Raw genomic sequence first — 64,729 nt, 5'->3', positions numbered from 1 at the left:
TATCTATCACAACTCGGAATGTACAAAACTTCTTCTAGAGAAACATCGCCTATAGATTCAGACTCCCTAAGGTGTTGGTCTTAGACAACAATAAACAATTCGAAGATATCAAATTCCAGAATTGGTGTGCCAATATGGGTATACAACAGAACTTCATCTCGGTCGCCCATCCCCAAGAAAACGGATAGGCCGATGTGATGAAAAGGGCAATACTCCATGACCTCAAAGCTCGGCTCTCCTGAGCTAAAGGTTTATGGGTGGATGAGCTACCTAGCATCCTATGGGCCTACCGAACTACTATTAAGATGACAACCAGTGAAACACTTTTCAACTTAACATATGGGATAGATGTTGTAATTCTAATTGAAATTGAAGTGTCAACCTTACTTTCCAAGACATATGATGAGCAAACTAACAAGGATGACCTACGGGCTAATCTCGATTTGGTGGAAGAGGTTTGTGATTTGGCCTACATTCGGACAACAACATACCAACATCGAGTAGCTCGGTACTAAAACGCTTGAGTTAAAAGATGCCAATTTAGAGTTGGTGACCTGGTACTCAAGAAGGTTATGGTACTCGAACCTTGTGTAGGAAAGCTAGGTTTAAACTAGGAAGGCCCCTACAGAGTCTTTAAAGTGATCGGCGAGAACACATACAAGCTCGAAACATTGGATGGAAAGCAAGTACCCCACGTTTGGAACATAGACAATCTGAGAGGATACTACTTGTGAAGAAGCTCAGGAATTTCGAATCATGTTCGAAAAACCACAAAATTTTACTAAGAAAATAAGACCACCCGCTCTGATGACCGGATTATGCTGACCTTCTAGAAGCTCGGCCAAAAGGAATTCATGGGGAAGCCATATCACTTTTTAGCACTAAGGCCCTTAGGCCAATCTCCCAGCAGCTCGGCCAAAAGGAAATTAAGGAGAAGCAAAATTGGTTTTTAGCTCCAAGGCCCCCTAAACTGACATGTGAACATGTTGGCCAAAATGCTTTTTAGCTCTAAGGTTCACAAAATTGACTTAACACTTTGGCAACATTCTGATTTAGCCAAATTTACAAGCATAATGTTGACCTATGAGAATGTCGGTCAAAGACAGTTCATACAAGTACAACACATAATCTTGGCAGCATTGAGAAAGTATGAAAATGGATATAGCATATACTAAAATAAGATTCTATTGAGAATTGGACAAGTAAATAAAAAAAGAGATAGCAGAAGTAAAATCGATAGGAGCATGCAAGCCCCTAAGAAACAGTATGGAAATTTGGCAGGAGCACATAGGCGCTAGGAAACAACAAATCCAAAGAAAGTTTAGACCAGCCCAACAACTACTCGTCGTTGTCACACTATAGCTCGTCGACAACATTGCCCACCTCTTCGCCCTCCTCATTTCTGACCTCTCCTCTTCTTCATTCGGAGTCAAGGGCTCCTGGTCGACTTGCACTGCTAGGTTGTCTGGCACCACCTTGACAGCCAAGTTGGCAAAATTGAAATTGGGGTGCAGAGTCTTCAGGAAGCACCAACAAAGTTTAAACCCCCTCTTCATTGTGGGAACAACATTATTAACCTGCTCTTGGGCATACGAAGGTGAAATGGAAATGTTCGACGGGCGCAACCTCAACTCAATAGATATCCTCAGTGTACTTAGTCCACTGATCCTCCAGTTGGAGATCCTACGCCTGTACTTCATCAGTCAAAGTGGCATTAGTCCCCTTGGCCTCTGCCAATGTCCTATTAGCCTCCTCCAGCTCGCGCTGCATGTTGGTACTAATTCTAATAAAGCATTGGCAATAATCCTCGACGTTGAGCTGAACTCCCTATAGTTGGGCCTACAAAGCATCCATACTCGCCTGCATCTTGCATTTCTCCCTCCGGGATGAGCTAACTTGATTCAGTAGCACCTGGCCCATTGTATTCGCTTGCAAGAAAAGAGAATAGCAATCAAAACAAGGCTCATAGGAAAAAAGAACTAAGACGTCACAGTACAAGGATCAGACCTGAAGGACACAACGAGTCATCCAAGTGCCAACCTCAGAAGAATCCATCCAATTGTAACATTTCATGTCTTTTGGAAGGAGAATACCTCTCCCCATGCATAGAGGTACCAAGGGGTCAGTGAGGCGGTCGAGGATGGAGATGTCGACATTGGGGACAAAGTGATGTATGTCAGAGGTGTAGCGACCTACAGTACGCTATTCTTGGCCCACCTAAAATGGGGAAGCGCTTGGGTTTGTGGTGGCCTGATTAGGCTCGACAAACATCAGGCCGCCACCCCTCTCGAGGTCGACGACTTCAGGTGTGTACAAAATAGACCCTACCTTGACACCAAACGAGGTACCCTCCATTGATGCATGATCGGCATCCCTTCTCTTCTTCCTTGAGGACTTCTTCTTCGTCGCAACCAAAAGAGAAGTAGTGTTCTTCATATCTGAACAAGACAAAGGAAATATTAGTTGAGCTAAAGATAAACTTCATAAAGGAATGCAAAGTATACTTCGGCTGACCTACCTATATGGCTCAGGACGGTTAGGACGAGCACCGGCTCGGCTAAGAAATAATCTACTTGAAACCTCCGATGCATGAGGCGTTGAACTTCGAGGTACAACTCTTCTTCAAACTCCACTTCAAAGATCTTCTTCGCATCTCGTTGCCATACGATATCCATATGCTAGCCAGCCTCCCAAGAAAGGAAGAAATATATATTCTTCCAATTCTTAACTTCGGAAGGAAAGTAATGTAGCAGCCTATAACCGCAACGAAAGGGCAAATAAAAGCAATGGAGCTGCCCTAAGGATACACCAAAAAATGAGAGTGCCTCAAGTATGAAAGGGTGTAGAGGAAAGCGGAGGCCAGTGACTAGCGCCTCCTTAAAGACACAGATGCCATCTCGAGTGTGGCTCCATGGAAATTGATCCAGGCAGGGTTGAATGCTGTTAAACTCATTGGGAATCTGGAACACTGAGATCAACTCTACTATGCATTCCCCACTCAGCTCGCTAGGGCCGAAGGGGTTGATCTCTGGCTCTTGCTAAGACAGCGAAGCCCTGGCCTGAGAGCCTTGTCGATTTGATGATGAAGCCCCCTCTTCGACCCAAGGAAAATTTAAAGACCTACTTTTAGAACCGTATGAAGACATATTAGAAGAATAAAAGAAAGACTTACCAAGTTTGGGGAATAGAAACCAGTGTCGAGCGAGTGTCTACTAGCAACCTAACAAGCGGTATTCCGATGAAACTCTCCTCTAGTATGTCACCCACTCTGTCAACAAAAAACTTAGAATAGAGCGAGTGGAACCCTAGTGGGGACTCCCTATTTATAGCCTGTAGGTGGGAAAAATCGATGACCAGAATGCCCTATTGGCGAATCAACGGTTGAAAAGGCTGCACCGCATGCAGGTTGATTTGAATTTCAAATTTTTCGTGCCTGATTTGTGCACCCAATTTAAATTTCAAAATTCAAATTGTGCCATAGCCCCGCCTATCTTTAAGCCGAGTCGAGCAAACGAGCCAAGCGATTTATGGACCAACCAGACAAATTACTAAACCGAAAGAAGTGACTGTGAAATACTCCCTTCGCTGAGCTAACGTCGACTTAGGAGTGGGGGGCAATTAATGAGGGGTAATTTGGTCATCCTAATAACATGAAGACACGTGGCAACATTAGACAGCTAGATGACACCTCAATGTTGAGTAAGTAGATCACCTCAGAAGATCGACTAATAGTACCTTATCTAAGGCCAACCTAAAGTACCTCGGCCTGGCCGAGCTAAGGGACCTACGAATAAGGAGCGACCTCCTTCAGGGACTAGTCGAGCTAGCTTGGGTACAAGTGGTGACCTACAAGACATGCTCGCTGACCTGCCCCATAGGTCCATTTCATGACCAAGTTCTCTGGTGTAACAATGCTTGACCGTTGAGTCCACCTACTTGCGTCTTCCACATCAGAATCAATCGGACGAACCTCAACTCTCTACATGGATTATGTAACTGGCAGAGGCGTTCTCTCTTAGCTAAGCAGAAACGACTTCCCGAGAATCTTAGACCCGTTACAAGGGACCTACAGTCCTTTGCACCTATATAAAAACATCATTCTCAATAGAGAATGTACGCACGATTTAGCTCTCACATACTCAAAGCTTTTAGCATTCCAATATTCTCTAAAGACTCCCAAATCGCTGACTTAAGCATTAGAGTGTCCACCCCCGAAAAAGTAACTTAGGCACCTTAATATTGTTCCCTTGCAGGTTTATTGATAAGACCAAATAGCTCGCCACTATATAGCTCGGCATTTGAGTCACTTGCTAACGAACAACATCCATATCGTGCACCATTAGAGTGTAAATAAAGATCGATATAAAATTCTACTCCAGTTTAGATTTATTGGCGTTTGGGTATAATAGAGTTTTATATCGCGAATGGATATAAACCTCATCAAATGTAAAATTTTATAAAAACTTTACACTTTTCACATTATGCTTTTCAAAGTGTAACAATCACTTTTCCGCAGTTAGATGTAAAAGGTCATTAGAGTAATCCCAAACACAGCCCAATGAACTAATCTCGCGTACATATCTTTTTTCCCTCCTTTTTCTTTGGAAACAAAAGTGTGAGGGAAACATCAAAGTTTAGGGGTGGGTGTATAGGGGTAAGTGATACCACCCAAGTGCATGTGGCTATCTGTAATTTATTATATTATAAAAAAGAAATACTGACTAACAGAAAAAATCTGTACATTCATACAATTATTTTTTCTTTACTTTCTTTTAGGGATGAGAAGGCTGCATTCATAAATCTGAAATTACAGGCCCCCCTAATTTTACTTATAAATTGCATCTTATGTATGAATTTAATATCGATTCACGATAAGATTCATCCCACCTGTTCGGTGGAGAGGAATTATGGGTGATCTGAGCAATAAAATCCTTTTACTTTTATATATGTCTATGACGTAAGCAGTGAGGAAAATTTCCTTAGCGGGATGCCAATGAGGCACTGACTCGAAACTAGTGGGCTTCTCCACCGCTCTCCGTCTTTGGCGAAATAATACCAACGATTTCTTTTGTTTTTCTTCTTTTTCATCATCCCTTCCTGTTTATATACCGGTAAGAGTGGGATTGCAGGAGAATTTCCATTGATAATTGAAAGTAGTTGTTGTTGTATAACTTTTGTGCTGTTATTTACAGTAGATTAGATCGGAGATGATGGTAAGTAGGACCCAATAAATATAATGGAACGAAACGATTGAGAAGGATTTTGAGAGAGATGGCGGTGGATCCATTGGGCTCTCTTGATTTGTGTGTTGCACAAGAGATATTTTGTTCTGCTGGCATTAAAGTGTTAACTATTTACAGTGTGTTGATAATGATGAATGTCATCACTTACTATGTATTTGGTTATGTGGGTGTTTATGGATGGATCGTTTATTTGTATTTTTTTTAAATGTTTTTTATTGTTTGGTTGGATATTATTTTAATTGTTTTTTATTTTTTATTGCAGGTTAATTCCTCAAAACTGTTGATTTTGGTCAGTAAATCGCTGAATTAGCCGGTTAATCATTCGAACCGTTCGAATGGTTTTAACCGTTTTTGAAAATTTCAATTTTTTTTGTTGGAATGGGCCGATTGTTTGGGTCGAACGCTTGGACCATTTGAACCATTAGCCAGACCCCTAACCGGTTCAGTTTTAAAAACTATGGTTTCAAGAAACGTTAGGACATTGAGGAAAGTAAGAATTTGACGTTTCTTCAAATGCCCCATGCACAAAAAATAAAGTGTTTTATTATTGTACAATTTATTTAATAAAAGGTAAAATCAAAGAGTTATTTCATTTCATATACAATAAACACCAATGTGATGGTGTTTTTTAAATAAACATTTACGAAACCAAACACAACGTAAATTTTTTGAAAGCCAAAAAGCATAAAGTACTCAAATTACAATTACTGATTGATGATAAATATACATTGTTAGCCACATTTAATTTGGGGGTTAAGCATTAATTTGCCGGACAAAATACTGGGTAGTTCCAATTAATTGAAGAATGAAATCTAGTTGGAATGATTAATGAAGGAGAATACGTAATACTCTCCTGAACGAGAGAGTAACAACGACAAGAGTTAAGTAAGAGAGAGACTAAGAGTAGAAATGTAGAATAATAGAATAGAACACTTGAAAAAAAAATGCACGTGCTCTGTTTTTTCATTACTAAAAAAAAGGAAGGAAACAAATAATGCATATTAAATGTGAATTATATCCATACCACTCCAATGAGGTGTGCGCTTGTCGCGTAACCAGTGACGCAAACAAGATGGATTTAATCTGAACTAAAATGGACATTATTTGTAACCCATACGGCCATACTTGAACAACAAGAGATCGCCAACGCCATGCCCCCTAACTCCAGCTCAAGCTTGGACATTTTCATAATCAGTCCATCCACCATCATCATCTATGGCGTGGGTGGGGTGGGACCCAATAAAATGCATCCAATACCGGATTAACTCTTATTAAAGCTCTTGCTTTCCTTTTTCCTACCCGGTATATCCATCCATTTGATTCTGGCCCGACCCACTTCAAAGATCCATTAAATGCTAAGACTCGTTCTCATCATTTCATTGCCAATGCCAAGTGCTAATTGCTAAGCGCATTGGAGTTGGACCTAATACGCTTGAGGTTTGACCCGCATAGCGCATCCATTAGTTGGTGTTGGCGCGGTGATTCTCAAACTCATCTTTCATCGCCTTGACGATTGAATTCTCAATCCGAAACAACGATTCCTTTGCCTCCAAATCCGCATGTAAGAACGCGACACAAGGAATACGGCTGTCTCTTTCTTGAAAACTCCCAACCACCAAACTCGGATCTGCTCTCCCACTCCTACCCACACGACACTATAATTGTGCATAGGGAGATGTTCCCAATGCACGGCTGTAGCGTAGGGTAAGTAGGTGTGGGAGCGATCCTGTGGAGATCAGAATGAAGCATCAGTTCCTGATTCCCAAGTCCCAACAACCACATGTGGGCCCCAACTTGGGATACGAAGACATTAGACATATTTCTATCAGTCACACTTTCTCCGGTCTCTGCTTTGGATTTGGGTCGCTGATTCTGGAATATCGTCTGGACTCTGGACTCTCGAGCATTTGGTCTAGGGCTCTCTATTTTAGTTATTTGTATTTTTGTCCCTCCACCGAAACCTGGTTGCTTAGAAGGCCAGTAAATCACAATAATATCTAACTAATAATAAAAAATTCCAAGCTAAGAAGCTAAGAGAGACACCTATTTATATAGAGCAGAGTCCCCTGTGTAGTCGTATACCTTCTCTCTTTCTCTCTCTCTCTCTCTCACTCACCTACTCTATCTCTCTCCCTCTCTGCCGCCAAGATCCAAGAAGCAGCAATGGCCGCCAGTGCTTCATACAGCCTTCTTTCTACTCCCTCCTTAAAGAAACAGATATCTTCTTCCTCTCTTTCATGGAGACTTCCCCTTTCCTCCACCTTCCGCGTTTCCATCGCGGCTCCGCGCCCGAAGCGCGCTGCCACCTTCATTGTGCTGGCAATGGACGCCAAGCCTACGGTTCTGGTGGCCGAGAAGCTAGGACAGGCTGGTCTTGAACTCTTGAAGGGCTTCGCTAACGTTGACTGCTCTTATAACTTGAGCCAGGAAGAGCTCTGCACCAAGATCTCACTCTGTGACGCTTTAATCGTCAGGAGCGGCACCAAAGTCACACGGGAAGTGTTCGAATCGTCCGGTGGTCGTCTCAAAGTGGTCGGCCGCGCTGGTGTTGGCATCGACAACGTCGATCTGTCGGCTGCGACTGAGCACGGGTGTCTTGTCGTTAATGCTCCCACCGCTAATACTGTTGCTGCCGCCGAGCACGGAATTGCTCTCATCGCCGCTATGTCTCGTAACATTGCTCAGGCTGATGCATCTGTCAAAACCGGTCCGTATATCTTCTTCCACTATATTAGAACTTTATAATTCGAGTCTTTTATTTTGTTTCAGTCATTTCTTCGAGCAGTTTTTATTCTTTCTTTTAACAACCTGCCCTTGTGCATTTCACTAAGTAGTGTGTCCTCACGCTTGATCAGACAGAAAAGTTCTATGATCTGTTCACCACTATTTCGATACTTTGATTCATAAAATTTGTTTAATATCAAGTAACTTTTTAATATTTTTAGAAAGATTTTGCACATTGCTTGGCTGCTGATCTTTCCAAGTATACTGGAATTGGATTTCAGATCGGAATAGTTATTACGGTTTGAATTTATCTGGTTTTCTTCCTTTTTAGTTAAGATGGTATGTAGTATATATGTGGGCTAAGAATTTACTAAGGACATTGAAATGTGATTTTAGATATAATTCTTGATCGGTTACGGTTTATAAAATATTCTATTGTTGTTTGTTATTAAGCAATTCTTTTTTTCACTAGAAAGGATGACTATTGTAGGTTGGATGCAAGTTAGGGGGGGGGGGGGGGTTGGTTGGATGCAAGAAATCATTCATTCAATATCTAAGGTGGCGGAAGTTCTACCAATCAATCAGACTGGCATGTATAAATTATAGAAACTGGAATTTAAAGGGAAAAGTACGGAAACACACAATGCAGAATTCTGAATTCCAGCCCCCCTATAAACCACATCCTGCCCGTGAATTTGGCATCAATTCACGGTCAGGATGCATTCCCCCTGTACTTTGGGCCTAGTAAATTCTGATCTGGGCTGATTAAGCTGGATGAATGTATCAAAGAAAAGACGAAGAAACGTACACACATGGCTGGGCCAGATATTCTACTCTGATGGGTTATTCATGACAGCAACAAAGGGAAATCTAACCGTATGCTATAATTGATTTCTTTTTAACTCTTAACATTTTCGCCAATAAGATTGTGGTTTGGATCTGTACTGGTTTCAAGCCATGCTATGGACCAATGGGAAGAACAGGTGCAGTTTGCAGCCTATCTGGCAATTGAGTGAACTTGTTTATATTTTCTTCATGTCCATATGATTATCGAGTTTTTTGAACTTCAATGCCTTGCAGTTATACATGTGAAATTTCTGGATCATATGTTTCGATGAAGTAATCCATGAAGTAATTCACCTGATTAGCTCTGATGATGATTTCAAATACTCTAATGAATAATGGTCTTTAGCTTAAAGTATTAGATTTAAATACCAATACCTGAATGTTATTTTGGCGACTCTAGGCAAGTGGCAGCGAAACAAGTATGTTGGTGTTTCACTCGTTGGAAAGACACTTGCTGTGATGGGGTTTGGAAAAGTTGGGTCGGAAGTTGCTAGGCGTGCCAAAGGGCTGGGCATGCATGTAATTGCACATGACCCATATACCCCTGCAGACCGTGCCCGTGCAATAGGTGTGGAGTTGGTGTCTTTTGATCAAGCCATATCAACTGCAGATTTCATCTCATTACACATGCCTCTTACTCCTGCAACGTCAAAAATTCTCAATGATGAATCCTTTGCAAAGATGAAGAAAGGTGTTCGCATTGTTAATGTTGCTCGTGGTGGTGTAATTGATGAAGAAGCTCTTGTGAGGGCACTGGATGCTGGGGTTGTTGCTCAGGTTATTCTCAATCATTTCTCAAAATCCATACTTTTCCTTATTTGTTAAACTATAGATAGAATAGTAAGTAACTTCTCTATTGTTTGATGTAGGCGGCGCTTGACGTCTTTACAGAAGAGCCACCTCCAAAAGACAGCAAACTGGTGCTACATGAAAATGTTACCGTTACTCCCCATCTTGGTGCCAGCACTGTGGAAGCTCAGGTGTGGTCAAATTTCAGATGTGGCGTCTAGTGTCGTGCTTCATTCATTTCTTTTGCAAAGTCATTTTTAAGCTTCATTCATTTCTTTTGCAAAGTCATTTTTAACACTTGGATGCAATGTTCAGGAAGGAGTGGCCATTGAAATAGCTGAAGCTGTTGTTGGGGCCTTAAAGGGAGAGCTTGCCGCTACTGCTGTAAATGCACCCATGGTTCCAGCTGAGGTATCCTTTCCAAATACCTACATGTTACTAGTACTCCTTTATTTCATTTTGAAATCTCTAATGGAATAACCCTATTCTTTTTACTTCCTTGAATTGGCTAATCCTAGTTTTTGACACCCTCATCTATAACTTTCTTTGAAGGTGGAAAACCTGCAGAATGTCCACATGATTTTCTTCACAAGTTGGACTTCATATTTTTGTCCTTAGTCCTGTTTCAAAATGTCCAGTCCTCTTGGTATCTTATATTCAGATGGAACTTGGGTGGTATTACCCTGTACGTGTACAGTTATGGGATGAACCATCTGATTGGTCTGATGTGTACGGTTATGCTACAAGGATGGCAGAACCTATCTTAGCTTTGGCTACTGGTTTAGGACTTTGAATCTCGGGGATTGCTAGCTGTATTGAAGCTCTTCTGTCAGAGATAGAAGATTCCTATACAGCAGTTTCTGGCCCTTCAATGCTCAATCTTGAAGCATTATTTGTTATATTGCATTTGATCCTCATCCATGTGGGAAGTTCTAATCCAACAATTACCTCATATAGGATTCGGACGACTTGAAGATATAGCTCTTTCACTTCATGATTGTTGTGCTATGCGGAGCATGGATCTGAACAATGTCTTTTTTTTTTTTTTCTTACCACAGGTCCTATCAGAACTTGCACCATTTGTTATACTGGCAGAGAAGCTTGGTAGACTGGCTGTGCAATTGGTAGCAGGTGGAAGTGGTGTTAAATCAGTCAAGGTCACATATGCTTCTTCTAGAGCTCCGGATGATCTGGACACTAGACTAATTCGTGCCATGATCACCAAAGGTCTTATCGAGCCCATATCCAGCGTATTTGTGAACTTGGTAAATGCTGATTTCACTGCCAAGCAAAGAGGATTGAGGATTACTGAGGAGCGAATCCTGCTGGATGGTTCACCTGAAAACCCGCTTGAATTCATCCAGGTTAAAATTGCCAATGTAGAATCAAAATTTGCCAGTGCCATATCGGATTCAGGGGAGATTACAGTTGAGGGAAGGGTAAAGGATGGGATACCCCACTTGACAAAAGTAGGATCGTTTGATGTGGATGTGAGCTTGGAAGGTAGCATTATCCTTTGTAGGCAAGTTGATCAGCCGGGTATGATTGGAAGGGTCGGTAGCGTCTTGGGTGGGGAGAACGTGAATGTGAGCTTCATGAGTGTTGGGAGGATTGCTCCTAGAACGCACGCAGTTATGGCAATTGGTGTGGATGAGGAACCCAACACGGAGGCGCTAAAGAAAATTGGGGATATACCTGCCATTGAAGAGTTTGTTTTCCTCAAGCTGTAGTGGTGTCGTTATGAATCGAGTTCTTAAGGCCAATTTTCGTAGTAATCGCAAACATGTTTGGAGATAAGAGTATGTTTTTGTAATGCCTAAACCCAAGCCTTATCTTTTGTTGAGTGCATGGTTGTAAAAATACTTGATGGAGCTGGTTGTTGCCTTCTTAAGTGAATTTTTCATTGAGTATCAATGACTTTCTCTTCTTATCTGTTGACTGACTTGATGTAAAATTTATGCTCAATCGGACAGCTACGTGGTGGAACCCATTAGAACGTCTATATTCACATAATTATTACTCTACCTCAGCCATTTTTCTCGAATAGAACGTCTCGAGTTTTTGCTTTTTGTTTTTTGCACAATAGAACGTCTTGAGCTGAGGGCGCTATGTAAAATTACTCTACGGATCAGGTTACAATTTTGAAAAGGACAGATAGATTGGATGATTAAGATTAGGATATGCATGGATTTTTGTTTTGCTTTATTTCACTAAGGCTGTGTTTGGTTTAAAGGAAAAATCAAGGAAAGGTAGAAAAACCTTTACAAAAATATAGCCTAAATGCAAACCAAAGCAACACAGTCAAATATAGACTCCATCAACACCCTGACAACATTTGAGCATCTTGGGGAGCACTGGAACCTGACATTGCAGCTGCCATCAAAGCTTCACAGATGAACAGCAAAAGCTTTAGACATCTAACAAGGAAAAACATTGTCGAAACAGAACTGAGTCGAGAAGCCAACTTGGGCAATTTCTTGAGCTGCAGCATTTGAGCATCTTGGGGAGCACTGGAACCTGACGGCCCTTCCTTCTGCTAATTTTCAAATATCCTAGGTCAAATAGATAATAATTTAGGAGCACAAGCGAAGCTTGGATCGATTTAACTGTCAATAAGATGAGCGTGATCACTTTCTACAGTCACATCATATATCTCCAACGTTGCAGCAGCCTTCAAAGCTTCACAAACGGCAACCACTTGGCGAAAGACAGCATCACCTCACAGTCTCTCATCAACAAACCAAACACAGCCTTATTGGAATCAAGAAAACCACCGTCAACATTAATCTTCAGCGATCTTTCCTCAAATGACAACCAAAAAGATTTCTTTGGTAGTAGCATCTTCATTTTGGGAACATCTTGTTGATCTCAACAGTATCTCTCCACTTGTAACATGTAGGGCTGTTGATAAGAAGGCCCAATCAGACCAAACCGATCAATTTGGACTGATCTAATTCGGGTTAGCCGGGTTTTCATTAGCACCGGTCAGTTTCGGGTTATACAAATTCATAAATCGATGATTTGGATCGGTTTTAGTTTTCTTGTGCAAAAACAAAACCGACCTGACCCGAACCGATTTAGTTCCTACTTAACTAAAAATTGAAATATCTGAAAATATATATTCCAATATATTTGTATGTATATTTTTGTTTATATATATATATATATATATATATATATATATTTCTAAAATACATATTTCAGTTTTAAATATATTTTTAGAAAACTAGGTTGTCATGGGGGGCATGGATGAACTTAGAGCCAAAACCGACCTAAACCGGCCCAACCCGATTCAAACCAACCAGGTCGATTTTGTTTAACATTAGGTCGGTTTCGGTTTCCATCTCAGGTAACCCGACCAAGTCGGGTCGGTTGGAAAAACCTCAGTAAACCGACCCAATCCGACCTGTAAACAGCCCTAGTAACATGTGAATCATTTTTGTCTTTTCATACTTCCTAGACAGCAATTGCAATATCTGCCAAGAGATTTAAACCATGGTTCCCATTCAACTTCACATAAATCATGCAAATGTATGATTAGATGATTGGGCAAAGTGTTGAACAGTAAAGAAACAAAGTGTCTAAAAAATGAATATGGCAAAGATGTATATGTTAAGATGGATGAGTGAACAAAAATATTAGAAATAAAGTCTTTCAAAAGAACCTAGAATGATTGTAATTACTGACAAAATGAGAAAAAGTAGATTAAGATAGTTTGATCAGGTGCATAAAAGACCGTTAATAGTATTTATAAAAAGAATTGATTTGTTGCAAGTTGAAGGAACTTAAGGGCTAAAGGTAAAGACCAAAAGGGCAATGGATAGAAATAGTACTAAACGATTTAAGTGTCAATGATTTAATAATGAACAAAATAGAATGACGATTCATGTAGCCAACCCAATATAGTTGGGATAAGGCTTGAATGACGATAAAACCTAAAGCTTAAATAACTAAAAAAATATATAAATCATAAACACAAAAGACCACTTTCTAAAATTCTTTACCTTTTTCCATTTTTCTTAACTTACCCTGGTGATTCAAAACCTCTGGAGACCTCCCTGTTAGAGATTTTTTGCTATCTAAAACTTACCTTTCAGCAGGCGACAAGTAGGGATACAAATAGAATTGACTAACTGTTTGGTTTGCAGGAATAGGAATTTGGAATTGGAATTAGAATTGGAACGGGCTATTCCGATTCCAAATTGTTTGGTTGAGTAGAATTAGAATCTCATTTCCATTCCTAATGGAATGACATTCTCTCATTTGAGGGGATGGCCTTTCTCTCCCCTTTCTTTGAGAATGAAATTTCATTCTTAGTGATTCCAATTCTTATTCTCATTCCTCTCTGAACCAAACAAACTATGGGAATAGACCATTCTGATTCCCAATTCTTACTGTATAATATTTCATAATCATAACTAACAGACTATGGGAATAAACCATTCTAATTCAATCTATTAATTATAATATAAATCATGTATACTATTTCATAACTATCAGATTGAATCAGATTTTATTGGATCAAATTAGGGACATATCTGAAATCGATTCGACAACTTAACACACCTGATTTTTCTGATTCAATCTGATTTGTTAAGATCAAAAGAGTTATTTGAATATGGCTCTTATAGGATCAAATTTAGATTCGACCAAATCCAACTTATTTGCAGCCCTAGTGACAAGTCACTATTAATGACCATTAATACAATTTTTCCAGTTAGGCTAATAATTATTTTTAATGACCAATCTAACTTTAATCCTTTGTGAAATAATTATTTAAAAAAGAAAATTGGTGAAAGAAAAATAAAATGTATTTCTTTTATATAACCCGCCCATTTATTTGGCGGGTTGTATGATCAACCCGTCACCTAATCCACCCATTTAAATGGGTTGGGTTGTGGATAACCGTTGGGTTAACCATTTAAAACATTAATATTAATTCTTTAGTCTTTTTTTTATTTTCTTCATTTGAATTAAATTATTTATAATTAATGTATTAATTTTTTATTAATTATTAACTAAATTTAGTTTTCTTTTGAATCAACGCATTTCACCCAACGTAAATCCAAATCAATTTGACCCAAGTCTGGACCAGTTCAACACGGTTTGACCCGATCCAACATATATTGATCCAGGTCGACCTGAATCCGAAATAGACCTCGGATAGGATGGCTCGGTACCGCTTGCTTTGCCTGGTTTGGGTCGCCCGATCCAACCATTATTCATATAGCTCGGCTCGACCCAGTACAAGCTTATTCGGGTCGACCCAAATCTGAAACAGGTCAGTCCGAGTGGGGTCCAAACCCTAAACCACCCTACTTGCTTTATCCGGTTTGGATCATCCAATTTGGTTCATATCCGTTCAACCCGATCCAAATCCATCCTGGCCCAATTTACTTCTTTTGGCCCGTTTCGGGCCAATTAGTTTGGCCTCAAACCCGTGCACAAACCTGATATGAGCCAACCCAGGTCAATCCATCAGTGACTAAACCGGTCTGGTCCGACCGGATTGACCCATCCCGATTGGGGTTTGACCTGACCGAACTGAACCGGTACCGATCCGATCGGATTTTGTCCAACTGGACTGAACCGGTTCAGGCGAGGTCTAATCCGACCGAACTGATCCGGATCTAACGGTTCAACTACTCTTGAACTTGATGTGGTTACCTCGAAGACAATCCAATTAGATAGTTCAAAACCCGAACATAATTAAATGGTTTTGCTGCTTGTATAAAAATTACATGTATACAATGTGATTCGAACCTTCACCACTTGTGTAAATAGTAACTATTATTACCACTATGCTATGACTAACTTAATTTTTAAAAAGAAGTTAATTTTTTGTTTTAAGTACATAAGTATAAGATTAATGGGTTTGGGCAAGTTAGATTGGGTTAAAACGGGTTTGGGTTGAGTCCAACCCATTTAATTTTATATAACTAGGTCATTAGCGAATTGACGAATTAAATGAATTGGATTGAAACTCAACCCAAATCAAACCTAACCCAACCCGCCCAATTACCACCATTAGTCTCTTCTTGAGCAGCAGGAGGCCTTACCAACCACTTGGTTTGCACCTTGCACCAGCAGGAGACCATTCTATCTCTTAACAAGGGGTCTTTGAGGTTTTAGATAATAGCCCCTTTGATAATTTACTATGGACACTTGTGAAACATTGGAAAATGCTAATTAAAAGAATTTAATAAATTTGTTTTAAAGGTTAAAACTTAAAATTCAATTACTATTTTAAGTTGTTAAAGTGTATTGTAATGGTAAAGACCGTTGCCTATTATGTAGGTCACGTAGGTTAGTTTCAAATGTAATGAGAATTGAATATGGCCCTAACAATAAAAGTTGAGATTTAAAAAATTAAATACCTTATTTAGATTTTGGAGTTAAATGCATGAATAATATAAGTTAACAATTAAATAAGAATTAGATATGGGAATGGGAGGTGGGAGCAAATATAAGCTATTTAATAGGAATAAATTAACAATTTAATAGGAATGTAGAGTAAGGCCATGTTTGTTTGCTCTTAATGTCTCTTAGGAGAGGGATAAATATGAATGAGCCGGGGGGACAACCCACTTGGGGGAGGGTGAAAATTTACATGAAAGAGTATATAACAAATGGGGATTTCTTGACCGGGGGGGGGGGGGGGGGGGTATAGTTCCCATTTATCTTCAGATTTCAGCCTCAATGTGGATCACATCATGTACAATATCAATAAATTTTCCAAAAGTTTATTCTTTTTACTTATTATTATTATTATTATTATTATTATTATTATTATTATCTGTGTTATTTAATTATCCATTGTTATTTTGATTGATTAATTAGCTAATACATAATTATTAATTATTACTAATCATTAATTACTTTCTTAGTTACTAACTATGTAGTTATTTATTTTAAAAATTAATTAATATTTACTATCTTCAAAATATTTAATAATTTATAATTTGTATTAATTCCACTATTTATTAATTATTTTATATTCATTTAGTTAATTTATTAAAAAGTTAAACAAATTATGTCATTTCCAAGGTTAAAATGATCAATTGTCATTTTTCATAAGGTTAAGACTTGAAAGTCAATAAATTTTCTTTTTTTTTTACAAATTCTAATGCACATTTAAAAAATAATTATTACAGTTTCACTCACAAGCATTCAAATATAACAAGCCCTACAAGATATTGATATTTAATAGTTCCAATAGGAGCTACTGGGGGACTGCGCTGTTTCAGAGGCCAATTAGGCAAGTTCATAGAGTAGAACTTAGAACCCAATTTAATAGGAATTAATACACCAACTAGCTAGGTAGCCTACTCCCTACTTATAAAGAACAATTAATTAAGTTTATAAAATAGTAGGAGTGAATTTTAGACAATCTGCTTTGTCTCGAGCCAAGCACCGAAGTGAAGATACCTTTCAAGTACCAACATTAATTAGCTACTTTTCCATTGCTGCATCTGCATGTATTAATCTTTTTCCATGTAATTGGATCAAGTTGCTCCTCGTCTGTTTCAAATCTCAATCAATAATATGGGATTTCACAACAAGAAATACACAACATTCTCCTTTTCCTTCCCTCTTCTCAATTCCTCTAAATATATAGAAGTATTCAACATCACGATGTTGCTTGCCAATCTTCCAATGAGGCAATGAGACCAAGAACCACAAATATCAAATGCCGGTAATGTCTGTCTCTAGGACATAAGACAATCTATAAAATAAAATTAAAATCACATGTTCTTGTTTCGACATTCCTTATCATATTAGCCAATCTCCACGGGGTGAAACTTGACCATTAAGACAATCTGTAACCAGTTTAGAGTCTTTTTCGATGATGATCTGCTGGTCTTGAAGTTAATCACGATGTTGATAGCCTCCTATGCAGCCCATGCTTCTGCAAGGTTGATTGTCGTGATACCAATCCCAATCGCTTTGGTCTCGAGGACATAACCTTAATGGTTCATAGCAACACACCCAATGACACAATCGCCATTAATCGATCGGGAAGCATCAAAGTTGATTTTGATGCAATCAGTTTTGGGCTTATATCACTTAACAAGATTTAAACTTTTACTGTTAGTATTACCCATGTAAGAAGAAACTTCTTTAATTTCATTCCAGTAAGTAAAAGCTTTACCAATGATATTCTCTGCATTACTGAAACCTCCATTAAAACATTTATTATTTCTATTCTTCCAAATGAACCAAGAAGCACAAGCAAATTTTTTTTTCTCAGGAAATTATCCCTGGAATAACCATTTGGCTTGTTAAGTAAAAACCACCATTGTTTGACCGATGAGAAAGAGTTCCCGGGAATTGGATATTCCACATCTAATTTGCTCCAAATTTGTTTAGAGTTTTCACATATAATAAACAGGTGGTCAAAGTCCTCTACCTCCCCACAAAAGGCATAAGCTGGATCAATTCCTAGACCCTTGGCTATAAGATTATTTTTTGTGAGAAGTCTATTATTTAATAAGAGATAGAGAAAAATTTTAATTTTTGGAGGGAGCATGAGTTTCCAAAAATTAATTTGATAGATGGCAGTAAGACACTCACCGCTATTAAACCGACACTCCTTTTCATAAGCTGTTTTAATCGAGAAGTTACCATCTAGGGTGAATTTCCAAACTCTTTCATCTTCATAGTCCCTATGGGGAATTAAAATAGGCTGGATATGCTGCCAAGCCTGGTAAGTGGTAATAGATTTAATAAGATCCTCTCTCTACACTCCTTTCAAGGTCAATTACCCCACTAACCGTCAAATCCATATCAATCAAATCTCTCATATTATTAAATTTAATTAGAGGACCATTACCAGCCCATGAATCCAACCAGAAATTTACATTTTATTCATTGTTGATTCTCTACATAGAACCCCTTTTAATAAGTTCTCTTGAAGACAAAATGCCTCTATAAGCCCAAGAAGAGCTATTCTTTTTTTTTTTTTTTGCATCCTAGAAATTGTTGTTATTAAAGTATTTATTAGTCACAACCTTGACCCAAAAATTGTCATGGCAAGTTAAAATTTTCCACCCCAACTTAGCAAGAAGGGCCTTATTCATCCATTTGAGATTCCCCACACCTAATCCACTCCATTTTTTGGGAGTGCAAACCCTGATCCACCTGACAAGATGAATGGGTTTTGGCTCTTTGCATTCGACCAAATAAAGTCCCTTTGGTCTTTTTCTAAATCAGTGACCACATTACTTTAAATTTTAAAAGCTTGTATAACAAATTGAGAAACCATTAAGACAGAAGAATTACAAACCATTTTAATCTTTAATTTGATATTCTCTGCACAAGTTTCTGAATCTGTAATCTTTTCATTCATGAAAACCAAGCAAACCATTTTAGCTTGGTCTATATTGCTTATATTTACATACATCTCCCCTCCCTCCCTCTCTCCCACTTATGTTGTGTTAGTGTATCAAATAAATGCTTTTTAATTGGACTTGGGGAAATAGACTCCTGAAACAAGGGATTTCTTGCCAAATGCCAATTGCCATCAACAAGCTTCAGTTACTTATTGGAAGGGATAGCCTCTTATATACCATCAGCTCAAATGCTCAATGCCCATGACTACTTTATATCTCTATAATGATCATGCTAACGATTCTAGGATATTCAGAAAATCTTTTATGTTCTCATAGAGTTTATACCTAAATTTGAAGCCATCATACTTCAATTACGAATCAATGGTACATCAACATTCAGCCACTGGAAATGTCTTGCACACTAATTGCTTTGAAGCAAGGTGCGAGAGAAAGGTCTGCTCTGGCTGTTACTGAATAGGCAAAAGCATTGATGGTCAAGGTTAGAAATAACAATATCTTGCACTGCTTTGCTCCAACCCGAAATAGCTAAAATATAATTTAGTCCTTGTTTGATTCACAGGAATAGGGGTCTGGAATTGGAATCGGAATGGGCTATTCTGATTCCAACTGTTTGGTTGGGTGGAATCGGAATCTAATTCCAATTCTTGTTGGATTGACATTCTCCCATTTGAGGGAATGGTCATTCCCTGCCTCTCCCTTGGGAATGAAATACCATTCTTGCTGATTTTAATTCCCATTCTTATTTGTCTGAATCAAACAAACTATGGGAATGGACTATTCCGATTTCAATTTCGAAGGATTTCGATTCTGATTTCGATTAGGAACCAAACGTATTCTTATTGTGATAATATGAATTTCATAAATTTAAGAAGAAAAAAAGAGACCTTTGTCATGCAATGCTATAAGTTAAATTCTGTAAGAAAACATGGAAACTTCAATAGAATTAGAGGCAACGTACTTCTGGCGTACTTCTAGCACTCTGATGGTGCCATTAGTTTCTAGTTTCTTCAATAAGATTACCATGACAACGCGAATGATTGATGTTAGGTTGTCAAGGAATGAACAAAGGATCTTAAGCTAACAGAACATCAGTAAATAGAAGTACCTCTACTAAATGAGTGGTAAAGACTACTTAAAAGGAGTTAGAAAACAATTCATCAAGTAGAACTCACGACGTTCAGTAGCAGCACATTATAATGGTATTAGTATTTTTCTTTTTTTTTTTTTTCAAATCTGTTCAGAGGGGTCAGCATTAGGCCTGTCTACCCTCTGAAACAGATCAAACCCTAAAAAATGACTGTAGCAGTGTATCCGTGGGTCACCAATATGATATGTATCGACCGATACGAGAAGTTATTCATCCCTGCTTTTTTATTTCACGGGTAAATAAGACAATGACCTCTTAATCATAAAAAGTTATTATTAAAAGGAATAATTTTGCTGTATTTCTGTAGGCTTCATATAAATCTAAAAAAAGAACATGAATATCTTGGTCAATAAAAACTAAAATTCCATTGGCCAAGAATCAAAAAAACAAATGAGCCCTAATAGAATAACAGAAAAAATGAGGTGAGACTGCCATTTCCTACTTATAGGCAAGTATAATAGGAGAAATACAGCAAAGATACAATGACATTTGTTCTCAAACTAGTAAAATGGGTCAAGAATCAAAAGAACACTAATTTTTGCTTATTCTGAAGCATAATACTGAGTATTATACATTAAAGTGGTATTGCATGGACTCTCTTAATTAAAGGGATCCCGGTACTCCATTGGTTCTCGAGGGACACTTCTATGTGACAATTTCTTCTCTTGTTGATTATTTGAAATAAATGAACAGCCAATATATACAATGGATACCAATTTTCTTATAAATCATTATTGGTTACAGGGAAACTTTAAGACTCCGTTCACTTTTTGGTAAGTTATTTATCTGGGTAAATGCACTTATCCAGGTAAGTGTTTCCCAAGAAAGACTTACCCGAGTAAGTGCATTTACCCATATTCTTTTATTTCCCATGCAAACAAGACAATGGCCATTTTAGCCATAAAAGTCTATTATTACAAGGGGCATTTTTGTTCCATTCAAGTATTGACAACTTTCCCTCAAGATGGGAAAGTTATTTATCCGCCTAGGAAAATAAACTTTCCTTGGTCCCCACATAAATCTATAAAAAGAAAATGAGATTTTTGGTCAATGGGATTTTGATTCCCATTGACCAACTTCCCCCCTCTCAAAATCCAAAAAAAAGAACACCCCTTTAGACTATATGTATGTTATTTTAATAATAGTTTATACTTTTCTACAGAATGTTTGTGAATCCTTTTTTTTTTTGGGGGGGGGGGGGGAGGATTCCTAATCGGTACCCTATACTTTGGCTCGAGTGACAATTTGGTCCCCGAACTTTAAAATGCGATTATCTAGTACCCGAATTTTCAAAATGTGACAATCTAGTACCCGAACTTTTAAAATGTGAAAATCCAATACCCAAACTTTTAAAATGTGACAATCCAGTACTTGTCATTAACCAATTTGCCAATCAACCATTAAGTGATATTTGAAAAGTAAAAAATGTCCTTCAAATGCCATTTAATTCTCTTTATCAACCATCCAAATGTTGACAAAAAAACTAAACAGTCCCAAATCCTAGCCTCTTCTATTTAGAAAAAAGTAGGTGACTGTTCAGAAGAATCTAGAATTTGGGACTGTTCATTTTATTGTCAATGTTTGGATGGTTGATAAAGAGAATTACATGGCATTCTTAAGGCATTTTTGAATTTTCAAATGTCACTTAACGGATGATTAACAGACTGGTTAATGACAAGTACTGGATTGTCACATTTTAAAAGTTTATATTATCACATTTTAAAAATTCGGATACTGAATTATCACATTTTAAAGTTAGGGACCAAATTGTCACTCAAGCCAAAACACAGGGTACTATTAAGAAACTTTCCTCTTTTTTTTGTTATTTGTGTTGCCAAGCTAGACTCCTGAAGATAAATAAAATTTTGATTCAATTAGGCTATATTTGGTTTGAAGGAAAGTAGGACAAGGTAGAAAAACCTATATATAAAGTTTGTAAAGCCACATTTATAATACTGCATAAAAGCCACATTTATTTCCGATAAAAAACAAGAAAATTCCATGAATTCATGTAAATAAGATGCAAAATAAAGTAAAGATGATAAACTAAATCATCCTAAAAATAGAAAAAAATCTCCGAAAATTCATGATCAATGAAAAACATCCTTGCAAATTCAGTGAAGAGGTGTAGAAATGTCTTCCCTTTCCTTCGGAATTGCCCAAAACACTACAAATAGTGTAACTTACACAAAATTCTTCTCCATGGAAAATTTAGGTATAAACTATTATAGGTAAACCGAACGTGTCATTTGCCAAATATACAGCTGCATGGTTCCCTAGTATAAGCATCTGTATTTAATTTTTATATATGGTGCATGTATGAGTCGAGGCAACAAGAGGCTGCCACCGCACGTTTAACGTGTCTCCATTCCTGTAACCAACACCTGTTTCGGTGTATCAATGGATCAAGAAGCAAGTGTTATTACTCTGTTTAACCTTACTATATAAAATCACCGGAGCCGGAGGCAAACCAGAAGCCCAACAAGAAAGAGAGGTGAGAAGAAAGGAAAATCCAATAAGATCTCTTTACTATGGCGTCCAACAACATCAACACAACCAAGGTAAGAACACCCCTGTCTCTCTCTTTGGATCTTTATACATATATATATATAAGCAACTCTTTTCTGTGTTTGTTATTCTATTCAGGCCACAGATGTTAGAGATGCGGAAGGAAACCTACAAGAGAGAATAATTGAAACGGTGGATTACCGGACATCACCCGGACAGGGTGGGCAACAAGAACAATTGAGGAGAGAGAATGTGCAGGTGGTTCACCAGCCTCATTCGGGTGGTGATTCAGGCGCCGGCAGCATGTTGTCTGGTGCTTATGCTGCCGTTGTAAATACCATTCAGTCCGCCAAGGAATCCATCTCCGGCAACACTAACACCAACACCAACACCACTAATGATAGCAAATGATCCCACTAATTTATGATCTCAGATGTCCTTGTATTGCCCAAAGATATTTCTCTTTTTATTGATTCTTCTGATAGAGAAAATTTTCCACCATACGCACCTCTTAGGTCTTATATAGATGGCTAATGGCTTGATCTATAAAGTTCTTCTGACATGATCATATCATGATAGTGATTTGGATGGAATTGCTCGTATGCATAGTTGACATTGTCGTTGACAAATCTAATGTTTTCTTTTTTTTTTTTTTGTAAAATCCAGTATTGCATCAACCCATTGCAAATTGTAAATAATGTTTTTTGGCAGTCTATGATAATAGATTTAAATCTGAAATACGGTTGGGGTTGAGGATTTCATTAGTGAAATTAACCATTCTGTTTCGAATGAGATCAATCTGGAGTTTATATAGATGAAATGTAAATTTTTAACACTCTCACGGATATTTCTGATCTGAATTGAAATTAACACAGGTAATTTTTAACACTCTGATTTGAATGCTTCGGATGGGTTAAATATAAAAAATTTTTTGGAATATATTATAGGGAATTAGTTTGCAAAAATGAATAAAGTTATTAACATAGCTTTCATTACTATGATGCCCAAGAAAAATCCATACTCGGCCAAAAATAATTTAAAAAATTTTAGGTAATTGAATAAAATTACTTAGATGATATGATCTCTCTATTTCAGACTGACTTTGCTTTTGAGCGGAATTATGACTTATAAGATTGACATAATTAAAAAAAAAAGTCTATAATAACTGGAACGGAAGTTGATTGAGAAGGTTCTCTTGAGATTTGGTTTTTACTATCAATGGGTTGCATGGGTTATGAAATGTATTAGGTTTACATCATTTTCTTATGCATTTTTGTGTTGAAGCTCTTACCTTGAAGCTTCTAAGAGAGTTTGTAGCTGGGAAAAAAACTAATTAGTTATAATATCTTTGAAGGTGGCCGCAGCTTATCGACGATTGTTTACTTTTTGCGAAAAGTGTAAATCTCAATCTTACCTGTGCCCCCTAAGATTTGGGGAGGCCTTAGGTGGCTCTGAACCTAAAAATTTATAGGTGGGCTCTGAAAGATGTAAATCAACATCATATAGAAAATAAGAATCTAAAAGTTTATTGGTGATGAGAGGAAAAAGTGGAATATCCCTTGCATTAGATCAATAGTTCCCCTCGATATGGAGATTATCGACTAAGTCGAGTGTTTTTCGAGTTTTTATGAGACTCTAGTAGTTGCAGATTTAATAGTATTTGGACCCTCAAAACGTTAAGCTCTTCCTTTATTTGGTGTTAAATTCTAAACTACGCACTAAGAAATTTTTGATCAATTGAGTTTATAAGATTGATAGTGAGTGTAAATTTTGTGGTGAAGAGGAAGATTTGGAGAATATTTTTAATGCGCAAATGTGGTCCTAACAATAATGAGACCTAGCCTCAATTCAAGACTAGTGGCATAGGATGTCTAATACGAGTTTAGTTTAGGACTAGCTGAATGCAGCAGAATGTGGAACTTATTATGAGATTCCAGGCCAATAATAAATTTATGGGTCTGGGGTTCCATGTGTTTTATTACTACATGGAACCTTATCATTGGTTCCATAGTCGGCTAAACATCCATTAACTTAAATTAATCCTTGTTCACTTTTTTCATGGATGATTAAAAAAGGGAAATTGTCTAAAATTAGTATGATTTTTAAACATTTCTCTTAAACTTTTCATAACTTTTCAACAAGTTGATGTTAAATAAATTAATAGATGTTTGTAGATTACTATTTTGCCTTTTGCTTTGTTGTAAATGGAAAATAAGACAAAATATTAATTAAAAATATTGGAAGGATTAGAAATCAGATTAGACATGGTCAAATTAGTTAGTGGTTGGTTGAAATTTTAAAAATTTTCTAACTCCACCTAAGAATCAATTTTCCAATAATTTTGATATCTAAAAAATTTAGGATTGATCTTGTATTGAATCGGACTAAATTTGAAACTAAATTAAAAACTGATTATACTTGTTACGGAAATCACAATATACAATTCCCATAGTGAGATAGTTTACACCCAATATCAGTCTCAAAAGTGGCTTCTAATTGAAGATGGTGCAGTGTGTACATGAAGCCGATTAAACAACATTTTTAGCAAAACCAATCTCCAATTGGCTTGGACCGAAGTAGGTATGTCCTCTAATGTTTTTCTTGCAAAATACAGTAGATGACTAATGAAAATTAGCCCTTATCACAGTTGGGTCGAATTAGGGTTTTTGGGAGGCAAGGTAGAAGAGAAGAGAGCAAGAGAGTGGAGAGAATTAGTGAATTCACCCTTCCCTTCTTAGCCCCTTACATAGAGCACTCTCCTAACATAATTAGGAGCTGATCCAAATAGGAATACCAATGGGGCGGGGATTACATTCCCCATCCTTGACTTTGACCTCCAAGTCACCCCCATCCTCGTCTTCAATCCCCGTATGGGAAAGAAATCCCCGTTGGAGAACCGAATCCCCAGAGAAAGTTGAGAGGAAGACAAAGAGAGAATGAGAGACTGAGAGAGAGAGGACCATTGTGAGTTGAGGCCAGTGACGAGAAAGAGTTCGGCGGGCAACGGCGATGGCGGTCGATGACAATAGACTAGTAGTTTGAGAGACTAAGACTAAGTTTCAGTTCTTTCTTCTAAGTATCTCTGTCTTTTGTCGAGACTTGAGTGGTAGACCCGTAGTCAGAGTTGATAGATGTTCGACGACGTCTGATGTCTGACGGGCGAGTGGCGACAACGACGACAATCAAAGAATCGGCGATGAAGACTAAGGAAGAAGAAGACTGACTAGGGTTCACAGTTCAGAGCTCTCTATCTGTGTTTGTCGAAGACTCTAACCTCTAAGTGTCGAGTGTTTTGTTTTTTAAGTTTTAATCTTAAAAATAATTAAATAAATGAATAATAATATAATATTATAATATAAATATTATATAAATAATATATAATATTGTATTATATATAATTATATATTTATTAATTGGGGACGGTTCAAGGTAGGGATTGCATTCCCCATCCCCGTCTTCGAACCCGATCGAGGATTCATGGATAGCCCCATCCTCAACCCTGACCCCCCCAAAGTACCCCCCATACCTGACCCTCTCGGGTCGGGGAGCCTAGGTACTCGTCGGGGATGGGAAAAATTGCCACCCCTAGATCCAAACCAAATTTGGATTATAACATTATCTTTAATTGATAAGAACTCTCTTCTTAAGAGAATGGGTGCTCCATACCTAGATCGATGCCCATTTTCAACCTAGATCACATGACAAACCACTGAACTAATCATATTAGTAATGGGCCTTAGGCCCATTTTCTCTAATGGTTCATGTCCCAAGGTGTAGCATGGCCATTTTGGCTTGAATATTGTATGGCATGGGACCTATAGAGGTCTCGCACAAGTCTATAAAGGTTTGGCCCCACCTCTAGTAAAGGTTAGGCCAAATTCACTACTTAGGGGCAGTGAACCCCTTACCTAATTAATTAACTTGAGCTCATTTTGGGCCCAACATTTACACATAAATGGTTCTTGGGTTCATCCGCTCTATGAAGACCCAAGGATGATGGATTTATATAAGATAAAGCCTAACAGGTAATCAGCTCTGTAACGATCTTTTACACCTAACGTCTCAGCCCATAATCATCAAAACATTATCAATAGGGAAAGACCTACTCCTTGATTTTGAAAATGCAATGTCACTCTCTACTTGAATAGATCATAAGATTAAAACCTTTTGCAAACATTTTTCATAAAATAGTAATATAAATGTAAATATATTTTGCAAATTAGATTTCAAGTACAATTGAAATCCACTACCGGTAGTTTAGGTTTCTATTAGAGAGAGTGTAAACCCTAATATTCACTTTGTTTGACAAAGGGACTGATCTTGTCACTATGATCATCCACTCAGGTAATTTCCCAAATTGTTCAAACATGCTCAAATAGTTGACCCTTGATGGATCTCACTGGTTAGCACATCAAATACAGTTCATTCAAAAACCTAGTGTAGTATCATAATTAAGTCTGAGGTTAAGTGCAACATTCCAGTTTTGACCATCCATCTCCAAAGTCCAGGTCATAACTCGAAATTAGTCCGGGTGCAATTTTCTTTTAAACACCCATTGGTTATTCTTGGGTTTTAACCCTAGTAGATAAGACAAGATACTCCACCAATTCTGTATCACACTAGTGTCAATCTTGTTAAGATAAACTCCCCAAGTTTATTCAATGGCCGAGAACATTCTAAAATAATATGAGTCTCATAAATGTCCAGTTTAAAGAGTAATTAACAGAAACACACCAATTTAAACATAAAATAATAATGTACTTTATTCATTTACTGATACATGTTTGTGTACATTAGTTTGATTGGAATTAAGAGCATACACTATCTAACAAAAATATATCTCAAATATTTCAATGTAAAAATTTTTCTGGCCATTTTACATATTTAAGTAAAAAATGGATCTTCAAATAAAAAAGAATGCTTTTGATTCAAATCAAACTCATATGATGCCCCATATCTACTTGCATAACACAATTGTCACTTTATCCCTTTCAAACAAGGTTTTCAACCCACCGTTGATTTAGACAGTCAAACTATTTGAATCTCACTTGATCGATTTTTCGGGTTTGGTTTGAACAATACCCAACATTCCCCAAAAAATCGTTAACAAAGTCAAAAAATCGTAAACCTTGATGGTCTAACAAGGCAACCCAATTAGTGGGTGACAATTTTCATGTCGACTTGCTTATTTTGTTCCAAGTTTTAGGTTTAAAAAAATTAAAAATTCCCTTTATGTCCCAAAATTTTCTTGACCTCCTTTCCCTTTTATATCTCTATTCTAACTTCTAGGGCTTATGTGAAATAGAAAGAGAACAAGAGAAGAGAACAAATAGATGTCGAAGGACTTGAACATAGAGATCCTGAACCTGCACTAGGTTGTTTTTCATTCAACCTTTGGAAAATGGATTCCTAATGAATATGTTTAGGTTGGAGAAGCTTGAAGATCCAAGAGGGGATTCAAGTTGCTCTATGAGTTATGACATAGTGAGACTATGACTGAGTTTTTTGCTTAAGGATCTGTTTGTTTGTGATATAAATGTCAAATCGGGATATTTATGAACCTCAATTCGCGTTTGCAAACGTTTGTTTGATACCTAAAAAGTATTTATGAACCCCAGTTCGCGTTTCACACATCTAATGCACCCATGGGTGCACAGAATGCGAACTTCGAATGAGACTTACATGCCATTTAAGGGCAGTTTGATGCACCCATGGGTGCACAGAATGCGAACTCTGAATGAGACTTACTTGCCATTTAAGGGCGGTTTGATGCTGATGTATCATTATATCTATTATTGAACATTAGCGGTGCTCTAACATATGGTGAGTTTTGGAAAAAAATGGTGGATGATAAAGCCACGTGGCTAATGTTGAGAGAGTCTTAAACTTTGACGTGGTCGTTTTCTCCACCGGATGATGGTTAACGGGGTGGATAAGAAAGTCCTGTTTCGTGTCTTTGGTGTACGGTATTACTGTTGAGTGTTGAAGGGAAGAATAGATAGGAATCGAGAGGCTGGGCGGGGCGGCATCTCCCCTTCTTTCCACCAATTCCAGGTCCAGGGATGGCCCAAGCTCTGGTTTCTGCTTCTCTTTATCTCTCCGTCCATGGTAATTACACCCGGTTGAACATCCTCCCCCCCCCCCCCCCCCCCCCCCCCCCTCTCTCTCTCTCACACACACACACAACTCACAGCTGAGGAAATATAACCACGGTTGCTTATATGCAGATGTCGGTGTTTCAAAATCAGTACAAGCTCGTGTTCTTCCTCAACTTCCCCTTGTCAATATATCGCGAGCTGCCACATCTTTCACTCGGGGCTCTCCTCTTTGTAAGACTTTTGACTATATTATAGTAGCCATCACTATCTCTGTCCAATTACTGCAGGTCTATGATAAGCGCGGCTCTGCATTTTCTGGTTTATAGTTTTAGATTGATGCTACCACTGTTACTATTAGCAAGTCGTTATTCAAGGGATGGGAATTTTTGAGTTTATTTATGTCTGCAACTTAAATTACTCGTTGGAGTGTTAGACAGAGCATTTGAAAGAAGAAACCATCTAGGATTGGTTTTAGTGCACAGTTAGCTTTCGAATTCTGCATAAGGAATTTTTCTAAATGTTATTGACCGCAATACCTCCAATCCCATTCAACTTCTGAACCACCGACTACAGGTAGCGTACCAATACTTCATTAAGTGAATTTTTTTATGAAAATTGTTGAGGTTAAAAAAAAATAATTTGAATAACTAGGACTTACTAGAACCGAGTCATTGTATTTCACTAATATAGCAGATAGCAGACCTATGCATGCACCAAGTAATCTTGGCAACGAGGGGTGGATCTGGGAATCAACTAGGTCCATTAATGAATAAGTCCTTTAATGGAGGGGAGATATTCCTTATTTTTATCTCAGAGTTTATTTACTGCCTTCATCACAGAGAAAGTAATTGATATGAAAGATTTTGGAAAATAAAAACAACAAAATGTACCGATTGTGACGTCTGATGATAATAGAAAATTATCATAACAATATAGCACTAAAGAGAAAGGAACACAGCCAAAACATTCAACCACATAAGCCCCAAAAAGAGAAAACAAGAAAGGATAAAATGAACTGAAGAAAATGAAACACAATCCAAACTGTTGAACCACACAAATCCTCAAAAGAGAAAAAGAGAAACGACAAAATGAAATACAAAACTGTAGAAGCATCATTGCTTCCAACTTTTATTCGTGAAAACCAAAACATTTTCTATAAAAGGTTAAAAACAAGGTTCTGACCCAGAATGGGACTACTCCACCCAAGACACCCTAATATTACAATGGAATGTGGTGCCTGAAATGTGATCCTTGTGCACTCCCTTTTGGCAGCAATGAAGAGACCAAGATATCCTCCTAGATACCAAAGGAGGTCTCTCTTAACACAGAAGTTAGTCTCCAACACCATTTAGCCTTATTAGGAACCAACCTGGTTGCAACAGGGTGGGGATCATATTCCCTGTCCCTGACCTCGATTTTGAAATAAATCCCCATCCCCGACCTTAATCTCTGCTGGGGACAAAAGTTACCCTCCATCCCCGATCCCCGACGGAGATGGGTTCCCCGTGGGGACCCGAATCCCCAAAATTTTTTAGTTAACAGTATTTTTTGAAAAATAAATTTACTTAAAATAAATGAAACTTTTAAAATATTAATAATATTTCAAATATATTTTGATATATATATATATATATATATATAAATCGGGGTTGGGGTGGGGCGGGGACTTCATTCCCCATCCTCAAGCCCATTGGGTTGGGGAGGTCGGGTACCTGGTGGGGATGGGGAAAATTGCCATCCCTACCCAAATCTGCCAAAGAATCAGCAATAGCATTAAGTTCCCTTAGGATCCATCTATTAGAAGGAATTTGTCCAAAAGAAGCCATTACCCTTTAAGAGAAATCTTATATCTAGAATTTGGAAGACCAATTTCCAGTATTCAGAAATCTCACCTTTGGTGCACCTAATGGCATTACAATTAGCCACTCTCTATAAAATAACTATATATTATGTCTTGGCCTAGTTCTAGGTACTCCAGAAAACCAGCTCATTCTAACGGGAAGAGACCATGCTTTTCTATCTTTAATTCTTTATGGTCGTTAAGGGTGCCCTACTATTTGATACCTAATGGTAAAAGCAATAAATTTCTGGCATTTGACCTCTATGGGTTCTACAGAATTAAAGAGATGGGCAGTAGCCATATACCTAGAAGTATTCCACCATATCTTCCTAGTCCAACCACATTATAACTTGCTTCTGCTCTTCTAGCTCCTTCAAATTGTAACAGATCACTTCTTATTTAGTACTGTAGATAGTTTTCTCTGCAAGTTTCCAAACCATTTAAATACACTTTCCCTCATTTTATTACCTATTGGACCTACTCTTAGGTTGAGATATCTCTTGCTCTCCAATTCTAAGTGTGCCCTGATTACCATTCCTATTATTATTTAATTTACTTTGCATATATGTAAATTGAGAAAATTTGTGATAGGTGTACTTATCATTTTAATTTATTTTCAAACCATTTAACAAGATTGGTCCATCAACTTCTCATGAAATTGTTTTTATTTGTTTTAAATTATAAAAATTGATGAATTTGTATAGTTAATGTTCTAGGCGTTGAATTAAACTACTACTTCACTGAGAATCCTTCTTGTATAGCCATTAGGTTAACTTTTATTATTATTATTATTATTATTATTGATAGATGATTAGACTCTGTATTGTTATGATCAGTTTCCATGACAGATGTGTCAACCTACTTTATAAGATGTCTTAAGTATCACTGTCAATTTTCATTGTTGTCTCCCACAAATTTAGATTGGATTGCAGCTCTCAAACATTATAACTGCTTAATTTCATCTGTCTTTATAATTAGCAAATTAGCAGGGTGTAAGGTTGACACTTTTCCCTCTTCCACACTTTTCTATAGTGGTTTGGAGAACATCCTGCCAAAGGAAACTTGTATCAAAGGCAACATCAGTTTCCGTAAGATGTGAGCAGAGTACAAAAGAAAGCAATGGTTTGGATATATGGCTTGGCCGCCTTGCAATGGTTGGATTTGCAGTGGCAATCAGTGTTGAAATAGCAACAGGAAAGGGACTCTTGGAGGTATAACCCATAACAAATAAGAAACCATTCTTCAGTAAAGGCAGTTTATCAAACTTGTTCTAGGTTTAATTTTTGGATGAGAATTACTAAGACATAAGTCTAAAAATTAAGCTCTTAAAAAAAATCTTTTTTCACCTGCTTTTGCATGTATGTGTCCATGTGCACTAGACACCAACTTTCAATTGAGATCCACTCAACTTCTTTGTTTCTATATCTCTAATGAATGAGATCCACTCAGCTCAATTGAGTGATTGAGGAGATGTTGACACTTCATTCCTAATTTCTAGGATATCTTATAATTATAGGTTTTTTTGAATGCTGAATACCTTAGAAGGGAAAAGCAAAGAATGATACAAGAACCCAAGGTTTGCAATTAATGCCTAAAACACATTATACTTATATGTGACATATAATTGTTGAATGGGCCGATTTGTGTTTAGTTTATTTTCTTTTAAATTAAGAAGTTGTTGGGCCTTGGGCCCATTAGTTTTTATTTTTAAAAGAGTTGTAACTATTTAGTTTGAGTTGCCGCCCTACTAAGGGCATCTTTGTAATACCTCATATTTAAGATAAATATAAATCAAATGAGGGGCTGGCGGCTAGGGTTATGATACACAATCCTAGTTGACCTTCTCATTTTCTTCCTCTTTCTCTTCCTATTGCTGAAATCTACAACTTTCCCCTCTTCCTTTCACAAGAAGCTTGACCGAATCAGCAGATAGTGGTTTCTACTTGGTATCAGAGCAGGTTGAAGGTTCTGGAAGTGATTCTCTCATGCAGCCCTAGATCGGCCGACTGCATGGAGATTTAAGAGGCTGATCGAAGCTCTTAGGTAAGCCCAGTTTTTGGATTTTCTTGATGGATCTGTATGCCCTGTAACTGGTCTAGGGTTTCTCATCAGAATCAGGAAAAACTGGAGAAAGGGAAAGAGCCATGTTTTTGTTGGACTCTTCAATTTTGACCTAGGTGGTGGTGCCCTATTTTTTTAGGGTTCCTTGGAGTTTTTTATAAGGGGCGATTCAAGTCCCACGTGGTTTGGAGGCTCCTAGAGAGGGCGGTTGCTTTTTCTCTCTCTTCTCCCATCCCACAGAAAAGGAATCTTTCATGGAAAGAAAGTCCAGGACACCAAAGGAATGTCGTTGGTTCCAAAAGGTGTTTTGTTTGTTCTTGCTACATTTTTTATTTGTTTCTATACCCTTTTGAAGAAGCATGGAGGGACACAAAGTTGAATGTAAGCCCTAGAATGAAATGAGACCTGTGGGAGGAGGTGCTGGAGATCCCTTCGGAGTTGGGACCATTACTATAGTTAGGTTGGATGGTACAAACTACTTGGAATGGTCCCAATCTGCAAAGATGGCCATTGGGGCTCGTGGAAAATTGGGGTATATTACTGGTGAAGAGGTGAAACCTGAAACTGGAAACTCCCGGTGGGTGCAGGAAAATTATATGGTAATGACATGGTTGTGTAATTCCATGTTGCCACATATAAGTAAAAATTTTTTATGGGCAAATACTGCTAAGGAGATATGGGATGGGGTTGCAAAAACCTATTCACAAAGGGAGAATGTTGCTAGGGCTTATCAACTGAGGAATCAGATTATTGCTACAAGGCAGGGAGATAGATCTGTTGCAGCCTATTTTTTAGTCCTTAAGACCCTGTAGTAGGAGATCGACCATCTAGAGACTTTTGCTTGGGGAACCACCAAGGATGAAGCTACCTATCAAAGACACTTAGAGAAGTATAGGGTGTTCGAATTCCTTATTGACCTTAACCCTGAGTATGACATTGCACGACATCTTCTTTCCAGGGACAATGTCACTCTCTCCCAAGAATATGCCTTTGTGTCAGGAGAGGAGTGCAAGAGGGATGTAATGATGAAGAATCTCATTTCTGATCAGTTCGCTATGGTAAGTGCTGTGAAATCTAAACAGAATGGCAATGAAAACAAGAAGGAAGACAAAAGGGACTTGGTCTGTGACTACTGTAAGAAGCCTAAGCATACAAGAGATACTTGTTGGAAGCTTCACCCACATCTTGTGCCGACCAGAATGAAGAATAAGAAAGGAAATGCTCACATGGCAGTTACTGGTGACATCTGGCCCCCCCTACTACAGTTTCTTTGGAGTCTGTTGCAGCTGCTGCAGTAAGGGCCGAGCTTGAGAGGTTTGGATTACTTCTGAATCAGAGGGATACAACTAGTTCCAGTTCAGCCGCAAGTGGACAACAAGGTACAGGTAGCACAGGTGCTCACTCTACCTCCTTTGCCCACACAGGTAGTTCACATGTCACTGCGAACTATGTTTTTGCTTTAGGCAAGGAGAGATCTCCTTGGATTATAGACTCTAGAGCCTCAGAACACGACTCATTGCTCCACTATTTTTTCCTCTTACCAGCTCTATTATGGCAGAGATAGGGTCTCCACAGTTGATGGATCCCATGTTCCTATTGCTGGGAAGGGATCTGTCAAGACTAATGATTCCATTTGTTTACCCTCTCTCCTCCATGTTCCTAGATTGAGCACAAATTTATTATCTGTTAGTAGTTTGAATAAGAATTTGAAATGCTCAGTAATTTTTTCTCTTGGACGCTGTATTTTGTAGGATCTGGATTCAAAGAGGATGATTGGGAGTGGTCGTGAAGTGAATGGAATCTACCTCCTGGATGCTTTCCCTCTTCACCAAAGTAATCATGTTTGCAGGGACAGTGAGTCAAAATCTGTGGATCAGATCATGCTTTGGCATAATCGTCTGGGTTATTTGTCTTTTTCTTTGAGTTCTTTGTTTCCAAAACTGCTTGAGTCTGTGAGTCTGTCAAGTTTGAAGTGTGAAGGTTGTGAACTTGGAAAGCATTGTAGACACTCTTTTAAACCTAGTAATAAAAGATGTTCTTCTCCTTTTGATGTTATTCATTCGGATGTGTGGGGCCCTTATCATGTTTCCTTTATGGGCGGCTATTGCTATTTTCTCCTATTTGTGGATGATTTCTCTCGATATTCCTGGATTTACCTGATGAAATCCCGCGATGAAGTACCATCTTTGGTGAGGCAATTCCACCAGATGGTACTAATACAGTTTGGAACGAGAATAAAGATGTTCAGATATGACAATGGTAGGGAATATTTTGAGAGACATCTTGCCTCATATTTGTTGGAGTATGGTGGTGTCCAATAGAGTAGTTGCTCCTACAGTCCACAGTAGAATGGTGTTGCAGAGAGGAAGAACAGACACATTGTTGAGACGGCAAGAAGCATGATGATCATAGCTACAGTTCCGGTTCGTTTTTGGGGTGATGCAGTTCTCACGGCAGTATATCTGATTAACAGGGTGCCTTCTTGTATACTTGGATTCAGCACTCCGTTCAGCCTTCTTTTTCCTCAGGGGGAGATGTTTCATATTCCTCTAAGGGTGTTTGGGTGTGTCTGCTTTGCGCATATCCTTGGTCCTTACCGTTCGAAGCTTGATCCCAAGGCAAAGAAATGTGTTTTCCTTGGATATGCAGAGAATCAGAAAGGGTACCGTTGCTATGATCCAGTCTCTGGGAACCGGTATGATACTATGGACATTACCATTTTTGAGTCTACGTGCTTCTTCTCAAAGAATCCTTCTCAGGGGGAGTGTTTTGGGGAAGTAAGTCAGCAATCTATCCCTCTCCCAGTTCCAGTCCCCGTGTCTAATCCTGTGCTTGATCACCACCCGATATCACCTACCTTGCCACTTCCTTTGCGTTCCGTCTCACAACATTACTCACGGCAGAGACTTCATAAGGCGGTTGATTCCACTACAGTAGAACTCACACCACTTTTTGTCGATCCCTTGGAGACTCCAGATTCGGCTGATACGGATTCAGGTATTCCTCTTGATCCCACTACTATTTCAGTTCCCATTGGTCATACTAACACTGTTACAGATAACCTTGATCTCCCTATTGCTCTTAGAAAAGGGAAGAGAAAGTGCACTGCTCATTGTATTTTACAGTACTTATCCTACAGTGGACTTTCTCCTTCCTATCGTGCTTTTCTCTCCTCTTGATTCAATGTCTATACCCAAGGGTGTTAGTGAGGCTCTCTCCAAACTTGAGTGGAAGACAGCTATGCAGGAAGAGATGGAGGCTTTGATTAAGAATCAGACATGGGAGATTGTGGACCTACCAGAAGGCAAGGAGACAGTTGGATGCAGATGGGTTTACACAGTAAAGTATAAAACAGATGGAAGTATAGAGAAGTACAAGGCAAGACTTGTTGCGAAAGGGTACACATAGACCTATGGCATTGATTATCTAGAGACATTTGCGCCAGTTGCAAAGATGACCTCTGTTCGGATACTCCTTTCTCTTACTGTCTCATACTCTTGGCCCTTGTTTCAATTGGATGTGAAGAATGCTTTCCTAAATGGGGATCTGCAAGAAGAGGTGTATATGGATCTTCCAGCTGGTTTTTATGATAATGCTGAAAAGGGAAAGGTATGCAAGCTAAAGAAGTCACTATATGGCTTGAAACAATCTCCCAGAGCATGGTTTGACAGATTCAGAAAGGCCCTGATTATTTTTTGCTACACTCAAACTCAATCTGATCACACCTTGTTTGTGAAGCGTAGGGGATCTTTGGTGTCAATCCTGATTGTTTATGTGGATGATATTGTTGTCACTGGGAATGATCTGAGTGAGATTGATAGTTTGAAGAGGAACCTGCATAAGGAATTTGAGATTAAGGATCTTGGAAAACTGAGATACTTCTTGGGCATTGAAGTTGCGAGATCGAAACATGGAATTTTTATCTCTCAAAGGAATTATGTCTTGGACCTTCTCCAAGAGACAGGGAAGCTTGGAACAAAGGCAGCTAGCACCCCCATTGATTAGAACCATAGAATCAGTGCATCAGAAGGTGAACCAGTAAAGGACCTTGGGAGATACCAAAGACTTGTGGGTCGGCTACTATACTTGTGTATGACAAGAATGGACATCTCCTATGCAGTAAGTGTAGTGAGTCAATACATGCATGCTCCACTAGACCAGCACTGGAAGGTAGTTGATAGGATCCTTGCTTATTTGAAGGGACATCCAAGCATAGGCATATTGTTTACTGATCATGGACAATTGAAGCTAGAGGCTTATACATATACGGATTGGGCAGGATGCCTTGATGATAGAAGATGAACTTCAGGAGTGTGCACCCTAGTTGGGGGTAACCTAGTCTCATGGAAGAGTAAAAAACAAACAGTTGTGACAAGATCAAGTGCAAAAGCCGAATATAGGGCCATTGCACATGGAGTTTTAGAACTTCTCTAGATCTGTTCTCTATTAGAAGAAATCTGTGTACAGGCAGAAGAACCTATAATGCTATACTACGATAACCAGGCAGCAATTAGTATTGCCCATAATCAAGTCCAGCTTGACTGAACTAAGCACATTGAAGTAGATAGACACTTTATCAAAGAAAGGGTAACTTCTGGAGAAGTTTGTCTTCCATACATTTCTTCTGATCTGCAACTTGATGTTCTCACAAAAGGCGTTGCAAAGAATAAGCTAGAACATGATCTATGCAAGTTGGGAATGTGTGACATTGATAGGTCCCAGTCAAAGCTAGAGAGAGATAGAGTATTCTGCTTAGGGCGAGAATAGGCCACAAGAGGTTTATTAACTTTCAACTACCCCATCCATGTGGTGGGGTGGTGTTTAAATACATAAACTTCTTAACTTCCTACCACTGAAATAGCCTTAAAGTAAGGGATTAGCCTTCTAACTATATGGCCTATCCCTATGCCTTCTCATGTTAACAACTTAACAGAAATAACAAATAACTTATTTGACTCAATCTTGCTTAAGACCAGCTAACAACATGCTTAAGACTAGCTAACAATCAACAACTAACTGCTTGATCGATTCTTGTGGCTTGACCGAATCCTTCTCTACTGGGTACTGCTCTACTGGGCCGTTGCATGGGCCATGCATGAGCATCATCAGTCCACATACCTTGGGTTACGTGTGGGTACCCTGTTCGATCTTCTTGGCCCATCATTGCCCCCATCCTGAAGATGGACCTTGTCCTCAAGGTCCAGATTGATATAAGAGCTGCGACAAGAAGAGTTAGAGGATGGGGAGTTCGAACTTAACCTCCCTCTAACTCTCTAATACACTTTTATTAAGTTAATCTTTTAATAATTACAAGAGAGGTCCTTAGTTGGACAAGAAATTACAAAAGAGGAACATAAAAGAGTATGGGCCCAGAATAAGGCCCATTATAGAGAAGAGCATAAAGATAATATACAGTAACAGCCTATGGGCCATTCGGCCCATCTTCTCTACGCTCCCCCTCAAGCTGAGCATAAATGTCAATCATGCCCAGCTTGCCAGTGTCATGATGAAGTTTTGCCATGGAAATGCCCTTGGTGAGAAAGTCTGCCAATTGTCCTTTAGAGGTGTTAGAGTGAGCCGAATAAGGGTAATTTAGTAATCTTATGTCAATTAAGTACTTTGCTTATGTGGCTGTTTTATTAGAGTACTCTGCCCCACACTTAAGTGAGGGCAGTTTAGTCTTTGTAAGTGTAATTAGAACCTAATAAACACAAGGGGGTCGACTGAATGGAAGACTAATCAGTTCGACTAAACCCTCCTATTCTCTCTTTCTCTTGTCTTCTTCCTCATCTTCTTCTTCCTTCTTCACTGGTTTGGACTACTGTAGCTGCTCCAAAACATGGTATCAGAGCCAGGTTTCTGACCTGCTTCCGCTTGCAAAGCATCTCAGCTGTGTTCGTGACACCCTCCTCTTCGTTTCTAGTTGGTTAATGGAGAGAGCTGGTTCGCCCTAGGTCTGAGACATCACAGTTCGTTGCTCTCTGCTGCGCACAGTTTTCTTCATCAAGGAAGGTGATTTCAACAGTGAATGGTTGGCTGATACTCTCAAAGGAAGGTTGGTTATTTAGTCCTCTTGTGTTGCTGGTATTTCTGGGTAGGAACCCTTCAAGAATCAGTTAGTACTGATTAGAACCTAGAGAACTAGGTTCATTGTTGCCCTAAAAAGGGCTGTGTGTGCAGTAGCCGAATGGTGTAGGGCTGCTGTGAGTTGTTGAGTGGTGTTAGGGCTGCTGTAGGTGGCCGAGTGGTGTAAGGTGGAATGCAGTGACCTTGCCAAGCTCCTTGTGGTCGTGTAATGCCCTCTTAAGTGTGTTAAACAAATCTGAACTGGGTGTAGCAGTTTGACTGTGTTGTGGTGCTTGTGATGCGCAATTTTTTTTATTGAGTGGTTGTAAGAGGGCCTACTGTTGTGTTGTGGTGCTTGTGATGCTTATGTGGGTCATAGGTGTGTGAAGTCAGCAGTAGTGTAAAGAAGAACAAGTGTGTGCTCCCACTGTTGTGTTTAGGGGTTGCAATAGGTGCTGAAGTATCAAACTGTGAACAACATCAATCAGCTTGTAGTTGAGAAGTAAGGTTAGAGGCAACTTTGTAAGAGTACAATGGCAGCAATAGGAGATGGCTACAATGATCAGAAACCTAATGTGGTAATTTCCTCCGACTACCTAGGGGTACAAATGACCTCAATTAAGCTGAATGGGGAGAACTATGTTCCATGGGCCAAATCAGTGGAAGTGTTTCTCAAGGCAAAGAAGAAAGTAAAGCATGTAAGAGATGAAAAGCCATCGGAGGACTCTCCAGGGTTTGATGATTGGGAGCAAGAAGATGCTCAAATCATGACTTGGCTGTGGAATAGTATGGAACCTAAAATTAGTGCCAACTTCATGTTTCTTGATACGGCTAAGGATATATGGGAGCATGCTAAGAAGCTATATTCTGGACAAGATAACACAACAAGAGTGTATCAGCTTTATCAGGAGTATTTTGATTTACAACAAGGAACCAAAACACTAGAAGAGTACTATGCCAACATGAAGAATATAAGGAATGAACTCAATGTCTATCACCCCCTTACTCCAGATATTAAAGTTCAGCAACAGCAAAGGGAGCAACTAGATGTTACAAGATTTTTAGTGGAGCTGAAGTCGGAATATGAACCAGTTAGAGCCCAAATATTGGGGGGCTCTACTCTTCCTACACTTGAGGAAGTATTCTCAAGGCTTCGTAGAATCTCTTTGGGACAGACAGAGAACTCCACACAGTCTGATAGATCAGCACTTGTGACAGCTTGAGGGGTTGGATATAGTACAAGAGGGGGAGGTCATGCTCCCCGAGGAGGCCGTGGCAGTTCCATGATTAGTCGGGGTGGTCGTGACTCAGGGGGAGGTCGTGGCAGAGGGAAGAATAACTCTACAAGGAAATGCACTCATTGTGGTAGAGAGGGACACACAGTGAATTTCTGTTATGATCTACATGGCCCTCCCTCTAAATGGGCTAATCATGCTGTAGCGGGTGAGGTTGATATCAGTGACAGTAAACCGGCAGACCGAACTCATCCCACATCTACATCTACCTCTGGGAGGGAAATGGTGAGCGTACCGCGTGATGAGTATGAACGGTTCCTTCAAACTACTTCACAGCATACCACTGCCACACTTGCCCAATCAGGTATTGCTTGCATGTCATCTAAAACCTCCCTGGATTATTGACTCTGGAGCCTCAGATCATATGACCGGGACTCCAGGTGTGTTCTCTTCTCTCTCTGAAACCTCCACATCACAAACTGTTACACTTGCCAATGGGTCATCATCTCCCATATGTGGTGTTGGTAATATTGACATGGCTCCTATGCTCTTATCATATGTTTTATATGTCCCTAAGTTTCCATTCAATCTTATGTCTGTTAGTAAAATAACCAAAGCTCTTAACTATTCCGTTACCTTCTTTCCTTCCACCTGTGTTTTTCAGGATCTCAAGACGGGGAAGAAGATTGGTGGGGGGCATGAAGCTGGTGGACTGTATTATCTTGACGGTGGTGGATCTTCAATTGCTCTTCAGACTTAGCTTACTCCTCTACAATGGCATTGCCGACTGGGACATCCATCTCTCAAGGCTCTCAAGATTTTGGTCCCGTCATTGAGTCATTTGTCAGTTTTGCAATGTGAGTCATGTCAGTTTGGGAAACATCGTCGTGTGTCCTTCAGTCCAAGAGTTGAGAGTCGTATGTTGAGTCCTTTTTCTTTGGTTCATTCAGATGTTTGGGGTCCAATCAAAATAGAGTCTTATAATGGGTACAAGTATTTTGTCTCCTTTATTGATGATTGTTCAAGAATGACATGGATTTACTTAATGAAAGAAAGAAGTGAATTGTTTTCTATTTTTCAAAAATTCCATGCTGAAATATGCACACAATTTGGTGTTCCAATCAAAATTCTCCGTTCAGATAATGGTCGTGAATACTTTCTTACTTCATTTCAACAGTATTTAGAACAACATGGCATTATTCATCAGACATCATGTGCATACACCCCTCAACAAAATGGGGTAGCTGAACGGAAGAACCGTCAGCTTCTTGAAACTGCTCGGTCTATTCTTCACCACATGAATGTTCCTAAACGTTTTTGGAGTGATGCTGTACTCACTGCATGTTTTCTCATTAATCGGATGCCCTCCTTCATTCTTCATGGTCGGTCCCCCTTCTCTATCTTGTTTCCCACTTTATCTCCATTCCCATTAATTCCTCGTGTCTTTGGTTGTGTGCTTTGTCCACAATCTGAGCCCTGGAATAGACAAGCTAGATGCACGCTCAATTAAATGTGTCTTCCTTGGCTACTCACGGACTCAGAAAGGGTACAAGTGTTATAATCCCATTACCCGGAAGTGCTATGTCTGTCCTGATGTCACCTTTTTTGAGTCAGTCCCCTTCTTCTCAAGTCCTGAAGCACCCTCGTCTCCACCCGCACTTCCTCTTCCTCTCCCTGTCAGTGATCCAGTTCCAGATGTTGTTGTTGGAGTAGACTCATCACCTCATCCCATGCAGATCACCACTGAACATCCACCAATCCGGCAAGTGTATACACGTCGAACGGCACCGGCCCCTCGTCCAGCTTCTACCTCATCTGCGGATCCTCTCATGGCTCCTATTGTTGAACCCTCAAACCTTGATCTACCCATTGCCTTACGGAAAGGTAAACGCAGTTCTACCCTCCATCCCATTTCCAATTTCGTTTCATTATCTCGTCTTTCTACATCACATCGCCAGTTTGTTTCCCTTTTATCCTCTATTTCCATACCTAACAATGTCCAAGAAGCTCTCAGTTCACCTGATTGGCGGCAGGCAATGGAGGAGGAACTTTCTGCTCTTCAACATACTCAAACGTGGGAACTTACTACTCTCCCACCTGGTAAGCATGCTGTGGGATGTAAATGGGTGTATACTGTGAAATACTTGCCAGATGGTAGTGTAGAGCGTCTGAAGGCCAGACTTGTTGCTAAAGGTTACTCCCAGTTGTATGGAGTAGACTACATGGAGACATTCTCTCCGGTGGCTAAGATTGGTTCTGTTCGTGTACTAATTTCCCTGGCAGTTATGTATGATTGGCCTCTGTTTCAGCTTGATATCAAGAATGCCTTTCTCCATGGTGATCTTGTGGAGGAGGTATATATAGAGCAACCACCTGGGTTTGTTGCTCAGGGGGAGGATGGTAAGGTATGCAGATTGAAAAAGGCAATTTATGGGTTGAAACAATCGCCGCGTGCTTGGTTTGGGAAGTTCAGTGAAGTGGTGAAGAGTTTTGGAATGAAGCAGTGCCAGGTAGATCACTCAGTGTTCAGCTATGACTCAGAAGCTGGGAAGATTCTATTAGTGGTCTATGTGGATGATATTGTCATTACTGGCAGTGATAAATTGGGGATTGGCAAATTAAAGGTATTTTTGCAAAACCATTTCCAAACAAAAGATCTTGGAACATTGAAATATTTCTTGGGAATAGAGGTTGCCAGGTCAAAACAAGGTGTAAATCTGTGCCAAAGAAAATATGTTCTTGATCTATTGGAAGAAACAGGACTGTTAGGTGCAAAACCGGCTGAGACCCCTATGGAACCAAATGTTAAGTTGAGCAGTGATACAGGAGAAGTATTTGAAGATCCTGGAAGGTATAGACGACTAGTGGGGAAGCTGAACTATCTAACTATCACGAGACCCGACATATCCTTTGCAGTCAGTGTGGTGAGCCAATTAATGCAGGACCCTCGTATACCTCACTGGGATGCAATTCTTAGAATTGTGAGGTATCTGAAAGGAGCTCCAGGCCGTGGACTATTGTATAAACCAGGAGAAAAACATGAAGTAGTGGGGTATACAGATGCAGACTGGGCAGGCTCAGTGAATGATAGAAGATCTACTACGGGCTATTGCACATTTCTTGGAGGAAATCTTGTGACGTGGAAGAGTAAAAAGCAGACGATTGTGGCCAGAAGTAGTGCTGAAGCTGAGTATAGGGCCATGGCACATACTACCTGTGAGTTAGTGTGGTTGAGGAATCTTCTACAAGAAATTGGGTTTCACATGGATAAACCTATGAGAATGTATTGTGACAACCAAGCTGCACTCCATATCTCATCCAATCCTGTATTTCATGAGAGAACAAAGCACATAGAGGTTGATTGCCACTTTGTGAGGGAGAAGGTCCTTGCTGGAGAGATAAACACAGAACATGTGGGCTCGAATGATCAATGGGCAGATTTGTTTACAAAAGCTCTAAACTCAGGGAAAGTGAATCATCTATGTAACAAGCTGGGATTATATGACATATATTCTCCAGCTTGAGGGGGAGTGTTAGAGTGAGCCGAATAAGGGTAATTTAATAATCTTATGTCAGTTAAGTACTTTGCTTATGTGGCTGTTTTATTAGAGTACTCTGCCCCACACTTAAGTGAGGGCAGTTTAGTCTTTGTAAGTGTAATTAGAACCTAATAAACACAAGGGGGTCGACTGAATGGAAGACTAATCAGTTCGACTAAACCCTCCTGTTCTCTCTTTCTCTTGTCTTCTTCCTCATCTTCTTCTTCCTTCTTCAATGGTTCGGACTACTGTAGCTGCTCCAAAACAAGAGGTAACGAATGGAAGGCACACTTTTCCGGAGGAGACTCTTTCTCGAATAAAATGTCTATCAACTTCAATATGTTTGGTTCGATCATGTTGTACCGGGTTGTGAGCAATGTTGATGGCAGCCTGATTATCACAGTACAACATCATGGGTCTGTCATGATCAATCCCAAGTTCTTCCATTAAGGACCTTAGCCACAACAATTCCGAGACTCCATGTGCCATGGCCCTATACTCTGCTTCTGCAGAGGATCTGGCCACAATAGATTGTTTCTTATTCCTCAAAGAGACAACATTACCAGCCACCAGACTGCAATATCCTGAAGTAGATCTTCTGTCATCCATATTTCCAGCCCAATCAGCATCAGTATAGGCTTCAAGTTTCAAGTGGTCATGCTTGGTAAATAGGATTCCTTTCCCTGGAGAGCCTTTCAGATAGCACAAAATCCGTTCTGCTACTGCCATATGAGTATATCTAGGAGCTTGCATGAACTGGCTAATGCAACTGACAGCATACGCAATATCTGGTCTAGTCATGCACAGGTACAGAAACTTCCCAAGAAGTCTCTAAAAAACCCCTTTGTCTTCCAACAGAGTTCCATCTGTAGCTGAAAGTTTGTGACTCATATCAATGGGAGTTGCAGCTGGTCTTGCACCTAGTTTTCCAGTTTCAGGCAATAAATCAAGAACATATTTCCTTTGGGAAATAAGGATCCCATCCTTGGATCTGGCAACTTTTATGCCAAGGAAGTATCTCAACTCCCCCAGATCCTTAATCTCAAATTCTGTACAGAGGAAAGACTTAAGAGCCAGAATGCCTGAGGCATCATCACCAGTCACTATAATGTCATCAACATACGCAATGAGATACACTGCCAAAGATCTACTTTTCTTTACAAACAGAGTATGATCCGACTGTGTCTGAACATAGCCGAATTTAACAAGTGCATCTCTAAATCTCTCAAACCAGGCTCTAGGAGATTGTTTAAGACCATAAAGAGATTTCTTCAATTCGCATACATTTTCTTGCATATCTTTCCCATACATCCCTGGGGGAAGACACATGTAGACTTCCTCATGTAAGTCACCATTCAGAAATGCATTCTTTACATCCAACTGATAGAGAGGCCAATCAAAGTGAGCTGCCAGAGATAAAAGAACCCTCATAGATGTCATCTTGGCAACAGGGGCAAAAGTCTTCAGGTAGTCAATCCCATATGTCTGTGTGTAGCCTTTTGCAACAAGCCTAGCCTTGTACCTCTCAATAGTTCCATCAGCCCTGTATTTAATGGTGAAAACCCACTTGCACCCAACCGGATCCTTCCCTTCAGGCAAATCCACCACCTCCCAAGTACCATTTGCATGTAGAGCATCCATTTCGGTTTCCATGGCATCTCTCCATTCTGGAATCTCAAGAGTTTCTGAGACAGACCTAGGAATGGGGTTAGAAGCAACAGAAGAGAGATAGGCAAAGTATGAAGGAGAAAGAAGGTCATAAGAAAGGTGTTTGGAAATGCAGTGTGCAGTACATTTCCGCTTCCCTTTCCTAACAGCAATGGGGACATCAAAGTCTGGAAAAGATGATTCCAAAGGAGTTGAAGCAGTACCTGTTATCTCATATGTGATTGGGAATGTATGAGCTTCATCTGTTGTAAAGGAAACCACTTGCTCATTCCTGGATCTCTGCCTTTGATACACTTTGGGATTATGGATAGGGCGAGGGGGTAAAGAAATAGGGTCCCTAGGACAAGAGGTATGAAGTGATTGATCCTCCTTTGACTCATTTGGTGAGGATACAGGTTTATCAAGAGACTTAACTGGGACAGGAAGAGGAAGAGCAAAAACTTATGACAGACTCTCCCCCTGTGGACAATGTCCATCCTGAGAGGAACCATAAAAAGGAGAAAGTTCATTAAAGGTAACATCCATAGAGATATGTCGGGTGCCAGTCTTTGGATCAAAACAGCAATAACCCTTTTGTGTGGGGGAGTAACCAAGGAAGATACATTTGTGGGCTTTCGATTCAAACTTGTGTCTTTGCACACTTGGAATGTGAACATAGCAGGTACAGCCAAACACACGAAGAGGAATTGGGAAGAGATCCTTGTCTGGATGAAGAAGACTGAAGGGGGATTTAAACCCTAGTACCCTGGATGGCATACGGTTTATGAGATAGGTAGCAGTAAGTACAACATCACCCCAAAATCTTGTGAGAACATGTGAGGCAAACAAAAGGCTCCTTGCAACTTCAACAATATGTCTATTTTTCCTCTCAGCAACTCCATTTTGTTCAGGGGTTCTAACACAGGAGCTTTGATGAATAACCCCCATGTCTGAAAGATACAAGGATAAACTCTTCTCAAAATACTCTTTTGCATTGTCAGATCTGAAAACCTTAATTCTGGTACCAAATTGAGTTAGAACAAGCTCATGAAATTGCCTCACAAGTCTTGGGACTTCATCCCGGGATTTCATTAAGTATATCCAGGTGAATCTAGAGAAGTCATCAATAAACAAGATAAAATATCTGTAACCCCCCATAGAGGATAAATGGTATGGCCCCTACACATCGGAGTGCACAATATGAAAAAGAAAAGATGATCTTTTATTGCTTACAGGGTAATTTTTTTCTACAATGCTTTGACAACTGACAGGACTCACAATTGAGACTAGACACACTGACTCCCTTAAACAGTTTTGGAAACAAATGGCTTAAAGCAGAAAAAGGTAAATGACCCAACCGATAATGACTCAACATAATTTGACTAACAGACTCTAAAAAAGTATAACCAAAAGCAACATTCTTGGGATGATCAAAGCATTGGCCAGGGGTGTCGAGCAAGTATATTCCATTCGCTTCATGGCCACTCCCAATCACCTTCTGAGACTTCAAGTCCTGAAACACACAGTGAGAAGGGAAAAAGGTTACACAACAATTCAATGATTTGGTCAGGCTACTTACAGATAATAAGTTGGTATTTAATTTAGGCACATGAAGAGTGGAAGATAAGAGTAAGGAGTCTGTAGCCTTGACAGTTCCCTTGCCGGAAATAGGGGCAAGAGAACCATCAACTAAGGTGATTTTGTCACGGCCAGGAAGTAAATCATATGAAACAAATAAAGTGGAAATGTTGGTCATGTGATCAGAAGCACCTGAGTCTATGATCCAAGGGGTTTTGTGTTTACCTGAGGTGGATGCATGGTTAGCGGAAGCCCTTATACCTGAGTGAGCAAATGCAATGGTGGCTGAACTTCCAGAAGGGATGGATGATGAAGATGCACCTTCAAGCTGACTGATCATCTTTCCAAACTTCTCATATTCAGCTTTCATAGCTGCCAATTGTGCACTGGTAGATTCAACCTCTGTATTTGTGCCTGTGGTTGCATGTGCACTTCCTGTCTTTCTACTATCATTCTTCTTCTGGAATCTGATAGGTACAAGATTGGGATGCAATTTTCAGCACTTGTCCTTTGTATGTTTCGGCTTCTTACAATATTCACACACCACTTCCTTCCTTCCTGTGGCACTGTGAGCTTTTGTAACCCCTTTGGGTTTAATTCCCATATTTGCAAAATGATCATTGATACCAACTCCTTGAACCTGCACTTGCCTTCTACTTTCTTCACTGCTGACCAGAGTATATGCTTGTGACAATGAAACATCTTCCTTGGACAAGATGTTTTGCTTTGTAATATCATATTCAGAATTCAGCCCTGTCAAGAACTCAAAGACCCTATTCCGTTCAACCAATTTCCTGTATGTTTCAGCATCCTTAGGGGTATCCCAAGTCACAACCTCTATCAAATCAATCTCTTGCCATATAGATTTTAAGATTGAGAAGTATGCTGCAAGTGACTTCTCCCCCTTGTCTTAGATTCTTCACATCACTTCTCAATTTGTAAGCTCTACCAACATTCAACTTCTAGGAGTAAGTCTCTGCAACACTATCCCAGATTTCTTTAGCCGAATTCATCCACAGATAATGTTGACTGATCTGTGGCTGCATTGAGTTCACAAGCCACCCAATCACAGTGTAGTTTTCTTGTACCCATCTCTCATAAGATGGATCATCCTTTGAAGGAGCTTTTTTGCTCCCAGAAATAAAACCCCATTTTCCTTTGCTACAAATATGGATTTTCACTAATTGTGACCAAGCCAAGTAATTAATCCCATAAAGCTTGACTGTAGTTACAGCCAGCATAGAATCGGTTGGGATTCCCAAAATCTGCCCATATTCAGCAGTATTCTCGTTTTCAAAGTTTGAGAAATCCATCATGCAAAGTTCGGTGGTAGTTCTTTCTTTACTGTTTCAGCCTTCAAAAAGACACCCAGCAACCTCCAATCACAAGGTATTTCAGATTCTAACAGCCGATGTCCCAAAGAGGAAGACAAAAGACCACAATCCTTAAGAGACCTTTTGTCGAACACTCAGTGTGCAATACTTAACAGCCCACTGTTTATTGTTTCAGCCTGCAAAGTATAGGGCACTGTTTACTGTTTCAGCCTTCAAGAAGGGGCTGGAATGAAGATGAGACTAGTATCACTTAGTATTAAAACAGTCTCAGCAACTTCCCAACCCAATAATCAGCCGAATAGGACCTCCAAAGCAACCCAGAAATTTCTGAGTAGGAGTAGTCCAGCAACAGTGGCCGAATGAAGCAGTCTCAGTAGTAGTGATTCCAGAGGTATTTCGGCTACTTGACAGTCTAGAAAAGAAATGAAAAACAACCCAGAAATCTCTGGATTAAATCAGACCAGAGGATAGCCAAATAGCTGTACTGTTTCCAAAGAAACTTCGGACTTTTAACAGTCCAGAACAATAAAAAATTAACCCAGAAACAACTGAGCAAAGACTTACAGTAAGAGAGTCTCTGGTTTGAACTATAAACCAGTCAGGCAAAGCAACTTGTTCTCTGATTCTTCTTGGTCACCGAACCCTTCTCCAAGTGTGTAGAAGCTTGGGAATCCTCCAATGCCCTCCAAGAATCAGGCGGATGACTGTAAACTCTCAGCCCTAGAACCTCCTCATGTAGTTGGCTGAACTAGAACCACATGCGGGACACGCCAAGCAATGGCCTGCTCTGATACCAAGTTGAAAAACAGTCCTAGAAGTAAGGACTGTGTTTGAAACAAAGAAACTAGCAAGAGAAGATTAGAGAAGAAGAGAGAGCTGCGACAAGAAGAGTTAGAGGATGAGGAGTTCGAACTTAACCTCCCTCTAACTCTCTAATACACTTTTATTAAGTTAATCTTTTAGCAATTACAAAAGAGGTCCTTAGTTGGACAAGAAATTACAAAAGAGGAACATAAAAGAGTATGGGTCCAGAATAAGGCCCATTACAGAGAAGAACATAAAGATAATATACAGTAACAGCCTATGGGCCATTCGGCCCATCTTCTCTACAACCTCTTGCGCAACTCTTGGGAATTCTCCCAAGTGGCATCTTCACTAGGAAGGTTCTTCCATTGGACGAGACTTTCCTCCACAAAAGTGGATCCTTTCTTCACCCAGCAAGTATCCAAGATGGCTGCTGGTTCAGTGATGAGTTCTCCCTCCTCGTTTATGGGTGGTAAGTCGGTGTTAGTGGCAGTGGTGTCGCCCACCTGTTTTTTGAGTAGGGAGACATGGAAAACTGGATGGATGCGCGAGCCCTCGGGAAGTTGCAGTTTATAGGTCACCTCGCCTATTCGTTCCTCCACTAGGTACGGCCCATAATAGCGACTGGCCAGTTTGTGATAGGCCCGCCTATGAACCGTCTGCTATCGGTATGGGTGGAGCTTGAGAAAGACTAGATCGCCCACTTGGAACTCGACATCTCTTATTTTAGCGTTAGCCATTTGGGTCATGCGGTTAATGGCCGCATGTAAGTTTACTTTGAGTTGCTGCAAAATGGCATCGCGAGAGAGCATGGCTTGATCTACTTCTTCTACTGGGGATGTTCCACTTGGTAATTTGGAATACGAGGTGGAGGTCTCCCATATAGTGCTTGAAAGATGGTCATTCCGATAGAGGAATGATAGGTGGTGTTATACCAAAATTCTGCCCATGGCAGGAAGCAGCTCCACTTTCGGGGTTGCTGAAAAACAAAGCAACGAAGATACTGCTCTAGACAACGGTTGACCACTTCTGACTGTTCATCAGTCTGGGGGTGATAGGCGGAGCTCATCTGCAATCTGGTACCAAACATCTTAAAGAACTCCCTCCAAAAGTGGCTGATGAAGATAGGGTCTCTATCACTAACTATCGTCTTGGGCATACCATGCAGCTTCACAATGCCTTCTACAAACCTTTCAGCTACTATCTTCGCCGTCTAGGGGTGCGGCAGGGTCAGGAAATGGGCTGATTTGGTGAGACGGTCTACTACCACAAAAATAGTGGTTTTGCCTTTGGAGGGTGGTAGTCGTTCTATAAAGTCCATGGTAATGTCGTCCCATACTTGGCAGGGGACGGGTAATGGCTGTAACAGTCATGCCAGGGATAGAGTGTCCGCCTTATTTTTTTGGCAAATGGCACAAGAAGCTACATATTGTTGAATATCTTTGTACATGGAGGGCCAATAGAACTTCTGTGCCATATGCTTGTATGCGCGTAGTACCCCAGAATGTCCACCATAGGGGGAGTCATGGAACTCCTGTAAGAGTATAGGATCATGTAGGGGTGGGTGCTGGCTTCTTTCTTGATGGTGTCCCACAGAGATGTTTGAGGCATGTAGAGAGTATTAAGGCTGGGACTGCCCAAGACTCTCGAAAGTGCATCTGCAGTAGAGTTTTCTCGTCCAGGCTTGTAGATGATTTCATAGTCGTACCCGAGCAGTTTGGATACCCATTTCTGTTGTTCTGGTGTCCCAATGTGCCGCTCTAATAGATACTTGAGGCTGCGCTGATCGGTCTAGACGTAAAACTTGCGGCCAAGCAGGTAAGGTCGCCATGTCCATATTGCCTGAACAATGGCGAGCATTTCTTTGGCATATGTGGACCAACTTTGCTTGTTGACGCCTAGAGCTCGACTCATGAATGCAATGGGTCATCCCTATTGCGTCAATATTGCTCCAATACCTACGCCGGAAGCATCTGACTCAATGGTGAAGGGCTCCTCAAAATTAGGCATTGCTAGTGTGGGAGTCATGGTCATTGCCTTTTTTAAGGCTGTAAATTCTTCTTGGGCTTCGGTGGTCCATCTGAATTCACCCTTCTTGAGAAGATTGGTAAGGGGTCGAGCTATAATCCCATAGTTGCGGACGAACTTCCTGTAATACCCTATAAGGCCTAAGAAGCCACGTAAGTCAGTAATATGAGTGGGTTGAGGCCACTTAAGCATAGCCTCGATTTTCCCTTGGTCTACCTTGACCCCGTGGGAAGTGACAATGTGTCCCAGATACTCCACCTCTGGCTGGCCGAATATGCATTTACTAAATTTGATAAAAAATTGGTGATGCCTTAAAACCTCAAAAGCTGTTCGAACATGTTCAAGATGCATGTTCCAGTTGGGACTATAGATAAGAATATCATCAAAGAAAACTAGCACAAAGTTACAGAGATAGGGTCGGAAAACAGAATTCATAATAGCCTGAAATGTGGAAGGTGCATTACACAGGCTAAAAGGCATAACCAAGTATTCATAGTGACCATTATGTGTGCGAAATGCCGTTTTATGAATGTTCGGTGGGTGGATCCGTACTTGGTGATATCCGGATCGTAAATCAAGTTTGGTAAAAAAGGAGGCTCCATATAGTTCATCTAGCATTATCATCAATAGTTGGGATAGGAAATCTATCCTTAATGGTCACGGCGTTGAGTGCCCAATAATCGGTACAAAAACGCCAAGTCCCATCCTTTTTCTTAACTAGCAAGACAGGGGAAGAAAATGGACTTGTGCTAGATCGAATGAGCCCCAACCGTAACATATCTTGTACTTGTTTTTCGATCTCAGATTTTTGGAAATAGGCATTCCTGTACGGCCGGACGTTGACAGGTTCCATTCCTCCTTTGAGAGTGATGCGGTGCTCTATCTCTCTTTGTGGTGGCAGTTGTGTTGGTTCTTGGTAGAGATCACTGAATTCCACCAACAGTTGTTGCATATCCGAGTGTAGTTGTGGAGACACCTCTTCTGCGACTGCTTAGAGACAGACGGCAAATAGCGAATGTTCCTGTTTGATTCCCTTCGTAATTTGTTTGAAGGAGGCCGGCTGAATTGTTTGGTGGTCGATCCCCTTCAACAGCCGGTGTTGGTTGGCCCAAGAAAACTCCATCATCATACGCTTCCAATCACACGCCACAGTTCCCAACTGCTCTAGCCAATGGATTCCTAGTACCATATCCAACCCAATTAGTTGTAAAGAATAAAGTGTCAAGATGAATGGATACCTTGTAGTAGGACATGCATGTTCTCAAATCTTCCTCGGCACTTAAGGGGTTCGCCATTGGCTACTTTGACGTTGAATGGCTTGGTAAGTACTACCGGTAGGTGCAGCAGTTCGGCTATCTTATTGTTGATGAAGTTATGGGTGGATCCATTGTTGATGAGAACAATTAGTTCGTGCGATCCTACCTTGGCCGTGACGCGCATGGTTCTAGCTGTCGACCAACCCGTGAGAGCATGTAGAGATATTTCAGGCTCCTTGCACAATTCGGTGAAGCTTGGTTCGGCATCCTCTGGTTCGTTGTTGCTACAGTTCCCGGCGAGCAGTAACAGTTGCGGTCCCTTGCATTTATTTCCGGGCCCAAACCTCTCGTCATAGTTGAAACATAGACCTTGAGCACACCTTCGCTGCATCTCTGTCCAAGAAAGACGTTTCAATGATGGGGTTGACTTTGTCTTTGTCGGGAAAGAGTCACCGGTGTCCTGGTGGCTGTACGCAGAGTCCTCTCCTGACGACGCAATTGTTCATCCTTCATTCTAGCCAGGCTGATAGCCTTCTTCAAGGATTTCGATTTAAACATCCGAATCCCGTCGGCTATGTCCGTTTTGAGCCCTCCCATGAACGTACCGACCAACACCTTCTGGGTCCATCCGTGCACCCTATTGCCCAGTCGTTCAAACTCTTTCGGACAGTCACGTAGAGACCCCATTTGTCGTATTTTGGATAACGACTCATCGAAGTCTTCGCAGTCGGTTGGGCCAAAATGGGCCCAGAGTTCTACAAAAATCTTCCACGTTACCTCCTTTCCGTCTTCGAGATAGGTCCGGTGAATCCATTGCCACCATTGGTTTGCTTCTCCTTCCAGATGGAAGGAAGCTAGTGACACCTTCTGTGGATCCTCGGTGTGTTGGTATTCGAAGAACTGATCAACACGGGCGAACCATTCGGTTGGGTCATCACCTGCATACTTGGGAAACTCAAGCTTGGCTAACTTTAAGGAAAACATGGGTCGTCCTCCTTCTGTATTGTCACGGGATTGTTCGTAGGAGGACTGTCCGCTGCGGTCATTAGCGTGGCTTGCAGATGGTTCCTACCGCGCCAACAAGACTTCAGACATCTTACTAATAGCTGCCTCAAGCTGGTGTAACTTGTCATTAACACCTAACTCGAGCCTGCTCAAACTTGCTTGGAGTCCTCCAAGCCCAACTTCCAAACTCTTAATTCTTTCTTTGTTGGTTGCCATGGAGCCTAGCTCTGATACCAAATGATAGGTCCCAGTCAAAGCTAGAGAGAGATAGAGTATTCTGCTTAGGGCGAGAATAGGCCACAAGAGGTTTATTAACTTTCAACTGCCCCATCCATGTGGTGGGGTGGTGTTTAAATACATAAACTTCTTAACTTCCTACCATTGAAATAGCCTTTAAGTAAGAGATTAGCCTTCTAACTATATGGTCTATCCCTATGCCTTCTCATGCTAACAACTTAACAGAAATAACAAATAACTTATTTGACTCAATCTTGCTTAAGACCAGCTAACAACATGCTTAAGACTAGCTAACAATCAACAACTAACTGCTTGACTGATTCTTGTGGCTTGACTGAATCCTTCTCTACTGGGTACTGCTCTACCGGGCCGTTGCATGGACCATGCATGATGGGCTGGCTTTGCATAGGCCATGCATGAGCATTATCAGTCCACATACCTTGGGTTATGCGTGGGTACCCTGTTCGATCTTCTCGGCCCATCAGACATCTACTCCCAACTTGAGAGGGAGTGTTGAATGGGTCGATTTGTGTTTAGTTTATTTTCTTTTAAATTAAGAAGTTGTTGGGCCTTGGGCCCATTAGTTTTTATTTTTAAAAGAGTTGTAACTATTTAGTTTGAGTTGCCGCCCTACTAAGGGCATCTTTGTAATATCTCATATTTAAGTTAAATATAAATAGAATGAGGGGCTGGCGGCTAGGGTTATGATACACAATCCTAGTTGACCTCCTTCTCCTTTTCTTCCTCTTTCTCTTCCTATTGCTGAAATCTACAACTTTCCCCTCTTCCTTTCACATGAAGCTTGACCGAATCAGCAGATAGTGGTTTCTACTATGATTACACAAGAAATAATCAAGTTGGAATTTCAAAAGCTTCAAAATGTTGATTAACATGTATTGGCTTGTATTAATTAGTGAAGATCAAAGGCTTTATGCCCTCTTCAATAGATATTGGTCAGTGTTATAGAGCCCTTCAGAAAGAATGGTATTCATGAACTCTTCTTTCTCTTTGTCCATGTGATTCACTCACCCTTTGAGAAAAAATATCGGTATATAGATATTTTATGTTCTTTGATGAGGAAGACATTCGAATTTCATAAGGCCTTATAGAGAGGAAGGGGAGAAGGGGATACATGGATGTCCTACTTATTCCTGATATGGCACTCACCTGCCCCTGCAAACCATGTGCAAACGTTAGAGCTGAAAGTGAATTGGATTTAATCCAATTCAAAATAGAATCTGATTTGTTTGAGTTGGATTCAGATATCTATTTAGTCTATCAAACCAGATTCAGTATACCCCTATCTGATTTTGATCTGTGCTCTGTGGCCCTAGCAAAGATAAATCTTCAAGAATCTGATACTCTCCACCACCAAGCCATACAGCATCTACATGTATTTGTAGGAAAGGCAAGAAACTTAAATATAAAGTTGTGCCTAATACAAATGACAATCTTATTGTAGTCAAAACTATGCAGGTAAGTTAACATTTGGTGGATCTCTAGAATCTATTTAACTGCCTAAATAGAACAGGAAATAAGAAACATTTGATCAGTCCTAAGACTCCCTCCTTAAATTTGACTTGTCCACAAGGTCATGTGAAATCATCACTTGCTTCATCAGGCCAATCCCCTTCTATAAAAAGTATCTGTTGTGTCTTCCAACAATGGCAGGGAATGAATCACAATTATAAAATAATCCTTTTATCTTGTCATTCTTTAATTTCTGTTGGCATTTGATGCATGATTATGGGGGGTCCTTTCTTTTTGAAACAAAACCTGTATTCGTACGGCAAATATCATCTGAACACACTCGTTGTAGTCGTTCAAAAGAGATGGCTGCAATCCTTTTGTGTGGGTTGTACATCTTCTCCTTCCAACTATCATCAAGACACAATCCCCCTATTGTTTCCTAGTAATTACTGTTAACTTGAAGTCCCCCTATTGTTTCCTAGTAATTACTGTTAACTTCAACTTCAAGTCCAATTAGAGAGAGGTTCAAATTGACATTCAAATTTGATGACAATAGAATTTTGTTTGGTCTTGGCTTATTGATGGAGCTGTTGATAATAACAGAACTGTGAATGGCCCATTTAGGCCCATTAAACAAGTGTATACCCAGGGACCTCACAAGATGGCCCATTATGGATGAAAAGGGGGTAAGCGGCATCTATAAATAGCCCATGAAATAATGAGAAAGGAGGAAGCCATTTTCAGAATTTCTCTCTCTCTCTCTCTCTCTCTATTTTCTGGTTTCAGGAGGTAGAGTCTCCCTCAAAGAAGACTCTTGTGGTGAGCAGGCTCTCATCAATTCTGGTATCAAAGCTAGAGATTTCATCTGGCGAATTGGTTCTCCATGCCATATACCAGATCTGTGTCGGTAGAAGAGAAAGTGGACCGAATTGCGGTCGATCTGCACAGATTCTCCGGCAACCTGCGAGAGATCAAGGAAGCGATCTCAGCAGTGATGTCACAGTGTGAGAAGATGAATGCATCATCAAACAACAAAGAAAATGGTGATGAGTTCCAGTCAAGACAGTGCTCGTTGATTCGGCAGAAATAATCACCGGAAGATCAGAGTGGACTTCCCTGCTTTCAGTGGAGAAGATCCTCTTTCCTGGATCTGAGTGATACTTTGATATCCACGAGATCACGAGCCATCAGAGAGTGGCGATCAACTGGTTTCAGTGGTATAAACGATCTCATCCTCAGATGACGTGGAAAGAATTTTTGGAAGCCCTCTATATCTGTTTTGGACCGTCTTTCGAAAATTTCGATGAAGCTTTGTCAAAGCTGCAGCAAGTAGGCACTGTGCGGGAATACTAGGTTGCATTTGAGTGACTGGCAATGAGAGTGCATGGCTGGCTGGAGAATGCGCTTGTAGGATGCTTCATTGGCAGTCTCCGAGACGAGATATAGGTAGAGGTGAAGGCTATGCAACCTACCACCATGTCCACAGCCATCAGACTGGCTAGACTCCACGAGGACAGGCTAAATAGCTTGAGGAAAATAAATCGAGGCGTAGGACCGATCTTGAAGACTCCACCTAGTCGTCCTGAAGGTCTGGCTGCCAAGGCAATGCCAGTACCAACTCAAACCATTCCCCTGTAAAAGCTCTCATGGTCAGAAATGCAAGCCCGTAGGGAACAAGGACTCTGCTACAACTGCGACGAGAAATTCTTCTGTAGACACAAGTGTAAACGACACCAGGTATTCACTTTACAAAACGATCCTGAGGGAGACTATGAAGACGACTGAGCCAATAACAAGGATGGACTGAGCCAATTAGGGGAACTGGGAGCGCCGGCCATTTCCTTACAAGCTCTAACGGGGACACATTCAGCAATGCGGGTGATGGGCCAGCTTATGGGCCGACAGGTCGTGGTGTTAATTGACAGTGGTAGTACTCTGAATTTCATTACTGCTGTGCTGGCTAGGCAGTTGGGGCTAGCGATTGAACTGACCGTCCCGTTCTCCGTCCATGTAGCTGATGGTAACTGTATCCGGTGTGACGGAGTATGCGAAGGGCTCAAGTTACAGATGCAAGAATGTGAATTCCGAGTGGATTTGTATCCGTTGGAATTTTGTGGGGCTGATGTGGTGTTAGGGATTCAATGGTTAAAAGAGTTGGGGCCGGTAACATGTGATTGGGCCCACCTCACAATGGATTTCCAGAGCCAAGGCAAGCGGTGTCACCTTAAGGGTTGGGAACCCGAGCCGATACAACAAGAGAAGTTAAACTTAAACCTTATTCTGAAGGCGGGAATTGGTGTGAAGGGAGCTATACTAACGAGCCTGGGCGTGAGTCAGCCGGGCGTGAGTCAGCCAGGCTCAACCTTGTCCGGGAACGACATTGAAACTATTTCTGAAACACGGGAAACAGAACTGCAGTTACTGCTGACTGATTACTCAGATGTTTTCCAAGAACCCTCTGGCTTACCACCAGCGCGGTCGCATGACCATCGGATTCCAATCAAACCAGGTGCTGCGCCTGCTAATGTGCGGCCCTATCAGTATCCGCATTGCCAGAAAACAGAAATAGAAACATTGGTGAAGGAACTCAGGGACAAAGGCATGATACAGCTTAGTAATAGTCCATATTCAGCACCTGTCCTCTTGGTTAAGAAGAAAGACGGCACGTGGCGTTTTTGCATTGACTACCATGCCCTAAATAAAATTACAGTCCGGGATTAGTTTCCAATACCCGTAATTGATGAACTACTGGATGAGCTTGGCATGGCTAAGATTTTCTCCAAATTAGATTTACGGGCAGGGTACCATCAAATTAGAGTACATGCTCAAGACATCTATAAGACGACATTTAGGACGCACGAGAGCCACTGAATTTTTGGTGATGCCTTTCGGCCTCACTAATGCTCTGTTTACTTTTCAGTCCTTAATGAATGAGATCTTTTGTCCGTATTTGTGGCGTTTTATTCTAGTGTTTTCTTATGACATTTTAGTTTACAGCACGGATTGGAAGTCTCACATGCAGCATTTGCACTCCACCTTTGACATTCTTAGAGCCAATCGGTTGTATGCTAAAAGGTCGAAATGTGATTATGGACGAATGCAAATCCACTATTTGGGACACATTGTCACAGCAGGTACAGTCAGCTGATCCAGACAAGATAAATTGTACATTGCAGTGGCCCAAGCCCACGACTGTCAAGGATCTTAGGGGTTTTTTGGGCCTTACTGGGTATTACAGGTGGTTCATTAGGGGGTACGGCACTATGACAGCCCCACTAACAGACTTGCTCAAGAAGAATGCTTTCCATTGGTCGGAAGAAGCGGAGAACGCCTTCACGACACTGAAGATGACCCTTACGACCTCTCCCATCTTGTCCCTGCCAGATTTTTCTAAACCATTTGTAGTAGAGCCGGATGCATCAGGAAAAGGCATAGGGGCAGTATTGTTACAAGACGAAAAGCCCATTGCCTATTTCAGCAAAGTTCTCTCACCATTGGCCCAGGGTAAATCCACGTATAAAGGAGTTAATGGCAGTTGTTTTGGCTGTGCAAAAGTGGAGGGGGTACTTGCTGGGTCGAGCTTTTATCATTCGCTCCGATCAAAGAAGCTTAAGATATCTAATAGAACCCCCTGCTCTGAACGAGGTACAACAAAATTGGCCAATAAGTTGCTAGGCTTTGACTTCACAATAGAGTACAAAACAGGTCCATCAAATCTGGTTGCGGATGCTTTGTCAAGGCAACATGAGTGCTGTCAGATGGTAGCTTCTAAGCTCACTTATCCATTTATGACTCAGCTGAGGGAGGAAGCCTCTAATGATGCTAGCCTCACTAAGATCAGAAACCAGATTTTGAATGGGGAACAAGTCCCACCTGGTTTCTCCCTTCGTGATGAAATTCTGATGCACAAGGGCAGAATGGTGTTGCCGGATAACTCAACCCACATTCCGGCCCTCTAAGAGCTTTTTCATGCTTCTCCAGTAGGGGGACCTTCAGGCATCCTACGAACCTATCGTAGGGTATCCTCTCATTTTTATTGGGTGGGAATGAAGAGACAGATTCGGGAGTATGTTGCCACGTGTACGATATGTCAACGGCATAAATATGACAATCAGTCCCCGGCTGGGCTGTTACAGCCTATACCGCTCCTGGAACAAGTGTGGGATGAGGTAACTATGGATTTCATTACCGGTCTACCTCCTTCCGATGGGAAGACAGCCATTGTTGTTTTTGTGGATCGGCTGTCCAAGTTTGTGCATTTTGCACCACTATCCCATCCATACACTGCAGCACAAGTGGCCAAAATTTTTGTCCAGGAGGTCTCCTGTTTACATGGCACGCCCAAGACAATTATCTCTGATCGGGACTCAGCTTTCATGAGCCATTTCTGGTCTGAATACTTCCGGATGCAAGGAACGAAACTCCATCATTCCACCAGCTATCATACACAATCCGATGGACAGACAGAGGTGGTGAATCGTTCCCTTGAGACCTACCTTCGGTGCTTTACTAGTGATTGCCCCGGGAAGTGGGTCAAGTGGCTTCCGTGGGCAGAATACTGGTATAACACTTCTTTTCATGTTTCAATTAGAATGTTACCTTTTCATGCTCTATACGGAAGGGAACCACCTTCCCTACTACCCTATGAGAAGGGATCCACTGCTGTGGCTGAAGTAGATACACATCTAACGGACAGAGATGCAGTCCTTAAGGACTTAAAGGCCAACTTGATAAAGGCTCAACAAAAAATGAAGGCCCACTATGATAGGAAACATTGAGATGTGCAGTTTGAGGTAGGAGACTGGGTTTATTTGAAGCTAAGGCCCTACAGGCAGAGTAGCTTGGCTAAACGGTCCTCCAAAAGTTGGCTCCCAGATTTTATGGTCCATTCCGTGTTATAGCAAGGGTGGGGTAAGGTGGCTTATAAGTTAGACCTCCCTAGATCCTCCAAGATACACCCCACATTTCATGTATCTCTATTGAAGAAACATTTAGGGCCAGTCCCTTCGGTTTCAGCTTGCTTACCAGAATTTTCTAAGGAGGGGGTTCTACAGCCAGAGCTGGATCATATTGCTGATTTCAGGTGGATCCGAGATGGCAATAAGTCGGTTCAACAAGCCTTCGTGGTCTGGAAACACCTCCCACCTGAGGACGCCACCTGAGAAGACTACTATCAGCTGCAACAACGCTACCCCAGCATTAACCTTGAGGACAAGGTTGTTATAAAGGGGGAAAGAGTTGATGGAGCTGTTGATAATAACAGAACTGTGAATGGCCCATTTAGGCCCATTAAACAAGTGTATACCCGGGGACCTCGCAAGATGGCCTATTATGGCTGAAAAGGGGGTAACCGGCATCTATAAATAGCCCATGGAATAATGAAAAAGGAGGAAGCCATTTTCAGAATCTCTCTCTCTCTCTCTCTCTCTCTCTCTCTCTCTCTCTCTCTTTTCTGGTTTCAGGAGGCAGAGTATCCCTCGAAGAAGACTCCTGTGGTTAGCACGCTCTCATAACTTATTGTCAGTGGATGTATTCATACTCTGAAGGGCCGAAACAAACTACTAGACCTTTCATGAAACCTTTCCAAGGAGCAAGAAGTAGTTCCATAGATGGCTCGCATCTCAATCAAGGTGGTTTAGTGTAATTTTGGCTTCAAATCATCAACTGTACGATGAAGCAGAAAGTAATGCTTAGCTCGTGAAATCCACTGCTCAAGCTCTATCTTCTTCAGGGAAAATTCTCTGAGATTGTTGACTTGTTGGGGCCCCAAAACCTTGTCACGAATTGTTAAAGTTAACCCAATGAACGTTAGATTGGGTTATTCTTCATCTTTTTCCACATTTACAGTGAGCCTTTTCCATGTTTCGAAGAACTCTGGGCGAGATGTGATCCCTAGAGGTTTGCTGAAGCGATCTTCATACATCTTAGCATGTTGTGCTGCGAATACCTGAAATGTGGCTTAAAGATTTTCTTGGAATTATTTTTGGAGTTTAGAGATCTGACAAACCATCTCTTGCTAAAGGGAATGCAACTCTTTAGATGAAGGAGCTATCTTTGTGCTATAATTAACATTTCCCTTCCAAATGTATTGTCACCCATTCACCCACTGTGATACCAGTTGATAAGAATCTACACGAGAACTTAGTAAGGGGGAAGAAATCCCACTTAAAGGCTAGTGGTAGACTAAAAAGGACGTAATAATTAACAATGGATATGACATTAAACAGATGGAATGGCGAAGTAGGGATTCATGTAGCCTACCCTATATAGTTGGGATAAGGGTTGGATGACGATGTGAAACTTAAATATATAGTTGCCTAATACAAATAACTTTATTATTTTGGTAAACTATTTAGGTAATATAACATTTAGTATGTCTATTATCTATTTAACTGTCTAAATAACACAAGAAATAAGAGGGCATGAACAGTATAACTACTTTCCAAGAGTTTTGGATCTCCTATACTTCTTTCCTGCATTTCCATTCGGTTTGTGACCAGTGTCCCATACATACGGGAGTACACATGTAACAGGGTACCTGTAGGAAAAAAGTATAGGAGATCACGACTCCAAGAAAGGTGTTGTCGATGACTTTCTTTTTTTTTTTTTTTTTTGATCAGCGTTGTCAATGACATTCTTTCACTTGGCATTGCAGAATTTTGGGCTCACAACCCCCTTACCTACTGTGGCTTTGGCAGTTACAGCATTGGTGGGAGTTCTGACAGCAGTTTTCATCTTTCAGTCTGCCTCTGAGAAGTGATAAGTGATTATTCTTTAAGTCCATGAATATCTCTATGTAATTGAGATAATCTAGTAAAGCTTTTCTCATTCTCGTTCATCCGTTAGATTCTCTCTCTCTCTCTCTCTCCATTTTTACCTTAATGTTTATGACAATTACCCATGATTTGACACTATTCATAAATCTTAAATTGTATTGTTGTATTCCTTTGACAGCTCGGATTTGAGAGTTATATGATAATTGTAATTACTTGTGTTGAATTTTCTTGCTTATCATACATGATTATCAATCCCGATCATCCAAGTATTACAGTATCTCAATTAGTGAAGGTGGAGGAAGAGGCAGTCTTCCATATTCTGTCAGTAGATTCAGTACTTGTATACAGTGGTGCATGGACTCTCTTACATGGATAGTGTTCTGATCAAACAAGCATCAGATTCTGACATACCATGAATACTTGAAGGACAATTTTATGTGGCATTTTTCTTTTCCCCTTATTTAACACAAATGAATGGCCAATGTATACAATGAATGTTATTTAGGCTGTGTTTGGTTACAATGCAAATAAATTTGTATTGATGCAAAATCATGGCAGTGCAAATGATATGAGTGTAAATTTTGACATATTTTTGTTTCAAATTCTAACTTATTTTGTTTGACTGCAGTACAAAATGAAGTAAATTAAGACATGAAACAGAATAAAGAAAAACCCAAAACAAAATTAAACAAGAATTTGCATTTTTTACATTTGCACTCCCATGCATTTGTACTAGTGCAAATAAATTTGCACTGCAACAAAACACAGCCTTAGGCTCAGTTTGGAGTAGTAGACTGCAAAACCTTGTGTTTTTTTTGTATTATTTTGTATACTGTTTACAAATATATAGTGCAAAACCTTGTATTATATGTATTTACATGGTACATGTAGGAAAAATCTATGATGCAGAAAAGATATGGTATAGGAAGAGTTTTGACCAATCAAAACCCACTCATGAATTTCTCACGTTTATGATTCCTGACTTTTCAGTTGACTACTGGCCAGAAGTTTTTTAGATATCATATTATTTCCATATCATAGTCGAATCCATATATTTATACCCTTTTCAAACTGAGCTTTAGTAACAATTATAATTTTTTTTCTATAAGATTGTCCATGATTCTTTGTTCTTTGTTTAACCAATTAAGTCACACGTCTGGACATGCGTTGGATTCTGATTCCTGTATCATTGTCCATGTAATATAGTAGTGGTCGAGATGAAGTTTACGAATCTGGAATTTGGATTTCATTCTTTGGTCCTCACATCGCCACAACAACCTTTCCAGCCGTGCATTGGGAATATATTCCCATGAAAGACAGCATGCAAGAATCGAGATGTTTCCGATGCATGCTATAAAGTGTTGTGAGGACGTGTGATTATCAATTTTGTTATTATCATGTGTAGTTTATCATTAATTACCTAGGAAACTAGCAAATCTAAAGTGATAAATCTTTGTTATATAGGGAGGTTTTTCTATCCGGATTTTTTTTACTCTTTTTGGAATGGGACGTGGTACACTTCCAATGAAATTCAATGTTAGGGATGTAAATGGATCGAATCAGATTCAAATCAGGGTATATTTGAATCTTATCTGACATTATTCAAGTTGGATCTGATTCAAATGGGATGTGGTACACTTCCAATGAAATTCAACGTTAGGGATGCAAATGGATCGAATCAGATTCAAATCAGGGTATATTTGAATCTTATCTGACATTATTCATGTTGGATCCGATTCGACCGAATCTAACAGGATTCGATCTGAATTTGAATCCTATCAGATCTGATTTGATCTAATTTATTTTCTTTAAAATTAATAAATTATTAAAAGAAAAAATAAAATATACCAATTTACACATAAAGAAAAAACAAAAAATATAAGTATTTTAATTATTTTCATTATGTTTTTATAAAAAATAAAGACTACAACAATTTTATAAAAATACAATATAAATAATAAATTTATAAATAAATAACATATATATGTATTATATATATATATATATATAACACATATCGAATCGAATAGGGGGGTAAGATCTGACCATGGGTGATCCGAATTCGACCAAATAGGATTGGATCATGATCCAATCCATTTGCACTCCTAAACGTCGTCACACATCACATGTCTCCCTATCTCACATGTTTGGGTTAAGTTAAACAGAAGGTTTGGGTGTAATATTTTTCCAATTCAACTTTTGAAACCCAAAAAGGGAAAAGAAAAAGATGGAAAAAGGGAAACTTGACTATCCAAGTCGATAGATGGGGGAGGCTAAACATTGAAGAAGAAATACTATTTCGTGCAATATGAATTCTGCCCGTTCTTGGGTTGAGTATTCCTACAAATTGGTTGTTAATGGTGTCTGCTCATTTAGGGTTTGGCAAGCAAGCCTTGGGTTGAGTTTCCCATTTTTATGTTTAGCCTCTCCCATCTATGGCTGAAGAATTATTTGCGATTCGTCACTATGTATTGTGCAAACAACAATACATGTATTGTAGTAGGGGTGCAAATGGATTGGATGATTTGATCCTATTTGGTCAAATTTAGATCACCCTCTATTTGATCCGAGAAGGTCCGATCCGATATATATTATATATTATAAATATAAATATAATATATACATATGTTATTTATTTATTTATAAATATATTTTTTATATTATATTTTTATAAATTTATTATATTGTTTATTTTTTATAAAAAATATGTATATATATGATGTAAATAATTAAAAATATTTGTATTTTTATTTTTACTTTATTTAAATTAGTATATTTTATTTTTTTTAATAATTTATTAATTTTTAAAGAAAACAGGTTGGATCGGATCAGATCCAAATATTCAACTTACTGATAGGATTCAAATTTAAATCGAGTCCTATTAGACCCGATCGAATCTTCGAATCAAATCAGACCTGACATGAACAGTGTTGGATCAGATTCGAATCGGGATTGATTCAAATCTGGTCCAATCTATTTGCATCTCTATCTTGTAGCCTTTGATTGAAAGGTTAAAAAAGAAAATATAAGCTGTCTTTGCAAATCTCTTATTAATGGCACCCAAAGAAAAGAAAACGAAATAGTGAAGAAGAAACACTGTTTTTTGCAAAACAATTTCCGCCCCTACTCCTGCGCTGAGTTTCTT

The 64,729-nt window shown here is 39.9% G+C and overlaps 3 protein-coding genes across 3 annotated transcripts; all 3 read left to right on the top strand.

Moving 5' to 3' along the window:
- Window positions 1-6,203: 6,203 nt before the first annotated feature.
- Window positions 6,204-11,516, top strand: LOC148877273 (D-3-phosphoglycerate dehydrogenase 3, chloroplastic-like). Its single transcript, XM_088984051.1, has 5 exons — window positions 6,204-7,950; window positions 9,214-9,590; window positions 9,683-9,793; window positions 9,918-10,013; window positions 10,661-11,516. Exons 1-5 carry the CDS (start codon window positions 7,407-7,409, stop codon window positions 11,330-11,332), a joined length of 1,800 nt encoding a protein of 599 aa, XP_088840177.1. The 5' UTR covers window positions 6,204-7,406; the 3' UTR covers window positions 11,333-11,516.
- A 10,991-nt stretch (window positions 11,517-22,507) lies between these two features.
- Window positions 22,508-23,350, top strand: LOC148877272 (uncharacterized). The gene is made up of 2 exons (XM_088984000.1): window positions 22,508-22,663; window positions 22,749-23,350. Exons 1-2 carry the CDS (start codon window positions 22,634-22,636, stop codon window positions 23,019-23,021), a joined length of 303 nt encoding a protein of 100 aa, XP_088840126.1. The 5' UTR covers window positions 22,508-22,633; the 3' UTR covers window positions 23,022-23,350.
- Window positions 23,351-28,336: 4,986 nt separating this feature from the next.
- On the top strand, window positions 28,337-61,807 carry SEP1 (stress enhanced protein 1). The gene is made up of 4 exons (XM_088983986.1): window positions 28,337-28,718; window positions 28,838-28,939; window positions 31,581-31,759; window positions 61,464-61,807. Exons 1-4 carry the CDS (start codon window positions 28,673-28,675, stop codon window positions 61,566-61,568), a joined length of 432 nt encoding a protein of 143 aa, XP_088840112.1. The 5' UTR covers window positions 28,337-28,672; the 3' UTR covers window positions 61,569-61,807.
- The last annotated feature ends 2,922 nt before the right edge of the window (window positions 61,808-64,729 follow it).

Source organism: Nelumbo lutea, chromosome 1, assembly GCF_056320005.1.
Source record: "Nelumbo lutea isolate HS-2025 chromosome 1, American lotus-T2T, whole genome shotgun sequence".
Classification (NCBI taxonomy): Eukaryota; Viridiplantae; Streptophyta; class Magnoliopsida; order Proteales; family Nelumbonaceae; genus Nelumbo; species Nelumbo lutea.
The sequence above is the reverse complement of the archived record's forward strand: the minus strand, read 5'-3'. Positions and strand labels throughout refer to the sequence as shown.

What these genes read in the sequence shown, in the direction of transcription:
- LOC148877273 (XM_088984051.1), top strand. Translation starts at nt 7,407, where the DNA reads ATGGCCGCCAGTGCTTCATACAGCCTTCTTTCTACTCCCTCCTTAAAG. An exon ending in TGATGCATCTGTCAAAACCG is followed by an intron (nt 7,951 to 9,213) that starts GTCCGTATATCT and finishes TGGCGACTCTAG; the next exon opens with GCAAGTGGCAGCGAAACAAG. An exon ending in CACCCATGGTTCCAGCTGAG is followed by an intron (nt 10,014 to 10,660) that starts GTATCCTTTCCA and finishes TTCTTACCACAG; the next exon opens with GTCCTATCAGAACTTGCACC.
- LOC148877272 (XM_088984000.1), top strand. Translation starts at nt 22,634, where the DNA reads ATGGCGTCCAACAACATCAACACAACCAAG. An exon ending in ACAACATCAACACAACCAAG is followed by an intron (nt 22,664 to 22,748) that starts GTAAGAACACCC and finishes TATTCTATTCAG; the next exon opens with GCCACAGATGTTAGAGATGC.
- SEP1 (XM_088983986.1), top strand. Translation starts at nt 28,673, where the DNA reads ATGGCCCAAGCTCTGGTTTCTGCTTCTCTTTATCTCTCCGTCCATG. An exon ending in CACTCGGGGCTCTCCTCTTT is followed by an intron (nt 28,940 to 31,580) that starts GTAAGACTTTTG and finishes ACTTTTCTATAG; the next exon opens with TGGTTTGGAGAACATCCTGC. An exon ending in CAGGAAAGGGACTCTTGGAG is followed by an intron (nt 31,760 to 61,463) that starts GTATAACCCATA and finishes TTGGCATTGCAG; the next exon opens with AATTTTGGGCTCACAACCCC.